Raw genomic sequence first — 68,790 nt, 5'->3', positions numbered from 1 at the left:
TAACCATAGCCCCGGAAGATTGGAGGCACGACATCGTGCAATATTTGAAATCTCCAAATGGATCACATAGTCAACAAGTTCGGCGGAGGGCCCAATATTATGTGATAAGAGATGAAGTATTGTTCCGCATAGGTTCCGATGACTTGCTCATGAAATGTTTGGGCAAAAAGGAACAACTCGTAGCAATGACTGAGGTCCACGAAGGGATATGCGGTGCCCATCAAGCTGGCATCAAGATGAGATGGCTTTTAAGGAGGCACGGTTATTATTGGCCGACCATCCTCAAAGATTGCATTGACTATGCTAAGGGTTGCAAAGATTGTCAAAAGCATGGGCCAATCCAACATGTCCCGGCCGGACCAATGAATCCAATTGTCAGGGCGTGGCCTTTCAAAGGTTGGGCAATGGATGTGATTGGCCAAATCCACCCAAAGTCATCCAAGGGCCATAAGTACATATTGGTGGCTACCGACTTTTTCACAAAGTGGGTGGAGGCCGTTCCACTCAAGCAAGTCACCCAGGTCGAGGTGATAGAATTTATTGAGAAGAATATCATCCACCGATTTGGCTTGCCCGAGTCCATCATGACCGACCGAGGAACGGCTTTCATGGGCGTGGCTGTTCAAGCGGCCGCAAAGAATTGGGGAATTAGGATGGTCCAATCCACTCCATATAATCCCCAATCAAATGGCCAAGCGGAAGCTAGCAATAAGGTGATAAAAGGGATTTTGGAAAAAATGATAGACAATAATCCCAAGGAATGGCATTCTCTTCTCTCCAATTCTCTATGGGCATATAGAACTTCAAAAAGGTCTGCCACACAAACGACGCCATTCGCCCTCACCTACGGCCATGATGCCGTCCTACCACTCGAGATTTCGGTCAAGTCTCTAAGGGTAGTTCGTCACGCCGAATGGAGTAAGGACGAATATGAGCAAGCCATGGCGCAAGAGTTAGATGACCTCGATGAAGTTAGGTTGGGCGCTTTAGAAAAATTGAGGGCCCAAAAAGAGGCGGTGGCTCGAGCATACGACAAGAGAACCAAGGCCAAGAGTTTTGGAGTTGGAGATCTAGTATGGAAGACCATTCTTCCGGTGGGATCAAAGGATCCAAAGTTTGGCAAGTGGTCTCCAACCTGGGAAGGCCCATTTCTCGTCCACCAAGTCTTAGGGAAGGGGGCTTACAAGTTAAGTGAGCAAAATGGTCGGGTCCATGACTCTCCGATCAATGGTCGATTTTTGAAAAAATATTACCCAACGGTTTGGGAGATGGCTGAAAAATAGTCCGCCGCAAAAGAATTTTTTGTAGTGAAATAGCAATTTTTATTGGAAAGGTGGGCATTATAAAAGGATCCTTTCCAAAATGCGTCATATATATATATATATAGGTGGGCAAAAGTGTACTACAAAATGGGGCCAAGCAATGGCCTAAGCATCCACCAAAAACTAAGCTAGTTCTACCACAAGTGGTGACCAACTTAAAGAAACTAGCTAAGTACAAAATGGGCCAACTAATGGCCAAGTATGAACCTAAGCATCAGGAAAAAGGGTGCGAAGGGCAGTCCTGAAGCTCTCCATCGCGGTATCTCCGACCGACAAGGTAGACTGAAGTGTCAACTTCCTCTCTCGGTACGCTCCCGCTGCCGCCGCGTCCTGTCGAAGTTGAGCCTCGAGAGGCCCATTGCTCCGAGCAATCTCGGAGACTCTGGCAACAATAGCGGCCCTCCTCTCCTGAAGCTGCCTCACCTGCTCATCAATGTCCGCGGCCTCCTGTTGCATCTGGCGGACAATCTCAATCTCCTTCTGTAGGATTTTCAAAATATTTTTCCAAAGTTCATTTGAATATTAAACATGCATTTAATCAAATTAATCGCAGCGGAAGTCTATAGTGGTTGTTTAAATTCAAAAACAAAACTTCTTCCAAGTATCTTAAGCCATGAACATTGATATGTTTTTCATAAATGAAAATTCAAGAGAAAGGATAAGATCTAATTACCCTTGAAGCAATTATATGAACCAATTTGTGTTTGGTCTTCTCTTGATGATTTCCTCTTTGTTGATCTCCTCTTTGATCTTTGATCTTTGCTCCTTGATCTTTCTCCTCCATGTGAGCCACAAAAGTATATGGCCTCTAAGTCTCCACACCAATGGAACCTTGAGATGAGAATAAGTATCTTGAGAATACTTGGATGCTAGTGCAAGATTCTCAAGATTGGTTTCAATCTAAACCACTTTGAAAGATGAAAGTGTTTCACTCTTGAAAACTCTCTTTTTTCTCTCTTTGATCTTCCAAACCCATTTGGTTGATGTTGGATTGTGTTTGTGTGTTAATGAGCTTATGGAAACAATTCCCATACACATTCACTTAAGCATTTTCGGCCAAACCCCATTGGGCTTCCAAAATTGGGCCTTATGACACTTAAACCATAATATTTAGGTGTCTTAAGCCCTTGGGCTTGATACCCAACCATTTGGGCTTTCCGTTAACTATTACTTAGCCCAAATACGTTTTTACACGTAGTAAATCATCCACATCAAATCAATCAAATTGATTTCCTCATTCTTATTTGTATTACTCAAAGTTAACCATTTAAGGTGTGCGATCCATTAGGTTCTAATTAGCAAGGCAGTGGGAAGATATTAGAACTCTTTCTAACCAACTGGAATTAAAACCCCTTTTTAATTCTTCCTTTATTTGGATCGATCACAATCAATCCTAGGACTTCCACAAGCCAAGAGTGACATCTAGCAATATATCAAGGCTACCCAAGCTAACCAGAATAGATGAAGAACCTATTCAGTTGGAATTGCAATGCAATACGGTCCTTCTCTTATACAATGTTTCAAATCATATTATTAGGGTACAGATTGATTATGTCAAACCCCTAATATGATTTATAACCTCATGTGATTCAAAAGAACGTGATTAAGAACAACTTTCTAAATCAAGCTCAAAATACTTTGGCCAAAGATTTACTGAATCACATCTTGAAACATTCTCCTTCTTTATCGAAAGTAGAGATTCCTTATTGTACATTCACATGCCCCTATGATGAATTAAGAGATCCCAACAACACTTAAGACAAATCTTTTACAGCTTGCCTTTAAGAGCTATCAAAGATCAATAACGCATCACAAGACAACCATGATGCCTCAGGTCTAAGGACTAATTTGCATTATTGCAACTATGAGTTCTCGTTTGACATATAGATAAATACTCCATACGAGAACTACGGTTGATCGCGTTCAGTGTACTCATTCACTAATGAGCACCCACATACTTGTATTAGTGTCAACTACACAAATGGTTTGAGACTAACCATCCTCCCAATTGAGCATACATAATATGTGCTAATCTTGACGGTTTATCAATGTCCATTTGATAACCTATGATTAGGAACATTTTGGGATGCTACAGTTAGAGATTAAAGGTCTCCCGAATCTAATCTTCTTTAGATTACTTTATCTCTTATTTAGCATACCCTGGACATTTGTTTCTTTACACGATGTAAAAGATAACAAATTAAGTTTGCCCTTTATATATCATATACGAAATGTATTCTCAGGAGATTACATCAAATGTATTGGCTCTTAGGGCACATTTCTAACACCTTCCTCATGGTTGCACTACATGAGGTAATCCGCTGTTCCAAGGCTTGGCCCAGCCTTTGCTCCTCTAGAAGAGAACGGCGACGGGGGGCAAACTTCTCCACTTGGCCAAAGAGATAGGTGATCATGGCCGCCGAGCGTGGATCTGGGAAGAAGCCCGAGCTCGCCAAAGTCTCAATGGCGCCCTTAAGCTTGGCCCTCTCATCCTTGTCCTCCAAGGATACAAGGTCTCTATCTCTGTATGACCGAAGTAAGGCCTCAGCCCCAGAATCTGGTAAGGCCCCGGTCGTAGTGGAAGAAGTGGCAAGGCGGGTAGAAGCCTCTGCCGAAGATATGGATGCATCCCACTGATCAAGAAAGTCGAAAATATCACCGGAGGGCTACAAGAAAAATAATGGGCATTATATTTTTTCCTTTCAAGTGGGGAAAGTAAAATTGCATATAAAGACTTGTATTTCACTCTTCATACCTGATCAGGGAATGGTAGAGGGGCTTCTTCGTGAGGGACCATGGCCAAGCTTCTTCCATCCTCCGCCGGTGGACTCGTGATAGTCTCGGCGGGAATAAGGGGTGAAGACTCTCCAACCTGGCAAAAGGGCATAAGAGTTATAATAATGGCCCATATATTTGAAAAAGTATGAAAGCTTTGGGGCTTACCTCAAGTAGAAGTTCAGGCGGAATAATATCAACCACCAAGGCGGGAGCCTCCGAGGTCAACATAAGGATAGGCTCAAGTGGTGCACTTCCGTCGGTGGGAGTAGTGGAAGGCGCACTACTGGTGACAACCGTAGAGTTGACCGGGATAGTGGTAGACTCCACCACATCCGCCTAAATAAGGAGAGTATGAGTTTTCTAGCAACTAGAAAGCTTTGAAAAGTGACAAAGGATAATAATATCACCTGAAAAGTCGGGCCACTTCGAGGCGCCTCGAGAGGACAAGTTGAGAGGGGGTCCGAACTCATGGCAAAAAGAGGCTGAAAGTTGGCCTCAACGACCGTAGTGTCGGCTGAAGAAAGGTCGGGGCCGAAAGTGGCCCGCTAGCATGTGCAAACATTGAAAATAAGAAATTGGGGGCAAGTGTAAAAGAAATTTTTAATGTATGAAATTTCAATGAACCTGAGAGTTCGGAGCGTGTGGGAAGTCCTCCTCAGTTAGCTCAGCCACGTGCTCACGGGCGTGATCATAAGGCATGGGAATAGTCTCGTGTGACCCCATGGAAGCCTCCTCCGGGTGCCCATTAGTATTGACCTCGGCCGACTAAGTTTGAAAATTTACTGAGCATAAAAGAAGTGTTGTGTAAAAAAGAAATTCAAGCGGCCAAAGAATTGGGCTTACCTCATCTTCGACCACCGGGGGCATGACTTGCGCCCCGATTTCCGTCTCAGGTGCGGAAGGTTGAGCTTCCTACATTTTTGGGCATAAAGGTGAACTCGGGCCTTCTAAAATTAATAAATGAAAGTATGTAGAGATATAAGCTTACCGGAGCGACGGAAGAAGTAGTGGCCGATTGCACGGCCCCGATCGAGTGAGAAGGAGAAGGATGCTCCGCCGGCCTTGGGGAACCTGCAACAAGTATGTTTTAATTATTATAAAAGAAAAAAAAAAGTGCACGGCCAAACCTTGAGGTGAGAGGTTCCGAGGAACTTTTCTGGGCCGAAGGAATGTTCGTGAGGGCACAATATTTTCGGCGGGCGTATCTCCTAAAAATTTGAGGGTTTAAACTTTTAAAGGTGCCCATAAAAAAAAAAATTCAGAAAATAAGAAGTGCGAATATTTGGAAATAAAAAATCATGGAGAATAGCCTACCTTGGATGGGGGCGTTGGGCCTCTTCACGCCCCGCCCAGAATTGGCATCGGCGGGATGGGTGGAGCCCTCTTTCTCAATAATGTCGGCGGGAGGATTTTCCTTCTCCGTGGTGTCAGCTATGAGATTTGAAGTGTTAGAAAGAAGGAATATAGCCAGAATTAAAATGAAGAGAAGTATAAATATTTTACCTTTTGCTTGGGCCTTCTTTTTCTCTTTCTCTTGTTGGTAGGCCAATGAGCACGGGCAATGTTTGAAGATCCTATCTTCAATCTCCGAGCATGGCTTAGAAAACCAACTGGCCGACATCTTTTTCCACCAATGGACGAAAATATCGGAGTCACCAAATCGGGGATCTCTAATCGGAATGCTAAAAGATTTCACCAAGTCTTGGTTGAAACTCGTCAAGGTGGTGACTTCTTTTGCATCCTTAAATTCCACCCGCCAAGATGAAAGTAGGTTGACGGAATCCATGGGTGGTATCGGGATGCTCTGTATAAAACCAAGTTGGTAGCCCGCGGCGGCGGGATAATAGAGCTCACCACCACAATGATAGTTGCCACCTTTGTTCACCCCGGATGGAAGATCTCGACTGATGAGGATGCTTGCCCACATATTATGTCTTTCCTCTTTCGTCTCCGCTGTAGGAAATGAGGAAAGATCCAAGGCTAGATAATCTGGGAAACGGTGGTCTAGACAAATAGAGAGATGCTCCCTAGTCCTATCTTGGCACCCATAGAAAAATCGGAAGCAATCCTCAACATAATGCTTCCGGCGTGGGGCGTTGAGCAAGGGCGGGCCGAGAAGAGATTTATCGTTGGGGCAAACGGAGGTTGGACTTAGCTCCGGAAAATAAAGCTGGAGCCACAACTGAAAAATCCATATAGGGCCAGAAGCATGATAATCCATGGGTTTAGCAATTACCTCGCGGAGCCCTCTACAAAGATAGGCAAGAAAAATTGGGCCCATGGCCACTTGATGGCCATCCACAAGTACCTCCGCCAAGGTTTGGAACTCCTTAGTAATCCCGCCGGATTTTGGGCACGCCAAGAACTTGCATAGCCACATGACAAGGAAAGCCACATGCTCAATGTAGGAGACGCCATTGATGGAAGGAGGATCGGTGGGCTCTCCGCCATGGCCAAGATATGTCTTCACCCAACTCCCAAAGGTCTTGCTTGACTTGTGGAAATCTAAGCTCGCCTTGGATTCCGGAAGGTTGGCGGCCGAGAAATCATCTCCATGAGGGCAAAGGCCGGCGATAGCGGCCAAGTCTAGCAAGTTGGGCGTCATCATCCCAAAACGGAGCCTCATGCAATTGGTGGAGGAAGACCAAAAGCATAGGGCCGCGATGATGAGAGAGCGGTCGCAAGGAAAGGGGCTCTCCGCACATAGGAGTAATGTATCATATATTCCAATTTTCTTCCAATGGCCCTTCAATTTTGGTTCCAATGCCTTGAACCAATGATACCAATCAAACTTTCCATCCGCCGAGCTTGAGTGGTCGGGCTTCCCGGCGGCGGATGATGCTTTCTTTGAAAGAGCTTCTTTACTTGGGGCGGAATCCTTTTTTATGGGGCCTCCCGTTGGCCAACCTTTGAATGGTTTGGTGCTCTCCCAAACGGTTGCCCATGTGAAGTCTGAAAAATAAATTGGGCCATTCCTCGGCTGCGTCACCCATACCCTCGTCACTTCCTCCGGATAGGCGGAGAAAAATGGGCCGAGAATGTATTGGGCGGAATTGGGAAAAGCATTGAGGTAGTAGGCGAAGACTTGCTTGCCCAAATCGTTTTCCATAGCCACTTTCATGTCTTCAAAAAATTGGGCGCTATCACTTGGAATGGATTCCATCCTACAAACATGAGGCAAAATCGAATCAAAGAAAAATATGGTGAAGCAAGCAAGATTCAAAGCAAGAACACGAAGAACATCATGGCACTATTCATACTTCAAAGTTTCAACTCTAAAATTTTGAAAGCTACAAATGCATCAAAATCATGCCAAAATCAACCAAGAATTAGTGCAACGTACCTAGAAGCTTGCAAATCTCAAGTTTGATGTTGATTCGGGTGAATGCGGTGTGCGAAATGATGAATTTGAAGGAAAAAGAATATGGGTTTTGAGAGGAAACCTTCTAAAAGCCTATAGCTATGGTGGAAGTGTTTATGTGAAAATGAAGGAGAACTCTTGGATATTTGTAATATCTAGGGTTTTTAACGGATAGGAAGTTCAAAAGTCCCTCCAATTTAATTGGTGTCTTCCTAAATTCCTACCCGATTCAAAATTTAATAACGTGCAAGGCAAGCAAAAAAGAAAAATCTCAAATTTCAGAAATTGAAAGGTTTTGGGCTTCGATTTGCTTACCTCTACGCAGAATCCGAGCCAAGCAATCCGAGGGGGCAATGTTTGGGCGTGTTGAAAATCCACCCAATCCGAGCACTTGATGAGACGAGCAGCCTGGGGTATTGAAACTTGGCAGTCGGGTGTGGAGCTTGAAGAAGTGATGCGGCCGGTACCTAAGGATGTGGCGGCTGGGTTACGTGGTTAGGAGGATGGGCCGGGCTGCGTTCGAGCTTGGTTTGAGAAGTGCGACTGGATTATGCCCGACCGGGTTTTTCAAATATAGCTTGGGCACGGCCAGGATATGGAGCTGGGGCACAACCGGGTTTTGGAGCTCCTGGGCTTGCAAGGGAGCGGCCGGATCTGCTGAACAATACGGCCGGGCGTCGTTTCAAATTGAGCAGAATGCGCGGCCGGGCTTGCTCTGGTTGTTGAAAAGAGTGAGTTGCGGCCGAAGGTGTTTGGACTAGAGTGCGAGAATGGTTACGGTTGGAGCATCTAGTTTATTTGTAAAACTGGGCTGAAGGGTTTTGTTGAGTTGGAAAGATTACTTGCATTATTATACATATATATCTTATTCGAATAAAGGAGGGTGGAATTTCAAAATAGGCGGCCGGGTCCTTTCCTAAAGGATGAGTTGCGGCCAAGTATCTGTGGGCTGGAGTGTTATTATTGCGGCTGGAAACAAAAGGGGTTTGGGCTTTTGAAACTTGGCGGCCGAGATTTGGAGTTTGAAGGGTCAAACTTTTGGTTTATTTGCAACCAGATTTTTGGGAGCTGGAGCTTTTGCAAAATGCGTGGGTGGAGGGATCTTGTTTGAACCTTCCTTATCCTACTTCATCATTATATAATATATCTATATAAACATATATGAATAGATGAATGTGCATGAGTGGCGGCTGATAGTCTAAAGCCCCCTTATCCCACCTTATCCCATTTTATACTTATATATATATATATATATATATATATATATATATTATAATATTCTATCACATGCGTATATGTACATATATGTATATATGGGATAATTTGGAATTCAGTGTATATTATGGGCGGCAATATTAGAGAAATCGGAGGCCAAATTCAAGCCACCAATTCCAGCCCAGATTTTCAGAGGATCATATGCACGTGACAAAGGCTTTGCAAGGAAGGAAATCAAGGAATTTAATAGTAACTCCGAGTGTTCCAAAAGGAGGAAGAATCAAGCATGTCAGAATATTTCAATCAATACAATCCCACGGATATAGGAGGGCTTCGAAAGGAAAGACTTTTAAGAAGAGTTGACATTGGCCAGTCAATGGCCAGCCCATGGGCTGACGAGTGCCCTATATAAACATCACCAAGTGAAGACCTCAAGGACACAACATCATACAGACAAACCTATCTTTCGTCTCGCACTTTTCTTTTCCTAGACTTAGGATTTTATTTTCAAGCACCTAGTGTAGCGAGTTCTTCCTTTTTCTAGTGTAAGTTTCAATTCTTGTTCAATTTATATTTTTGTGTCATTTAGATTCAAGTTTATTTCCATTGCTTTGCTTTTCATTGTTATCGCACTTCGATTAAGTTCAATTTCAAGTCTACTTTATTTTATCGTTCTTATTGTTCTTATCGCTTTTATTTTCATTCTCGCTTTATTTATTGCTTTGATTTATTTTATCGCACTTCAATTCTTGTCTTTACGTTTTTCGCACATTTAGTTTAATTGCACTATTTTTACTTAAAATCCTAAAAATCATAAAAACATCCGTACGAAACCTAACCATCCTCGAGCCCGAGGAAGTGAAAGAACCCAGGCCAAGAGGAGGTTCCTTGCTTGGCCGATCAATCGTTTGATCAGAAGTTAGAAGCGCAACACATCCATCTACTCACATTCCATTCAAGCCCAAATTCGGGGCTTGGTGGTGGCACGCCCCGCATCCAAAAGAAGAAGGACCAAAAACTCCTTCAATCGGCCTACCCGGCCGAAAAGAGGGAAACAAAAATATAAGAGAATATGAAAATGAGAGAAGATAATTTTCTGGATTTTCAACTTGTTTGATTCTATTACTTACAACATATTTATACAAGTCCTACAACTACAAACAAGAAAACAAGGTTTCCATGAAACAAGGAAACAATGTTTCCATAAAACAAGGAAACAATGTTCCCATAAAACAAGGAAACATAGCTTTAGCTAACACTCTCTCTCTCTTCCCAACGAATATTCCTAAAACTAACGGCTGTCTGTCTGTGTGCGAGCCTATAACCAACGGCTGTCTGTAACACACTGATTTTTCATCCAATCCAAACCACATGAAGGGCGAGGCCCTCTTTCTCTTTCTCTCTCTTCTATATATAACCCAAGCATAATAGCCAGCTCTCCTCATCATCCTTGATCAAACTCAAGAGTCAAGACCAAGCCAGAATTTCAAGTTGTCTGCACTGGTGGATGTTTGGATGAGCGAGTTGGCAAAGCTGAAAGACAAGGTAGGGGCAAAGATTCGACTGGTGTTTTCATCAAAGGGAAAACAAGGAGAAGGTGATGATGAGGTTGAAGAACAACAGCAAGTGTTGAAAGAAGCAAGAAAAGAGAGCAGCAGAATGGCTCAGATTCAGAGGGACTTGGATTCCTCTACGCTTTCAGAGGCCAGAATTCGTTTGCTTATGGACCGTTTTGTGCCTTGGTGATACCTTGTAAACATGTTTAATTTGTTGAAGGACCTTTGCTCGCTTCTCTGGCCATGAAAAATGAGTCATTATTTTTTTCAGTAATTATATAGAACTAGATTGTTTTGATTCAAAAATCATTAGTGATCCATTATTAGATTGCCTCCATGTAATTAAGTTTTAGTAGATACATAAACTTATTACTAGTGTAGTTGTTTTTCGTTTTTCCATTTTAATTATACTTTTGCAAGCTATTAGTGGATGAATGGTTCTTACATTTGGGATTATTGTTTTTCCAAAAGTTTAAATTATTGCCTCCAAGCTTTCCCTTAACAGGACAACCCATTAAACCATATATAATTTTTTAACAAACAAACAAACAAAAACAAAATACACAGGTTGTTTTTATTTATTTATAATATATATAGTCAGTTAACTTAACCAAATCAGATTGTAATCTCTATTAAATTAGGGGAGTTGATTTTCTCACTCCTCTTTTGTTTACTTACACTCCCTTTGTTAGAAATTGTATGTTCTGACTCATCTTTTTTGTCCACTTACACTCCCTTTTTTGCTATAGTAAAAATTATAAAACACAAAAAGGAGTGTAAGTCGAACAAAAGGGAGTGATAAAATCACTACTAAGAGTCTTTTTGTGACAAAATGACTGTAAATTGTAATTTGTAATACCACTAGCTAACTTTGCTGTGGTTTTGGAACTTCTTTTGGTAAAATACACGACCAATGTGGCTGTTTGTTTCCATATATCGAAAGCTCTGCGCTAGTACCTATGTGCATCTACTTTCTTATATAGACCCTGTACCAAGTTCCTATCTTCAAAAATATCCCAACCCAAGCTATAATTTCCACTTAAAATTAAGGCAAATGAATTTTTAGGGCCCATTTGATAATAATTTCAATTTTAGTTTTTAGTTTTCATTTATTGTGCTATAGTATAGAGGAAAATAAGAGTGAAGATGAGATTGAGAGTGAGGATGAGATATTGAGAGAGAGGATGAGAGGAAAGAGTAACAAAAGTGAAAACAAAAACTTGAAAGTGAAAACAATTTGAAATAGATTTCAGTTTTTAATTTTAGTTTTCACTTTTGTTACTCCTCCCTCTCATCATCTCCTCTTATCTTCCCTCTCAATCCAATCTCCACTAACGGAACAAGGTAGAGGGCTACCATAGGCTCTAGCCCAGGTAGCCTTTTTTTAAATTAAAAATATTACATATATTTTAATGTTATTCATCCCATAAAAACTTAGTAACCCACCTAAATGTAGCATTGTAACCCATTGTCCACTCAATTTTGTAGGCCTGTAATTATTTTATATTTAATTTGTCTGCTCAATTGAGAAACATAATCTCTTAATAAACACTTATGATTTTAATTCTCTGCCTTTTACTATTTTAACCCATATATACTTTTAAAGTAAAAAAACTATAGAAGAAACAGTAAAGTACTGCAAATCCCAAGAGCGTAGACAGAGAGAAAACAAAAAAAAAAAGACACCTCTTCAACTAAAAATAGGAAAAGGTCTTGGTCATGCAACGATTGACTATAGCATCATCAAACAACAAGTCTGATTAAATCCTCCAACTTATTTTAGCCCTTGGCATCATTAATTAAAAAGTTGCTATCTAGTAACAGCCTGTTTGATCTTGTAATATATATGCTCACTATCCAGCATATGAGAGGACAAAATACTATTCACATAGTGTGCTTGGTCCTACTTCTCCTCATGGGGTGAATAGTTATCCTAATATATCATTGTATAAATACAACAATGTAATCATTCTTCAATTCAATGAGATATTGTATTCTTCATTTTGTTGTTCTCTAGTTTATAAGGTAATAAATCAATAGCATTTTACTGTACTAATATATATTATTTGTCAATGTTAAATGCAGTGGACCGTATGAATACACATAATTTTTTTTTAATATAAGCGAACAACAAAGAGGAGGATTTGAACTCGAGTATAGAGGGGAGTGGGATGTCGTGCTTTCATTTTTCTAATGTGTTGAATCAGTGGCGGACCCACAGAGGCGCAAGGAGACGACCTTTTTTCTCAAATAATTTGACACAAACGGTGTCGTTTGCATTATTGTTGTGACTCTTTTTCATTAATGAAACAATCTGTTTTGGCTTTGTGTTGTAAAATCAAACAGTGCATTTTCAATTGTTTTTTAACGAAACGGTGTGGTTGTGTTTAAAGAGGAATAACAACCTTTTTGTTTTAAAATAAGACAGCACACCCTTTTTGAAATAAACCATGCTTGCTTGTAATAAGTGTTTTTTTGGTTTTGTTTTGTTTTGGTTTTGTTTTTGGCAATAAAACGTTTAGATATAAGTTATTACCTACACGTAAGTGGCTTTAAAGCTACCACTTACCAGCCTAGTTTCACTTTTTGGGCTTTTAGCCTTTAATAATTCTTAGATCCACTACTGACTATCGTTACATTTTCTTTGAACATGTTGTTGTCTAGGTAGGTGAAAGGAAATTTGTAATTTAAGCATTATTGGACCAACATGCTACTCAAAACTAGTACTACGAGAAGAAAGATTGTAAAATTGAGGAGAATGAAATCCCAAATAGCAAGTTCAAAATTTTATTAATTAGTTAGTAAACTACAACATTTCCAAGATTATCCAACTTTCTCATTCGTTCCAATTGAGTCGTTCCTCACATTTCGATGGTCAATTTAATTTTTACTTACCAAGAATGGGAGATGTCATGAATCGAGGAACTTAAATGGGGTAATTAAGGTATGAGAATTGGATCAATTACTCCCTCCTAGTAGATTCCATTCCCGATTTTGAGGGTATTCGATTATGGATTTTAACGTGGAACCCACATAATTTTTTATTCCTTATGTGTTAGTAAACGCAGGGGAAGTCAGGAATTGGAATCATTCCACGTGTTAGTAAACACATAAAAAGTAGGAATTTGAGTAATTCCAATATCCATTCTTTATAAGTAAACATGCCATAAGGGTTAAAGCACTTCATTTCAACTAAAATATTAATAAATAACTTAAAATTAAAGTACAATTTTGTAAAATTTAAATTTTGAAAAAATTGAAAAAAAAAAAAAAAAACCCAAACCATAAAATAATGAAAATATTTGTTAACAACCTAAAGAGAAACTTTTCCATTCCAATAAAATTTTAAAAATTTAAAACTCAAAACTAAAATAAATAAATAAACAAAAAAGCAAACCCAGCAACCATCAACGACCCACCACCCCCACCTTTCTCCCCGCCATCAGCATTAGGCATTGCTGGTGAGCAAAAATGCTCCCCATTTTTCTATAATGAGTCATTTAAAAAAACAGGGGACTTGAATTACATGTCTTGTTAATATCTTCATGTTGGCGAAAATGAGGGAAAAAAAAACCTCTACTCATTTTTCAAATTAATACAATCTATAGAGAATTTTTTTTACTTTATCTATCAATATAATAATATTATGAAGAGAATACTCTTTCTCAACCATTTTTGCAAAGTTTCAAATATATTAAATGAAAAAACCTTAATATATTAAGGGTACAACAATAATTCACAATTGATTTAACAAAAGCATATAATTCACCCAAATTCAATATCAAACGTTGACCAAGCATATGGGGTTATAGGATCTGATGCATGTTAGAGACACGTGTTACAAATAATCCAAAAAGAATATAGATGAGATGAGTAGGGATATTATTACTAGCATCGAAGAAACATTTGGTTGTACTTATCATGAAAATATGAAGGAGAAGAAGAAGAAGAAGAAACGTAGGAGGCTTCTCAACTCCTTCCATGGTGTTGAGTCTGTTGACCAGTTGATTATGTTTGATCCAATCCAACCTATACATATATATTTTTTTTTGGTTTGAACCACGAGGTGGTCTTGGATGGGCCCCAACTATGGGTGACACCTTTAAGCCTTAACCACAACCCAGACTAATTCCCGCTCACACCGGGTCGGCCCGTAAGGGGTAAAGTGTTGGCCAAAGTGGTGACTCCATACGAGAGCGGGGATCGAACCCCACCTATACATATATTTGAGTTGCATTTCTTGTCACCCAGATTTGGAGGGATTATTGCCTGCCCTGGTTCATGGTTCGTTTCATAATCAAAACTTGTGTGGTTTGTAAGGTTTCCTCCACTTGACTGGCCTGGTCTAGTCTTCCCTTCTCTTGGCCCCAGCCATTTGTTTCTCTACACACACAAAATACAACCCCACATTATAGAGTTTCTATATGGTATTTTCATTTATGTACATGTGAACGACTGTCGTATTTAACATCACAATATAATAATTACATTTCATTAAAACATGTTAATTGTTGCCTAGGTGAAAGGAAATTTGTAATTGAAGCATTATTGGACCAACATGATATTCATAAACAAGTACTATAAGAATTTTTTATTTTTTATTTGTAAATTTGATGAAAAGAAGACCAAGAATTTTAGTGAATAGGAATTCATCAACAACATCTAGAAATTCAATAACTCAAACATCAAAACAATAGAGTAATCATGTTTAGGGCTTCAACTTAAGCCCTAGCTATGGAGTTTAGTTCCTCATGTTCATAGTAAATACAACTTGAAATAAAACTAGAAAGAAGTTACAGATTTTGTGGAGGTAAAAGCACAAAAGCCTTCAATGGTGGAAATGTTTCTTCTCGTCTTGGTTGCTGCTGCTCCTTGCTCTCCTTTCTTTCACTTGTTTCATATATTGCAAAGTGTACCAGTCTCTCCCTTGGCCAGCCGATGCCTTTCCCCTTGCTTGGCTGCCTTCTCTCTCTTGCCAACTCATTCTTCAATATTAAACTCCACCTTTTACCCAAAGTCTTTGGCACATGCTCCACTTGTCTCTATTTTCATCATTTCATTTTGGTTTTAATACATAGAGATAGAGAGATTCTAATTTATTACCAATCTAAAATCAAATCTCTACAATGTAATTAATTGTTACCAAGAGGTGTGGTAACAATTAGAAATGGAGATGATACCAAAAGGGGGGTAAAAGTGACCCAAAACAGACTTTCAGAGTTAGTATAAATACTGGATCGGTTGGGGAGGTTATACTTGTTCAATGGAGCTAAATTTCGGATATGTTGTAGTCAACACCCATTGGAACAAGTTTCATGAAGAACTATACTGCATCCGAGCAACAGAACATGGTGATCCAAAGCCAAGAAGTTGACCTACGAAAATGAGCAAAACCAGAATTTATATTCAATAATGCACTTTTAGCTCACATTCATACCAATCAATAATGTAAAATCTTTGAAAAACACCAAAAGGAAGTAAAATGCTATGAGATGTCAAGAACAAACTCAAAATATTGGGTGAATAACATAATAAATCATGTGTAAAAATGAACCCAACAAAAATATAAGCCACCTTTGATGATATAAACTTAAGAGCTTAAATAGAGGGGTTACCACTGAGGTACCTCCCCCGTCACCAATTCGAATCTTGGGAAAAGTGCTCCCCCTCCACAATTGCTGTAAATAAGAAAATAAAAAAACTTAATAGCTTAATCTCAATCTCAAAAAACGTTGAAATTTGCAAACAGTTTAATTTATTGCCCACTCCATGTCAATCTCAAAAATGAAACACAAGTTTTTGAAGTCCCTCTTAAAAACATAGAAAAACTCCTACTAGTTTCACACTTCTCTTCTATTTTTGTAGCCCCATTAGCCTGTTGATGGTCAACATACCAAATGGTTCGGGAAGGCAAGGCATGGTCTAAGCTGATAGCTTTTGTGCCACATAAAGCATTGTAGGTCGAGACCCAGGATGCGTGCGTATACAAGCCAAGGCTAAACTCATCACAAGCACCACTGCCTTTGCCAATTCATCGCTTGGAGGCTCCAGCCTTTGGTCCAACAAATCTTTCAAAAGAAATTCTGCATTGTCCTTCATTGATTTTGATGATTCTGATAGCTGGGATTCTAGCATATCCCCTGGGTGTCTCCCCATCATAACTTCCAGTGCCACCACTCCAAAGCTATATACATCACATTTATCGGTTATCCTCATAGTGAATGCAAGCTCTGCACATCAAGAAAAACAAACCGAGTTGCCTCAAAACATATCTCAGTCACCAAAACATTATCAAATAATGCACAACATTAAATTGGTAAGTTACCTGGTGCCATGTAGCCAAATGAGCCAACAATATGGGTCCAATTGGATGAATTGGCACTAATTAGTCTTGCTGTTCCGAAATCTGAAAGTCGGGGTTCGAAATCTGAATCGAGCAAGACATTGTTGACAGTTACATCACGGTGCACTATTGGTGGAGAGCAGTCATGGTGCAAGTAAGAGAGTGCATGAGCTAGTCCTTGCACAATTTTGAGCCTTGTAGCCCAACCAAGTTCAGTTACCCCTTCAATTCCATACAATGCTTTTCCCAAGCTGCCTCTCTCTAAATATTCATAGAGCAAGAAGACGCAGCCCCTCCTTGAACAGAACCCATATAGCCTTATGATGTTCCGGTGCCGGAGATTTGTCAACGTTCGGATTTCATTCTCGAAACTTTGGAGATTGATTGCTGGAATGTCATTAGAGCCGCACATGTTAAGCCTTTTAACTGCAACAACTTGGCTTGATGGTAGCTCCGCCTTGTATACCTTTCCAAATCCTCCTTTTCCGATGCAATACTTGTCATGAAAATCCTCTATTGCCTTCACAACTTCTCCAAACGTAAATTTTACTTTTTCTTGCAGTATCATTGACTCAAAAGTCTCAAAGTTATGAGAAATTTTGATTTCCTCAATAAAAAGCTTGGGATTCTTACGCAACATAAGAATCATAGCAATTGTAATTGCAACAAATGATAAACCACAAACAGGTAAAAGTACACCAATTAGAATTTTTTTCTTTTTGGAAAGTCTGCTGGAAGGATTGCATTCACTTGGTCCATGCAGATGACCAAACATAGCAGTGTTTCCAGCGAAGGCATTAGCCGGTGCATTTTCAAAATGACACCAAATTGGGATTGGCCCTGTCAAGTTGTTGTAAGAAAAGTCATAGCTATCTAGACTAAGAATTTTGAAAAATGCTGATGGAATTTCCCCTGATAAATGGTTGTGTGAGACATTGAAAACCTTTAAGCTTGTGAGCTTTCCCAAGCTTGAAGGTATTGCTCCCGAGAGTGAATTGCTGCTGAGATCCAAGTGGTAAAAATAAGCTAAGGAAGCCACGCCTGTGAATTTGTCAAATGTGCCAAGCTCAGGTGGTATTTCTCCTGTCAAATTGTTATTTGACAAATCAAGAACCTCAAGCCGAGTCAATTTGCCAATATCTTCAGGAATAGCACCACCGAAGTTGTTTCGTGCTAAATGAAGGTGTTTAAGCTTGGGAAAGTTTGATGGCAGTGGTCCTTGGAATTGGTTAATGGTGAGATTGAGATATTCAAGTTTGCCCAGATTGATAAATACATGTTCTGGTATTTGGCCAGTCAAGAAATTTCCAGACAAGTCAAGGAACGTCAAGTTTCGGCATTCAGATATAAATTTTGGGAATTCTAAAGAGAAATGGTTGCCAGAAAGATCAAGGTAAGTCAACGAAGGCATGCCTGAAAATTCAGACCAGTCAGGAGTTTCTAAGTAGTTTGCTCCAAGAATAAAAAACTTTACCTTTTGGAGACTGCTCAGCTGATAGGGAATTACACCAGTGAGATTGTTGTTGAAGAAACTAAAATACTGAAGCTCAGTCAACATGCCTAACTGCGCAGGTATTTCTTGATTGAATAAGTTGTTGCCCAAGTCCAAAGTTGTGAGCTTGGAGAGGTTGCCAATGGCGGATGGTATAGGCCCTGTGAAATTGTTGCCATTGAGGTTGAATTGGGTGAGATTGAGAAATGAGGTGAAGTGGAAATGGGTTAGTGTTGCAGTGATGTTGAAGTTGGAGAGGTCAACTTGGGAAATTGTTTTGGTGTTGTGGTCACAGGCAATGGCAGTCCAATTGCAAAGGTTGTTGAGGTTTGTGAGGGACCAAGAATTGAGTGAAGGTGGTGAAGAAGCGAAGTCGTTCTTCCAGCTTACGAGAGCTGCTGCCTGTGTTCTCGGTGATGAGGCGGCGTTCAATGGAAGCAAGAAAAGCAAGGAAATATGGAGGAGGAGAAGAAGAAAAGGAGGAGGCTTCTGAACTCCTTTCATGGTGCTCTCAGTCGACTATGTTTGATATTTGAGTTGCATTTCTTGTTTCATAATTGAGATATTACAATGAAAGTTGTGTGGTTCCAAATGTTTCCTCAACTTGACTGGCAAGGTCTTAGTCTTCCCTTGGCCCCTATTTTCCGTTTGAAATGTCTGTTTGCATTTATTTCACAAAAAAATAAAAAAAATGAAAAAAAAGGAAAATAGATGGTTCTATAGGCACGCTTCTTGACAAAAGTGCATCATACTGACTAGATGATTAGGCCTCCCAGATGCTTCATTTACTTGAACAATTAATTAATCAACTAGTTAATCAAAAGATCCCCAACGTGCCTAACAAATGGAATGGGGAAATCTATCAAATCCCGACAAAACTTATGGAAAGAAGAGAGGTGGCAAAGAGCATTACCTATTTAGTACCCACACCATAACATTAGGGTGTTTTTTTTTTAAAAAAAAATTCTCAGCTTCTAGGTGCCTTGGATTTGAAGGTTTTTGGAGGAAGCCTTTGCGGAGACCCAAACAAATTTGCGATTCGGAATCCATCCAAAGGTGAGATTTTGAGGATGACAGTTTTCACAGAAAAGAGGAAGAAGCAAGCACTTGGTGGCCCGTTGCTTCTTGCCAAATAGATTCGTTGGCTCCCACATTTTTCTTAGGATGTTGGGCTAGAGTGGGCTAGTTCAACACTTGTTATCTGGGCCTTCTGTAGGCCCAACCCATCCCTCCATGCTAGGAATTCTAGCTCTGTCACTAATGGGGATACTCACTTGTTAAAATATGAATGGACGACAAAGTAATGTCATAGACTTGTAAATTGTAATAAGTTGCTTCACACACTTTAGCTACTTAATGTTTGTTAACTTGATTAGCCAAATAATAAGTAATAGTAATTCCACTTAACTGGTTGCTATGCCTTTTACGCTTTAAAATGAGTTTTTATCAAATTTAGCCAAAATTTAGCCCCCAAATTCATAAATGTCAAATTTTAAACAAACTTTCAAATATAGCCAAAAACTCACTTGGGTCAATTTGAGTGAGTTTTTGGCTATATTCGAAAATTTTTTAAAAAAAAATTGACATTTATGAATCTGGGGGCTAAATTTTGGATAAATTTGATAAAAACTCCTTTAAAAGAGTTATGTAAGCCAAAGCTAGCAAAAATACTGTCATTTTATTTAAGGTATACTAGTGATTTACCCCCTAAAACTTGTACCTAACTTGCGATTTGCCCATATCCTTTTTTAGAAAATTAAGAATATGAACTCTTTTTTTCTGCCAATTTCCCCCATACCGTCTAAATCCACAACATTTCATCCAATTTGCCGTTAAATATGAGGTCATTTTGTATTTTAAAAATAAATAAAAAATGAAAAATAAAATAAAATACAGAAAATTGAAATGAACTCTCTCTCTCTCTGTGTGCAGGTGTAGGTTGGGTTCTATGGGTGGGGGGCGGGAAGATTGGTCTGTGGGTGGAGGGTTATGGTCACATGGGGAACAGAAAGTGGGGGGGGTGGGGGTGTTGGGGTGGTGAGCTAGGCTTGGGGGTAAAAAACCTAGAAGGAAGGAGGTGAGGGCAGGGTCTGTGGGGTGGGGGATTGGTTTGGGAGTGAAGGGTGGTGGTCATGGGGAATGGGAGGAGAAGAAAAACCTAGAGGAGAGGGGGGGTGGGCTGGGTTCGAGGGATGAAAATATAGAAGGGGGAGGTGGGGGGAAGGGTATGTGGGAGTGGGGGATTGGTTTGGGAGTAAAGGATGGTGGTCATGGGGGAATGGGAGGAGGAAAGGAGGAGATGGAAGGGGTTGGCATTAGGTTTACTCTTTTTCTTTAATTTTTTCCAAAAATATAGAAGGGGGAGATGGGGATTTAGTCAGGAATAATTTTTTTAAATGATTTAATAGAAAATTGGATGAAATGTTAAGGATTTAGAAAGTAGGGGGAAATTGGCGAAAAAAAGAGTTCATATCCTTAATTTTCTATAATAAAAAAAAAGATAGGGGGCAAATCGAAAGTTAGGTACAATTTCAGGGGGTAAATCACCAGTATACTATTTTATTTAGGAAGTGCTTCCCAGTGGCTTCTTTTATGCTAATAATTTTTTGGACGGTTACCTTTTCAAAGCCAAAAACATGTGATGGTAAAACCGAGTCCAAATTATTAAGCGAGTTTTCACATGTGAAATCCAGTCCCAAACGTGCGGCAATCACACTACCAAAACCAGAACAGTCTCCAAAATAGACCTCTCCAACATGAACATCACTGGAACATTAAGCCGACTTCATCCGGTTTCCCAATCTCACTCACTTCAACCTCTTCAGCAACAATTTCAGTGGACAAATTCCATCTGCCATTGGCAACCTCACGAGCCTCACATTCTTGGACTTGGGCAACAACGTTTTTGATCAAGAAATACCATCTGAGATAGGCAGGCTAGTAGAGCTGCAGTACTTGAGTTTCCACAACAACAGTCTCTATGGTGCCATCCCTTATCAACTAAGCCATCTCCAAAAGGTATGGTACTTGGACCTTGCATCAAACATCTTTATGTCTCCTGATTGGTTCAAGTTTTCTGGCATGCCTTCGTTGACCTACCTTGATATTCATGATCATACTCCTCTAAATTCAAGTTCCCAGATTTCATATCCCACTGCTGGAACTTGACATTCCTTGACTTGTCTCAGACTAATATGACTGGCCAAATACCAGAAGCAGTATGTAACAATCTGGCCAAACTTGAATATCTCAATCTCACTAAAAACCTGTTTCAAGGACCCTTCCCAAAAAACTTTTCCAAACTTTCCAAGCTCAAACACCTTCATGCACAAGGGAACAAGTTCAGTGCCCCAATTCCTGAAGATATCGGTTCGATATCTGGTCTTCAGCAAATCGACCTGTTTCAAAATTCCCTTGAAGGGAAAATTCCATCCTCTATAGGCCAACTCAGGGAGCTTCAGTACTTTGATCTTCACATGAATTCTTTAGACTCTTCAATCCCATCTGAGCTTTGTCTTTGTACCAACCTCTCCTACTTGGACCTGACTTCCAATCACCTCAAAGGAAAAATTCCACCTTCTATAGGCCAACTCCGAGAGCTCCAGCACCTTGATCTTCGAAAAAATTCCTTAAACTCTTCAATCCCTTCTGAACTTGGTTTTTGTACCAACCTCACCCACTTGGACCTGACTGCCAATCACCTTGAAGGGAAAATTCCATCTTCTATAGGCCAACTCAGAGAGCTCAGGTACCTTGATCTTCAAAACAATTCCTTAAACTCTTCAATCCCTTACGAGCTTGGTTTTTGTACCAGCCTCACCTACTTGGCCCTGGCTTACAATAAACTCAATGGGGAATTGCCTCTGTCCTTGTCCAATCTGAACAACATCAATAAATTGGGTTTATCTGGAAATCTTCTTACATGTCCCATCCTGCCTTCCCTTATCTCCAGTTGGACTGAAGTCGACTCTTTGCAACTTCAAAACAATAAGTTCAGTGGGAATATTCCAGCAGAAATTGGCTTGTTGACAAAGCTCAACTACCTTTTTCTAAACAACAATAACTTCTTTGGATCAATTCCCTTAGAGATTGGTAACTTGAAAGATTTGACAGGATTGGCTCTTTCAGGAAACCAACTCTCAGGGCCAATTCCTATGACACTGTGGAACCTCACAAATATTAAGACAGTCAGCCTTTACTCCAACAATCTCACTGGCATGATTCCACCAGAGATTGAAAATATGATATCACTGGAGGAATTTGATGCGAACACTAACCACCTGTATGGAGAGTTGCCAGGCACCATTTCTCAGCTTACTAAATTAAAGTCATTCTCTGTGTTCACCAATAATTTTTCGGGCAGCATTTTGAGGGATTTTGGCAAGTACAGCCCTAATTTGAGCATTCTGCGCCTTTCGCACAACAGCTTTACAGGAGAGCTGCCACCAGAATTGTGTAGCGGTTCTTCTCTGGAAGAATTGTCTGTAGCTGGTAACAACTTCTTTGGGTCATTGCCAAAGTGCTTGAGAAATTGTTCAAAACTACAAACAGTTGCTGTTGATCACAACCAATTCACGGGAAGCATTACAAAATCATTTGGTATTCATCCTAATCTTAACTCTGTTTTTCTCAGCAATAATCAATTTGTTGGTGAAATCTTACCAGAATTGGGAGAATGAGAAAGTCTCAATCGCTTATTGATGGATAGAAATAAAATTTCTGGTCAAATCCCATCTGAGCTTGGAAAGTTGAGCAAATTGGGAGTACTAATCCTGGACTCTAATGACTTGACTAGAAACATTCCGGCTCAGTTGGGAAACTTAGGCCTACTGTAAAAGCTCAATCTGAGCAAAGAATCATTTGACAGGAGACATCCCCAAGAGTCTAAGCAATTTGACTAATCTCCGGGAACTTGATTTATCCGAAAATAATTTGTCAGGAAACATCCCCACAGAGCTTGGTAAGTTTGAGAGGTTGTCAACTTTAAATCTAAACCACAACAATTTATTTGGTCAAATACCACCAGAGCTTGGTAATTTGCCCTTGCAGTACTTGTTGGACCTCAGCTGCAATTCACTCTCAGAACCGCTTCCTGCAAAACTGGCATAGCTAAAACATCTGCAGATTCTTAATGTCTCACATAACCATCTCTCAGGGAGCATCCCATAAACATTTTCCCAAATGGGTAGTCTAGGTGATGTAGGATGCATATGACCTAAATTTATTAGTTTCCTAATGTATCTCCTAGATTCTCTAGTTTTCCCAATTCTAGTAGGATTTCTACTTTTCCAGATTTCCAGATTTCTAGTTTTAAGTTTCCTATTTTATTTGGGTTAGGATTTCTGTTTAAGCAAGGGATTTAAAATTCAGATTTGAATGTTGAGTAAACCTTTTCCTAGAACTCTCTGATATTCTTCTTTGTTCTACTGTTTCTGCCTGCTATCTCGTCTTTTCGATCTATATTCCTTCTCCTTGGTCTCTTATATTCTTCTATGTTCTATTGTTTAAGTGCTTAATCTAATACCTATGGGCTGTACTACATGAATTGGTATTCAGAGCCTCTTGCTCCGCCACTGTTACTCTGCTTCGTTGCCTCTACTAGTCGTCATGACTCCCAACATCAGGAATTCAAGGCGAAAATTTCTACAGATTTCACCAATTTGGAAAATCAGTTTGCCAAATTTATGGATGATCACAAGGTTGAATTTTCGTCCATGTCCACAGATATTGCTAAGTTACAAGCTTCCGTGATGCTGCTCGTCAACCACATCTCAACCGCGACTCCTGAACCATCCTCCACATCCGCTATTCTCTCTAGTTCGTCTACACCGTCTCTACAAGCTGGTCTCCTTCCCAATCCATCTAGGGATTCCAAGTTCCAAGGCGACCTGGGCCTTCCATCCTCTTTTCAGGGGACATCTACGGTTCAGTCCGACCCAATTTTTTCTACATGATCTGCGTCTAAAACACATTATACCCAACATACATTGGGTTCTCCTCTGGTGGACGCCACTAACCCTCCCCCGCCACCCCGACCTAAAGAACAGAGCGTCGTCCACAGAAACTTGGGTTTTGAGATCGCCCGTCATGCTAAGCCTACTGCTCCCGACTTCGATGGTCGTGGGGATCCTACTATCTTTGTTGATTGGATATCGGCTATGGAAGATTATTTTGAATGGTATGATATGTCCGATGCACAATGGATTCGGTTCGCCAAACTCAAACTAGTAGGAGCCACAAAGCAATATTGGAAGGCTAACGAGCACCATCTTCAACAACTCGGACAAATCCCTGTGATTTTATGGGATGAGATGAAATTGAAACTCCGAGAACAATACCTTCCATCTTTGTATTGTCACCAATTGTTAGATCAATTATGGACTCTTTCCCAGGGTCCTCCAACAGTCCAAGACTATTATTCCCGCTTTGTGGAGCACAAATTGCGTTCTGTTGTGCAGGAAGAGCTTGCAGTTACAGTTTCTCGTTTGATTCATGGCCTCAGGGATGATCTCAAACACGAGGTAAGTGAATGTGTTGGAGGACGCCTATTGCCAAGCCTTGGGAGCTGAGACATATTTGTTGCCACAACATTCAGGATATTCTAGTCACCTTGCAACCGCCAACCAAACTCTTCCCACTACGGATATGCAGACGGGGTTTTCAGGACCATCTAACCCACCTGCACCATCACCTCACAAAGGACCGGCTGTTTCTACTAATGCTCGCATTGAATGTTTCCATTGCCATGCCAAAGGACATATTGCCTCTCGTTCTCCGCAGCGAACTTTAACTATCAACACTCCCTCTAGTGAACTTTGTGAGATTGTGGAGCCTCTCGAAGCTGTCTATGATCCGGACATCGATGATTGCTGACTCTCGTCCCCTATTATTCATACTTGTAGTCGGCATTGTCGTCATTAATTTAACTTTTGTGGTTGTTTACTCGTCGGAGTCAAGTTCTTTTTGCTGGGAGAGAATGATGTAGGACGCATAGGACCTAAATTTATTAGTTTCCTAATGTATTTGTTAGTTTCCTAGATTCTCTAGTTTTCCCAATTCTAGTAGGATTTTTACTTTTCCAGATTTCCAGATTTCTAGTTTTAAGTTTCCTATTTTATTTGGGTTAGGATTTCTGTTTAAGCAAGGGATTTTTATCCTATTATGTCTAGGTTTTAGTTTTCTATAAATAACCCCATGTAGTTCTTTAAAATTCATATTTGAATGTTGAGTAAACATTTTTATGATTTTGTCCCTTCGATCTATATTTCTTCTCCTCGATCTTCGATATTCTTCTTTGTTCTATTGTTTCTGCCTATTATCTCGTCTTTTTGATCTATATATTTCTTCTCCTTGGTCTCTTATATTCTTCTATGTTCTATTGTTTAAGTGCTTAATCTAATACCTACGGGTTGTACTACATCACTAGGTGGCATTGATTTCTCTTACAATAACTTGACTGGTCCAATGCCAACTGGTGGTGCTTTTCGAAAAGTGCCTGCAAATGCCTTTGTGGGAAATGATGGTTTATGTGGAGATACAGAGGGACTAATGATAGGATTTTTAGTACCTGCGCAAACAGGGTTAAAATCACTGAAAATACTTGCAAGAATACAAGGTAATTGTAGTATAAATGCTCATGCAAGGTCGTTGTCCCCAAAGATTGTTTGACTAATTTGTAATTAAACTAATTCTTAGTTAATAATTAAAATAGATTTTATCAAAGAGTTGAAATTTATGAATTAGAAAAGATTAAATTAACAATAAAAGAAATTTGAAAGGTTGGGAAGTTGAAGAAAAACAAGTTTTAAAAACCAATTAATAAAAGCACTAGGGTTTAGCCATCACCGTCACAATCCTATGCAATTCTATCAATTACTTATGATTTGCACATGCCACTTTGAAGGTTAGGTTTTCCTAATTTATATTCTACTTGGAACCTCCAACATAGAACGTATATGTAACATGCAACCCGTCCGGACGTTCGGATCAAATATGAACATGAAAGACTCATTAAGTTTTGTGAAAACCCTTTGAAAAACCATGCAACCCTTAAGACGTGATGTTCATCTTAAGTGAAATTACAATTATTAATCACAAGAAGCCAGCGTCAATTTCAGGGAACCTTCCGACCAAAATTGCATCAAATTACTTTTCTAAAGATCCTAATGGTGATCAGGCATCAAGACAATTAGACAGTTTAAAACAGTGATTAACAAGTCAAAGTATGCATGCAATCAATCATAAGCAATTAAATAAAAATCACATATTCATGCTAAGGTTCAAGGCTTCACCCTAGCAAAAGAGAGTTAGTTACACATAATCATAACTAAAACCCAAGAAAATATAATTCCCATGAATAAGAATAAAAACACCTTGAAGTAGAAGTTCTTCAAAAACCCTAGCAAAAGTCACGTTCCAAAAGAGAAGTCCTAAAAATTCTCTGAAACAGAACTTAAATACTCCCACAAACAAGCTGCCCACAACCAGCTTTTCTATCCCCTGAAGGAAACTAAATAAAATAAAATAATGACATGACCTAAAATCCAAATTGGACTAGGAGAATCTGTCCATAATCTGCCCAGCCACGTTTTGGCCTCAAATCTCCTTCAAATCCGGCCCAAGATAGCTTGTTTTAAAGATAAAAACGTTCTGAACACTTCTCCAGAAGGCCACGAACCCATCCGAGGTCATCTTGGGCTCCAAAAACGCAATAAAAGCCCAAAACGTCACTATTCCAGCACCGCGCATTGCTCCTTTATTTTATTGCCTAATAACCGCTTAGTAGAAAAGTCTGAAAGTTTGATACGATCAAGCCAAGTGACTCACGAACGTCCTCCAACTGGAATTACTCCAAAATTCATCCATTTGTTTATGTTTTGCTCCAGAGGAAGTCGAAAGTCCTATATTGGAAATATAATTCAAAGTATCAAAATTCTTCCAAAATATCAACCAAAATATACTAAGAATAGGGTTAAATATATAATATAAAATATGCCCATCAACTAACTCAATGCAACTCAAATCGCAGAAAGTCCAACAAGATTAACAAGGTTCATCTTGGACTCCTGGTTTCCGGTACTTTAATATTAGTGGTTGCAACTACAAGTGCTGCTGTAGTTCTAAATTTCTACTGCAAATCGAAACCAAAGGAAACTGAAAGTCCTAGGATGTCTGAGAGTTTTGATTCAGGGATATGGCCAAGATACGGAAAATTCAAATTTGGTGCAATTGTGAAGGCAACAGAGAACTTTGATGAGAAGTACCACATTGGAAAAGGAGGATTTAGGAGTGTCTACAAGGCTGTGTTGGGTAGGGGAAAAGTGGTTGCAGTTAAGAAGCTGAACATTTCAGACTCTAGTGACATTCCAAAGATAAGTCGCCAGAGTTTTGAGAATGAGATACGAACCTTGACAGAAGTGAGGCACAGAAACATAATAAAGCTTTATGGGTTCTGTTCATGGAGGGAGTGCTTGTACTTGGTGTATGAATATGCAGAGAGAGGTAGCTTGAGAAAAGTGTTGTATGGGACAAGGAAGCAGAACTTGGATGGAGCACAAGGGTGAAAATTGTGCAAGGGCTAGCTCATGCAATTTCTTACTTGCACAATGACTGCTCTCCTCCAATTGTTCACAGGGACATAACTTCGAACAACGTATTACTTGAGAAGGGTTTCGTGCCACAGTTATCGGATTTTGGAACTGCAAGGTTGTTGAGCACAGATTCATCAAATTGGACTTCTGTAGCTGGATCTTATGGCTACATGGCTCCATGTAAAATCCAATAAACTAATATTCAATTTATACATGACTTATATTGACACATTGTTTATGACAGAAAAATGTTGGTTGATTTTGTTGCTTTGATGTGCATGTAGAGCTAGCTTTCACAATGAGTGTGACGGATAAGTGTGATGTGTATAGCTTTGGAGTGGTGGCATTAGAAATAATGATGGGAAGGCATCCTGGGGAGCTTTTAGCTTCTTTATCAGTCTCATTACCAGAAAATGCAGAATTGCTTTTGAAGGATTTATTAGACCAACGGCTAAGGCCTCCTCCCGGTCAGTCAGCAGCAACAGTGGCTTCTGTGGTAACCATGGCTTTGGCCTGTACGCGCACTAATGCAGAGTCAAGACCGACCATGGATTTTGTGGCAAAAGAACTATCATCAGCCAGGACCCAGGCTAACCTCTCGGTACAATTTGGCATGATCACCATCAACAAGTTGGCAAGTTTTCAAAACCTGAAGAATTTTTAGACATAAGAGGTCCACACATATATGAATACTAATCGTTTATGTACCGATGCAATGTTAAGGGTTGTAGCTCTATCCTGTCAACGTGAACGGTTGTAAACGTTGATTTATAACAATTATTTATGTGTATGTGACGTGTTACTAATATTCACGAATCGATTACTCGTGTAATCCAACCAGATTATGTTAAAACTTCTATGTTATGCATTTGATTAAGTTTTCAACTACCAACAAAAGTAACACTTCCGACCTACTAACAACCGAAGTGTTGTCCAGAACAAAAGAACCAAAAACTAGTTAGCAACCACCAAACTGTTGTGGCCTAAAAAGAAACTAGCCCCTTAAAGTGCATGAAAGAATGTTAAATTTTTTAATTCATTCGGTATAAGTCCAATTCTTATGACAGAATTTGGATGCAATCCACACACTTGTTGTTAGTAATTCAAGTCCTTTGACTTTTGTTCCCCGTAGGATTACTTACCTTTTTTTAATTTATGAGGTTTATATTTTATTTTCTTAATTTTTTTAATTTATGTTGTGCTTCCAATTTTGCCCCTAAGATATGAATTAGGTAACCTTAAAAACAGCAAAATTGCAAAAATCACGTTAAACAATCCTCAGACAGCAAGAATAGAAAAAAAATGCAAAATTCATATCTTCCAAAATCAATTATGTACCTACAGCACCGATCGTATAGGTAACCTCCTATCGTATAAGTAAATGCAGACACTGTACCTATATCACAGGTATATGCCAAACGGTTACCTGTGCCATAGGTACACACTCAAGAGGTTACCCGTCGGTTAGTTACGTGAAGTGCCATTTCAAGTCACAAAGTTCTTAGCACTGACAAATTGTGGTAGAAAAACTATAGCATAGGTATAGCTTCAGAGATTACCTATACAACAGGTTCTAGTTGAGGAAAACCTAGTTATGATATTTGTCTATTAGAGATTCATAAGCCATCAAATAAAGTTGGATGAGCAATAAACCCCTGATGCATTCAAATCCCAATTTATGGGACGTGGCCCTGACGTTGCTCGCAATTTGGCCACTGGAACCACCCAAAATCACAACAACACAAATCAGTAACAACACCACCATTAACATTAACTTCTCCATTTTCATCAGCTCTATGTTTCTCTCTCTAATATATTTCGTGGGATGTGATATTCATGTTCTACAACGTACCTATAGCATAGGTACAGTTTCAGAGATTACCTATACAACGGGTTCTAGTTGAGGAAAACCCAGTTATGATATTTGTCTATTAGAGATTCATAAGCCAGCAAATAAAGTTGGATATGCCAGAACAAATTTGCAGCAAAACCACTCACCAATGATTAAGGAAAGCAACAATAAATAGACTCTCTCGGAAAGCATCAGGAACAAACCGTAACAAAAAGTATGAACGTACGTTGAATGAGAGAATTTACTTGGGATATACGAACTTCAATTGAGGCCACAACTGAAGATAATCCAAAAAATTCAAGTTATTCCATATGTAATAGTGAATCATAAGTAGAAACAAAAATCTTCCCATTAAGGAACCAAAAAATTAGTGAAAATTGGCAAAGACAGAGCATGACTTTTGGGATTTATGCAATTTGGGGCCTGTTAGATATGCGATTTGGATCTACCCCCTTTACTTTCCGTTTGTATATAATGGCTGGAGTTGTAAATACATTAAAATTGGTGGGCACACTATTTGCTTAGGTGGCTTCACAACTGGGCTTTAGGACTGGAATTAATAGATAACAATTATACTGTCATGCAATCAAACTGTATAGCTGAACTTGGATCCATATTTAAGAGCCCCTAAAAATTTCCAACAAGGTGATAGATTGCTGAAAAAAGTGTAGGGTAGGGTCTAATATCCGTTTGTGTAGACAAACGTGAAATTGGTGTAGTTTGAAGATGAGCAAAGTCTCTATGTATGTATTTTTCTGTGAGACTAAAAAGGAATTCGTCTTCACGATCACCCCATCTTTCAAAATTAGCCTTACCTACCGTAAACAGAAAAGAGAAGCAGAAAAATATTACAATTTTGATTAAAATTTTTACTAATTGTCCTGCAAAATAAGAAAAATGTTGAAATTTCGACATTGAAATCACCGCAAGAAATACCAAAGAAATACAGGGAGCATTGCAAGTATGTATCAAAACCACACCAGTGAAGGCTTTTGCTATGCTATGGAAGGTACAATTACAATATTTCTCACTACTACAAAAAGAGAAAAAGACGACCAGAAAAAGACGACGGCATAACATAAAACCGTCTTTGTATTTAAACCAACGACGGTATAAAAAAAAAACCGTCGTGGATAAGTGCCTTACTGTCGAATATTTTTAAAAGACGACGCATACAAATAAAAAAGCGTCGTTTTTTTAAAAAGGATTTCTTCAGAGTTAAAATCTGACCAAAAAACAACGACAGCAGGTATGAATCCACCGACGTAGAAAATAAAGACGACAGTTCACCAAAAAACCTGCCGTGTTAACTCCTAACTAAACACGACCAACTATTCTTAATCCGCATCGTATAATATAATGGAATCCACGTATGTATACTACGACGGTGCCTTCTCTGTAAACCGCCGTCTTAATTTTTATTTCTTTTTAAGATTTAATTATTTTTTAATTTTGGTAGCCTATGAAAATTAAAATGAGATCCCAAGAGGTATGATAACTTACCTTTGAGATCTTTGGATCCTGATCATAATCGAACCACCAAAGTGAGAAAGACAATATTTTAAATACACAAAATCCAAAAAGAAACCAGAACTGAACTGACTACTGCAAACTTTGAGAAAGACAATGTTTTGAAAGTTAATGATGTGTGTGTTTTGGTGTCTTTGAGATACACCAAAACGCATACATCATTAACATCCAAATTATTGTCTTTGAGATGTGAGAGAGAGTGATGATGTATGTGTGTATGTGAGAGAGGAAGACGAGCCTCCAGAGAGACCAGAAGAACTTGGAACCCTAAATGAAAACTGAAACTGAAAGAAAGAGTCAAATTTATACAATAAATCTTTTAAACTTACGGCGGTGCTTATAGACATACCGCCGTGTAATTTAAAAAACCACGTCGGTTATTCTTTCATGGAATCCACGTCGTATAATTTTATGGAATCCACGTTGTATAATGTAATGTAATACACGTCGGTATATTACAAAAAAACGACGTGTTAAATAATATCCCATGACGCGAGAGATTAATTTATTGACTTATTATTTTGGAGTATACTACGATGGTACCTACAACACTACTGTCGTGTTTATTTACCACGTCCTAAGTTCAAATTACCGTCGTATTTTTTCAATTTATACGTCTGCCTTCTCTGTGAACCGCCGTCTTATTTTTATAGCTTTTTAAAATTAATTAATTTTTCTTTTATTTTGGTAATATCTTTCTTAACACAAAACAAAATTTAATTCTCAATCCTCAACAACATTTTCATCTTAAAAGGCAAATCTCTTCATGTTAAATACTGATCAATATTTACACAATATATGTACACAAATTTGGCAAATACATCGTGGTTTCTTTTCTGCCTTCACCCTCAGCTTGTTCAACTGTTTCTTCCTCTCATATGCAAGCTGGGCCTTCTCCTTCCTCTTGTTCTCAAGCTCCTGCACAGCCACAGATGAATATCTAATAATTTCAGAAAATCAAAATCAACAAAGTGTGAAAAGCTCACTCCTCGATTCCTGGTTACATTGTAGTCCCCTTTTCCACAGTGATCAACTTCAAAACTCCTGTGTAGCAAGGGTGGAACCAGCCTTAGAACTTGTTGTGGGTTGTGCCTTTGGGGTGGGGAGAGTGGGGGCTGGGAAGAAGCTGGGAAGAAGCTGGGAGTGGGCTTGAGGTTCAGAATGAATAGACTTTTCTCTGATTTGGGAGGAACCCACTACAGCCACCACCTGAGTCCGTCTATGCGAGTGTTTAGGGCTTTATCTTATCATAAGGAGCATCAGGAACACCCTCGTATGCCTTCAAACGGGCAAGTGCGGCTGCAAACCCATGCAGGTTCTAAGGCTGGTTCCACCCTTTCTACACAGGAGGATGTAGCAAACCCATGCTTGGTCTTGTGAGGAATCATTCTGCAAACCCATTTGCTTTCAGAAAGACAATTTCTTGTGAGGAATCATTCTGCAACCCTAATTGAAAACTGAGAGTTAAAAAACGCGTGAAAAAATCATATTTAAACAAATTATCGTAAATATCCACGTTGGTTCTAATATACATAGCGACGTCATATTTGAATAATCAACGTCAGTTTAGATAAACAAGCGTCGTCATAACTACATCGGAAATCCAAAAGTCATTTGGCGCGTATTAAAAAGAGAACGACTTCGTTGTCAGAACCACAAAGTAACCATGTCGGTTTATTAAAATACACAGTCGTTGAATTTCTAAGTACAACGTCAGTTTAGATAAAAAAGCGCCGTCATAACCACATCGGAATTCCAAAAGTCGTTCGGCAGTTGTGATAACCACGTCAGTTATGAATTATTTACCGTCGTTATAACTTTATAATATGGCTGTTTTTAATAAAAACGTCGTTGTATTGAACTGTGGGAAAATATATAAACTTTTCGTCACCTAACCTAATATTCTACGGTTTTCTCTCACCGATAAAGTATCGTAGTTTCCCTCTCATTTCCCAAAAGCTATCGTCTGAATCTCCGTCTTCATCTCCAAATCACCATCTTCGTCTTCGTCTTCGTCGGAAGGAAACTTTCTTTGCACGCCAAAGGTTTTTTCTCACTCTCTTCCCTTTTTTTACATTTCATTTGAATGCCGTCGTTGTCTGGAAACAAGATTCTGTCAAATTGAGGAAATCTTTCACTGGTTTTTATTAAATACATAAGTCGATACTTTCACGACGCCAAAAGACGACAGTTCTGTCTTGTTTTCGACGATAGAATGGACACACGACGGTGGTTAAAAACCGTCATGGTGTGAAAATTAATACGTTGGTAACAAGATAAAACCGTCGTCTTATGGGAGAAGAACAATCGTTTTGTGTTTTTCTTTGTAAATTTTAAACCACGTCGGTTATTATGAGTAACCGACGTAGTGTATACACATTTACGTCATGAAAGATATAAAACCGTCGTCTTATTTCCATACATGGTCTAAGAGACTGTTTAATAGGACGTCGCTGTTTTATTGTTACCGTCGTTGTTTTGTTATTATTACGTCGTTTCTGTTTAATAACCGACGTTATGAAAGATATAAAACCGTCGTCTTATTTCCATACATGGTCTAAGAGACTGTTTAATAGGACGTCGCTGTTTTATTGTTACCGTCGTTGTTTTGTTATTATTACGTCGTTTCTGTTTAATAACCGACGTTGTTTTCCTTGCAGATTAATTAAAAATGGTTTCGAAATCTCAAAACAAGGAAGCTCAAGCGTCAAAGGCCAAATCAGTTTCAAAGGCACAAGGGGATGAATCCAAATCAGTTTCAAAGGCTCAAGTGGAAGAAGAAAAATCAACTCAAAGCAAACCCTCGAAGAGGATGAGATTTTCCTCAACCTCCGAGAAAGACTCGAGCACAGCCACATTTGTTGAGGAGCCAAAATCCGGCCGCGGTATCAGCACAATGAGCCGTGTTGTGAAGAGGAAAATTGAGAAGGTTAAGCCTGTGGTTGAGTTCAACAAAAAGGGCAAACCACATGGCAAGGCTACTGTTGAGATGCAGTCTTACATTGGTGTTTTGGCACGCACCAGAGTTCCTCTTGTGGACAAGAAATGGACTCAAATACCCAAGGACGTGAGGGAGCAGATTTGGGAAGCTGTTCAAATGTCCTATGTTATTGGGGATATGTACAAGAACATGGTCTTGTCGTCTGCCGCCAAAAAAATGGAAGGATTTCAAGTATAACGTAACTAAGCATTATATCCTTCCATTCGCACATGACAAGGAGAAGTTAAAAGAAACCCCTGCGCTTTATAAGTTCATAGAGAAATCGCAATGGGATGCCTTCGTAGCTTCAAGGTTAACCCCAGATTTTGAGGCTAAGCATGCTGAGCAAAAAGAGAGGAGGGAGAAATTGGAGTACAACCACAGGTTGTCTAGAAAAGGGTATGTTGGTTTGGAGGACCAATTGGTAGAAACCATGCCCGATATTGAAGAAATCGATCGAGCTGTTCTATGGAAGAAGGCAAGAAAAGATAAAACAGGAAACATCCCTGATCCAAAGGTTGCAGAGAAGGCAAAAATAATCGTAAGTCTCTCTAACTCTGTTCTAAATTTGAAAAACAGAGTGTTTTGTTTTGGTATAGACGTCATTTTTCTTTAAATAAGCGCCGTTATCAAATAAACACCACGACGGGCTTAATTTACCGACGTTTAAAAATGAATAGGACGTCGGTTTTTGAATAAAGTAGACGTCTAGATAGAATTAATACGACGGATTAAATTCCTCTATGAACTGCATTTTTGTTTTAAGTTTACTCACGCACACACTCTCCCTCTCTCTGTCTATTTCACTGAAATTTGTGGTGCACAATTTCTGGAAAAGAATGCATTTTTCAATCGAGTTTTTCACTTCTTCATTAAAATTTACGACAGTTTTATCTTATCTGGACGTTAGAATATTTATACAATGACGGTAATTTTGTGCAGCCATATGAAATTAAGTTCTACGTCTGTTTGTTCAATAGTCCGTCGTCTTACTTTAAATACGACGGATTTATGGTTTTGATTTATGAAATTTGTGGTTTTGATTTATGTTTAAATATGTTTTATTTAGAATATACGACGGATTTTTATATACCGACGTTGTAAATTATAAACAACGACGGTATTTAAATATAGACGTTTTAAATTAATACTACGTCCGTAATTTAAGAAAACCGTCGTTGTTTATAATTTACAACGTCGGTATATTTATCTGTTTTACACCCTGCTCAGTTTCTAACAATCTCTCTTTCTCTCTTTTAGGATGATTTGCAAAAGCAAGTCTCCGAAGGCACTCTGACTGTCTCCGGGACCAATGATGTCTTGACTCTTGCTTTGGGAACCCCCGAGCATGGTGGGAGAGTCAAAGGAGTTGGTGCTGGCGTTACCCCAACTCAGTTCTTCAATTTGCCGAAACAGCAGAGAGTGAAATTTGGTGACAAATTGAAGGAAAGTGTGAGGGAGGCAGTCAGAGAAGAGACCTTGAGGATTGAGGCGAAGTCAAGGGAAACTATAATGGAAGCAGTCAGAGCAGAGAGGGAGGCTATGTTGGCATATTTCCGTCAACTAGTTCCTAATTTTGATCCCAGCCAGATGCTCAAAACCCCAATTCCTCCAATTACTTTACCCCCTCAAGATCAAAGCCCAAAAAATCCAATGTCTGATAAGGCAAGCTGCTCTGGGGCCACTGGTCTCAAACCCCTAGCTTTGGAATTAGAGGATCAGAAGCCTGAAGCTGATACTGCTGGAAAACAGACAGAGGACACGGTAAAATCTCTGCTATTTTCTATTTCTGCCTTTTAAATTTTAAATAGACGTCGCTCCTTTTAATATCCGACGTTAAAATTTAAAATAACGACGGTTTATACGTCTTTTTCTTACAAGACGCGCGGGTCGTTTTTAGTTAAATACCGCGACGCTTTTACTTGTTTTGCAAATTATTGGACATTAAAAATAACGACTGTGTTTTCTGCCGTCGTCTAACTCTTTTATAAACCGTCGTCTATTTCATGATTTCATTAACTACATTTTAATTAGACGACTTTTCTATAGTATAGCGACGTTATAAATTCCACACAATGACGGTTATTTATTTACCGACGTGTATAACCTTTCCTCCGTCAGTATTTACTAGAAACTATCGTTTATATTATATACCACGTCTGTTTTTTGGGTTTAGTTAGAGTCGTTTATTTTAGTTCACACACAAACTAACTTATATTTCTTTATTTATTTCTTGTAACAGGATCTCTCAAAGCTAGACATGCCATCTCCTCTGTTAGCCTTATGCCAACACGTCCAGACCAAGTTGTTGCCTACTAAGGAGGCTGTGACAGTTCACATGCCCAAGGAAGTGTTTGGCTTTGAGCATGATACCTTCCTCTTACCTGAAGATATTTTGCAGTTTGGTTCCATGGTTGAGATTGGAACCACAATGTTATCAGTATACATGAGGTAAATTAAAATCCCATTTTGTTTTACATTTCCCTTTCTTTTAAATTAAAATCTCATTTAATTGACTTTCATATATTTAGGTTCCTATTTGACTATTTAAAAATGGCAAATATGGTAAACCTTGTTGGCCTCGTGGACCCTGGGCTAGTGAGCTCTCAATCTAGATCAATATCAGACAGAATCAAAAACCTGTCAAACGGCCTCAACACAGAATATGGGAATCAATTTTTCTTGGTCCCTTATAATCCAGGGTTAGTACCATTTAAAGTATTTTTCTAAGCTTGTAATATTTTTCTTTGTAGTACTATTTAATCTATATGAATCATTATGTGCAGGGGTCATTGGGTGATGGTAATTGTGTGACCAGCAACGGAGACAGCCTATTACATGAATTCACTGCCAAAACGCATGGTTGACGATGACATGAAAAATATAGTGAATAAGTAAGTTGATTTCTTCTAATCTAAGATTTTTTTTCCTTTAAAGTATTTAAATATACGACGATTTTTAATAATACCGACGTTATAATGAACATATAACGACGGTACGTTATTACCGACGTGTTAAATAATTTATTACGTCCGTATTTTCTTAAAAACGTCGTTTCAATCATACTACCACGTCGTTTGGGTTTTATTTAAGAACGTTTTAATTTTTTCTGCTCAATTTTTTGTTATACGACGTTTTACTCTTACCGACGTGATAATGTTATACAACGATGGTAAGTTTTTACCACCGTTTGAAACAAAATGTCACGTCTTTTTTTTAAAAAACTCCGTCGTTTTGACTGATTTACCACGACGGTTACTATTTGTATTTAAATTTTTTTGTTTTGTCATTAACACCCTTTGTTTTCTTGTATAACAGGTCAATTAAAATGTTTAACATTCATATAAACAAAAGTTCACGTAAACAGCAGGCCATTTGGAAAAATCTACACGGCACTCCTGAACAACCAACAAGTGTAGAGTGTGGCTATTACATGATGCGATTCATGAGAGATATAATTCATGATCCAGACCTAAATTTCGAGAAGAAGGTAAAACGCAAAATTTTAGATATACTTTCGTTATTTTACTACGTCATATTTTTGTTTAAAACCGTCGTTTGTATCTTTATAACACGTCGGTTTTTTGGTTTATTTTGCAGTTTGAGAAGAAAAAAGATAAAGTTCAGTATAAACAAGAGGATATTGACGAAGTTAGGCATGAATGGGCAGAATTCGTGAACAACTTATTACTGAAGGATAATTGATGTACATAAATATTTATGAACAATGTTTAGGTTTATTTTAGTTTATTTAAAATGTACATAAATATTTTGTTGTAATCAAGCGAACCAACATCAAAAAAATTAAATTTTGTTTTAAAACTTGTTTAGTTACCAAACACCGACGTCTGATTCTAATTTACACGTCTCATACGTGTACACAATGGTCGTCTTAATGTAACTGGAAATATAACATCGACGGCAATTCTTAAAAACGACATGTAATAGTCATAAAAACGACGGTTTATAATTAATTCATCTTGTATAAATGAATTTTGTACTTATATACTACGTCGGTTAGTATAACCTTATCGACGTCTTAATAATATACAAAGGTGGATATTCTTAAACATACGCCTTTGTATATTTAAACAACGTCGGTTATATACACTAAAATGACGTGGTAATAAGATAATCCATGTCGGTTATCCAAAAAAAGGCGTCGTTTTCTATTAGTTTCGACGTCTAATAATGTTATGACGTCAGTTTGTGATGTTTAACGTCGTTGTAAAAGCATACAACGTCGGATAGGTCATTTTTCATTTAATTTTTAATGACTTTTATATTTTATTTAATTCCATATTAAATTCAAAACTAAATCCAAAAATTAAACTGAAAACTGCCAAGCATTGAAATATGGCCTGAAAATGTAATTTTAGCTTTCAAAGTTCAAATGATAACAAAATTCAAACAAATTTAGAGACAAAGCATGGTACTCCTTATACTTTACATAACATAACCCTAAAGTTTATGTGATCCATTGGTGCTCATAAATTCAAAATTATGAAATCCATATTTTAGCCAACTATTGTAGAAGGCATTGTTGTAAGGAGTCCATAGCAATTTTTGGTTCATTTTTCTCATACTTGTGTATTTTTTTTTAAATTATTGTAAAATTTAGGGTTTAGGGTTTTTTGAAACGACGCCGGTTTTCTCCCGCTGTTTTTGGTCAACTACATAAACGAAGACTAATTGAATTCGGTTTACGACGTCGGTTATTAAATAGCGACGTTCGTTATGTTTACAACTTCGGTCTTAGTACCACTTAAAAACGACCGTCGTCGTTGAGAAACGCGGTACTTTAAAATTTTTGACCGCGACCTAAAATTTTCAGAATTTTCCTTTAACCCTCAAATAGTTCATTCTCTCTCTTCAACATAAATTTGTCTGAAAGTTTTCGCTCTCTCTCAAGTAGTTGTTATGTTCTCCCAGCTCTCTCTCAATATCCATGTAAGTACAACTCTAGTCCCTTTAACCCTAATTCTCTCAGCTCTCTCTCAAGCTTTTGTTATATTCTCTCAGCTCTCTCTCAAAGCATTGGGTACGTAGATTCTCCAAGCTCTCTCTCAAGCAGTTGTTATATTCTCGCAGCTCTCTCTCAATATCCATGTAAGTACAACCCTAGTCCCTTTAACCCTAATCTCTTCTTAAATCCATAAATGTTTTCGTTGGTAGCTATGGGTTCTTAATTGGTAGCTATATTAGGGTTCTTTTATGTTTTGGTGTTTGCATTCTTGTAATAATTGCTCTCTGTTTGGGTTCTTTTATGTTTGTTTGGCCATAGGTTCTTGGAAAAGGAATGGGGATGGGAGATTTAAGCTGTTTTTTTTTTTTAACTACGACGACGGTTGACGGATCAAACCGTCGTCCAAATGTTTATTATACGTCGGTTGTTCATTTATTCCCGTCGTCTGAGTTTTAAGCTGCAACTGGTAGCCTAAAGACGACTATTTCTCCATTAAACGTCGTCTTTAGGCTACTAGAACCCCGTTCAAATTTCTGGGTTTGGGTATCTTAATGACGACGGTGACTATAGATGCCGTCGTCTGAATTTATATTAAATGACGATTATTTTGTTCAAACCGTCGTCTTGTCCATGTTTTATATTTAATTTTCATTTTGTTCTCTGCTATTTGAATGAGGTACTGTTTCATTACTGGTCTTTCCCCATTAATATATATATATATATATATATATATATATTTATATGAATTTTATAGAGTGTGAGATGGATAAGTCATGGATGCATGCGGATAGAAGATCGAAGGCATATGAGTTAGGGGTGGAAGGATTTTTGAATTTTGCGTCAGAAAATCTTGGAAATACAACTGAGATTCGTTGTCCATGTGTTAAATGTGGGAATATTCGATTGTTTGGGGTTGGAAATACCTTCCAGTGAGGCATGCCCTAGATGTTATGCACATTGAGAAGAATGTTTGCGATAGTATCATTGGTACATTACTAGAGATCCCTGGAAAAAATAACACTACTACAAAAATCGAAATAGACGACGGTAATCCACCGTCATGTATTCGGTTTTTCAACCGTCGTGAAATTGAGCGACATCTTTTGATGCATAAAACCACGACGGTAAATCCCCGTCGTCTATTATTTCTAAAGACGATGCTTTTACTCAAAACCGTCGTCTATTATAAAGTAAAGACGACCCTTTTATATGAAAATGGTCGTCTATTATGAAGTAAAGACGACCCTTTTTATATAAAAACCGTCGTCTATTATATGTAAAGACGACCCTTTTTATATGAAAATGGTCGTCTATTATGAAGTAAAGACGACCCTTTTCATATAAAAACCGTCGTCTATTATATGTAAAGACGACGGTTTTTTTTAGCGTGTTTTAAAAGACGACGCTTGTTAATGAAAGATAAGGTTTTCAAAGATGGGTGAAAATTTGAAAATTTGTCGAGCGCGAATTCACTTAAGCGGCCATTTTTTAGCGTGTTTTAAAAGACGACGCTTTAAAAAAAAAACTGTCATCTTAACATATAATAGACGACCCTTTTCATATAAAAGGGTCGTCTTTACTTCATAATAGACGACCCTTTTTATATAAAAAGGGTCGTCTTTACTTCATAATAGACGACCATTTTCATATAAAAAGAGTCGTCTTTATATATAATAGACGACTCTTTTTATATAAAAAGGGTCGTCTTTACTTCATAATAGACGACCATTTTCATATAAAAAGGGTCGTCTTTACTTCATAATAGACGACCCTTTTTTAAAAAAACCGTCATCTTTACTTCACAATAGACGACCCTTTTTTTTAAAAAGCGTCATCTTTACTTCATAATAGACGACCCTTTTTTTAAAAAAACCGTCATCTTTACTTCACAATAGACGACCCTTTTTTATTTATACTTTCATTAAATACAACATAAGATTTTGTGGTATCCACTAGTGTAAATATTTTAAATTGAAGATCAAATTGAGTCATTGTATTCATATAGGGTCAAGGAGTGTAGCTGTAAAAAATCATCAAAATCGGAGTTAAAATAACCGTTAAATCTTGATTTTTCGTTTATAACCGTCAAAATGTTTTGTCCCGTTACTTGATCTCTGATTTATTTATTTTTTTCCGATTTTTCGCGTATATGATCTCAATGTGTAAACAAACAAGTTTGATGGTTGGATCGTTGAAATTAGTTTCGTAGAATGCGTATGCCATCAAAACAATATATTCACTAACAATTAAGAGTTTATTTATACTTTTATTAAATATAACATAAGATTTTGTGGTATCCAGTAGTGTAAATATTTTAAATTGACTATCGAATTGGTTCATTGTATTCATATAGGGTCAAGGAGTGTAGCTGTAAAAAATCATCAAAATCAGAGTTGAAATAACCGTTAAATCTTGAATTTTCGTTTATAACCGTCGAAAAGTTTTGTCCTATTACTTAATCTCTGAATGTTTATTTTTTCCGATTTTTGGCGTATATGATCTCGAAGTGTAAACAAACAAATTTGACGGTTGGATCGTTGAAACTAGTTTCGTAGAATGCGTATGCCATCAAAACAATATATTCACTAACAATCAAGAGTTTATTTATACTTTTATTAAATATAACATAAGATTTTGTGGTATCCACTAGTGTAAATATTTTAAATTGACGATCGAATGCAGTCATTGTATTCATATAGGGTCAAGGAGTGTAGCTGTAAAAAATCATCAAAATCAGAGTTGAAATAACCGTTAAATCTTGATTTTTCGTTTATAACCGTCAAAATGTTTTGTCCCGTTACTTGATCTCTGATTTATTTTTTTTTCCGATTTTTGGCATATATGATCTCGATTTGTAGACAAACAGGTTTGATGGTTGGATCGTTGAAACTAGTTTCGTATAATGCGTATGCCATCAAAACAATATATTCACTAACAATTAAGAGTTTATTTATACTTTCATTAAATATAACATAAGATTTTGTGGTATCCACTAGTGAAAATATTTTAAATTGACGATCGAATGCAATCATTGTATTCATATAGGGTCAAGGAGTGTAGCTGTAAAAAATCATCAAAATCAGAGTTGAAATAACCGTTAAATCTTGATTTTTCGTTTATAACCGTCGAAATGTTTTGTCCCGTTACTTGATCTCTGATTTATTTATTTTTTTCCGATATTTGGCATATATGATCTCGAAGTGTAAACAAACAAATTTGACGGTTGGATCGTTGAAACTAGTTTCGTAGAATGCGTATGCCATCAAAACAATATATTCACTAACAATTAAGAGTTTATTTATACTTTCATTAAATATAACATAAGATTTTGTGGTATCCACTAGTGTAAATATTTTAAATTGACGATCAAATGCAATCATTGTATTCATATAGGGTCAAGGAGTGTAGCTGTAAAAAATCATCAAAATCAGAGTTGAAATAACCGTTAAATCTTGTTTTTAAAAAACCGTCATCTTTACTTCACAATAGACGACCCTTTTTAAAAACAAACCGTCATCTTTTCATATAATAGACGACCCTTTTTTTTAAAAACCGTCATCTTTACTTCATAATAGACGACCCTTTTTTTAAAAAAAACTGTCATCTTTACTTCATAATAGACGACCCTTTTTTAAAAAAACCGTCATCTTTACTTCATAATAGACGACCCTTTTTATAAAAAAACCGTCGTCTTTAAATATAATAGATGACCCTTTTTATATAAAACGGGTCGTCTATGACGAAGTAAAGACGACCATTTTTATAAAAAAAACCGTCGTCTTTACTTAATAATAGACGACCTTTTTTATAAAAAAACCGTCGTCTTTACTTCATAATAGACGACCCCTTTTATAAAAAAATCGTCGTCTTTAATAGACGACCCTTTTTATATAAAAAGGGTCGTCTATGTTGAAGTAAAGACGATCCTTTTTATAAAAAAACCGTCGTCTTTACTTAATAATAGACGACCCTTTTATAAAAAAACCATCGTCTTTACATATAATAGACGACCCTTTTTATATAAAAAGGGTCGTCTTTTCTTCATAATAGACGACCCTTTTCATATAAAAAGGGTTGTCTTTACTTAATAATAGACGACCCGTTTTATAAAAAAACCGTCGTCTTTACTTATAATAGACGACAGTTCTTTCAAAACAACCATGTCTTTACCAAAAAAAAAACACTTGATTTTTAAAAGACGACGCTTGTCATACCTGCTGTCGTTGTTTTTTGGCCAGATTTTAACTCTGAAGAAAAGCTTTTTAATAAGACGACTCTTTTTTATTTGTGTGCGTCGTTATAAAAAAAATTCTCAACAGTATCTCCATTTTTAAGTTGTTTAAGTCACTTATCCACGACGGTTTTTTATTACCGTCGTCTTTTTAAAAACAACGACGGTTTTTTGTTCTACCGTCGTCTTTTTCTGGTCGTCTTTTGCCCTTTTTGTAGTAGTGTAAAGATGGGATTGCTGCTCGGTTAGACTTATTGAACATGGGGGTAAAAATTGATTTGCAACCCGAGTATGGAGAAAGACGTACTCGCTTGCCTCCAGGGCCTTGGAATTTGTCAAGAGCAGAGAAGAGAGCGGTTTGCAATTCTTTTTATGGTATGAAGGTTCCTGAAGGTTATTCTTCAAATATAAAAAATCTTGTATCCTTAAAAGATTCAAGACTTCTTGGCCTTAAATCTCATGATTGTCATACTTTGATGCAACAATTGCTCCCTGTGGCAATTCGTTCTGTTTTGGAGAAGCCTGCAAGGTATGCAATAACTCGATTGTGCTTCTTCTTCAATGCTATATGACGGTAGATGTTTCCAAGCTAGATAAGTTGGAAGAAGATGTAGTAGTTACTTTGTGTTTGCTTGAGAAGTACTTTCCCCCTTCATTCTTTGATATCATGGTTCATCTAGTAGTACATCTTGTCAGAGAAGTTCGTCTATGTGGGCCAGTATATTTTAGATGGATGTATCCGTTTGAAAGATATATGAAAGTGCTAAAGGGGTATGTTCAGAATCGTACTCGTCCCGAAGGTTGCATTGCTGAGCGGTATATAGCTGAAGAAGCTGTAGAGTTTTGTACCGAGCATTTATCTGATGTTAGTACAGTTGGAGTGCCTTCAAGCCAGAATACGGGAGTTTCAAAGCCATTATCAGGTTGCACAGTGAGCTTAGTTGATATGGACTTGTTCAACCAGGCACATCTATATGTCTTGGAGAATACGGAGGAAGTCCTACCTTATATCGAGTACGTATGAGTTTAATTTTTCATATGTAGCCATTTTAAATATTATTACTCCTTATGTTTATCTTATATACAAGGGACCGTAATGCGTGTTTTTTTCGTGTCAATTGTAGGGAACATATGATCCACATCAAGACCACTTATCCGAAATTTAGAAAGAGAACAAAGTGGCTACAAGATAAGCACAATAGCACTTTCATTCAATGGCTACGCTTTAAGATATATATGTTATTGAATGACATATTGAACTTATTTTAATTTTCTTTCTTTCTATATATATGTTAGATTGAACTAAGATATATGTTTAATTTGCAGGTTCAAAGTGAATTTAATGGGGAAGACAATAATGGCATATCTGAAAATTTGAGGTGGTTAGCAGCTGGTCCAAGCATGGCAGTGCCATCATATAGGATCTATCTTATTAATGGTGTCAAATTTAACACCAAGGCACTAGATGATATGCGAACTGTCCAAAATAGTGGAGTTTATTTACTTGAACATACTATGCAAGTTGCTAGTGACAAGGATAAAAACCATATTGTCTCCAATATGGGTTTTTATGGGGTTATTCAAGAAATTTGGGATCTCGACTACCAAAAGTTTAGAATCCCAGTCTTGAGGTGTGATTGGATAGATAACACTTCGGGCCTTGTAGTCGACGAACTTGGATTTACCCTTGTAGATCTTAGTAAAATTGGACATAGGAATGACCAATTTGTTATGGCTTCTCAAGTCAAACAAGTATTTTATGTTGACGACCCAATGCATCGTGGTTGCTCGGTAGTGTTATCAATGCCTAATAGAGAATATAATGATGTTATTGGTGATGATGTGCTAGGTGATATTAGAATTGAGTGCGAGCCATTTACTAGAGGGATACCAAATGTTGACACATTTGATGACCTAGTGGGTGAGTTTGGGAGTGAGAATATTAGAGATGGGTGTGAAGATATATGGATTGATTGATTGTTGTAATGTATGACATTAGTTATGCAGTTAATTGTATGACATTAATTCATTGCTCTGTATATCATTTTAATTCCGATAACATTTTCATTCTGCAAGCTTTGGGCACGACAAATCAAAAATCAAAAATAATCGGTTAAAGCTGAAAATACGACGGTCAAGTTACAAAAATCGCAAAAAGAGACGTCTACAAAACAACCAACGTCGGGTTTTCACAACTGACGTGGAATGACAACGCAAAAATGAAATAAAACCCGCCATTTGAAAAAGAAAACATGTCGGTTAATTAAAATTCATTTCAAAACAGTTAATAAATATTTAAAACAACGACGGTAAATAAATTAATCAACGACGAACAATAATGTATAACACGACAGCAGAGTTCAAACCGACGAATTTACGAATATAGTCAATTGATGATTAACGTCATAAAAACATTGTTGCACGTCAGTTATAATTAAACAATTGACGTCTCGGAGAATACACACGTAAAAAAAGGTTATAAAAGAGACTTAACACAGACTAGCCACGTCATGGAATAAATAAATAACCGACGTAGTAAGCATATAACAACGTCGAATAATTGAATTCTTGGGACATAGTAAAGTGTAACCACGACCTTCATTTTACAATAACCGACGTCAAATCCATAACTCAAGGCGTTTCGTTACTTTTTAACGACGGTTAGGATAAAAGCAATGACGTCTCAGAGATTACACACGTCTAAGTGGCTCACAAAAGAGACTTTTAAAATGCCAACCACGTCAAAGTCTACAACCACCGACGTTGTAAAACACTAACAACGTCCTAAAATGTGACTCCTAGGCCGTAGTAAATGGATTAAACATGACATGTATTTTAATTAATCGACATGTAATCATATAACAACATCGAATAATTGAATTCTTGGGACATAGTAAATTATAACCACGACCTTTATTTTACAATAACCGACGTCAAATCCATAACTCAAGGCGTTTCGTTACTTTTTAACGACGGTTAGGATAAAAGCAATGATGTCTCAGAGATTACACACGTCTAAGTGGCTCACAAAAGAGACTTTTAAAATGCCAACCACGTCAAAGTCTACAACCACCGACGTTGTAAACTACTAACAACGTCCTAAAATGTGATTCCTAGGCCGTAGTAAATGGATTAAACATGACAGGTATTTTAATTAACCGTCGTGTAATGTTAAATTCACGTCGTTTGTTTCTATGTTCAAGCCATCAAAATAATTTTCAACGTCTGTGGTGACCTAAAGGGTCGTGGTTATGTTTTTTTTTTACGTCAGTTCAAGTAAATATACGCCATGTTAAATATTTAAGAAGTCACTTATTTTGACAAAAGTGACGTCTAATTTATCATGTTATATGTTTTAGACGTCAGTTTTTTTATTTAGTGAACATAGTATTTATTAACCACGACGGTTTCTACGTTTTACACGTTGGTTTTGTTTTATTTAGAGACGTTGATAAAAATATTTACATCGGGTTTGTAGTTGTTTTTGACATTTAACATTATTTAAACGTCTGTGTTTTACTAAAACCGTCGTCTAATATAGTCGAAAGTTGTCTTTTTATGCTTTTATGTATGAAATCGACGTCGGTTTTAGTGTTTTTTATGACGTGTAATATATTAACCACGTCGGTTATTTGCCGTCGTTAATTCATGTGTTAAAAGACGGCGGTCGATTTCTCGTCAGTTGTAAAACATGATACACGACGGTGGATTCCCGTCGTCTATTTCATTTTTGGGAGTTTCACTAAAACACCCAAAATGGGGGCTGAAATTATAAAAAAACCCAACACCCAAAACACTTTATAAACACACCCAAAACTCATCATTACACACACTCAAAATCCATTTATAAACACACCCAAAAAATATATAATTGTTGACTTTAGGGTTGATTTTGGGTGTGTTTCTATGTTTAAATAATGTGTGGGTTTTTTTATAAATACATGTCTAGGATTGGGTTTATTTATAATAATCTATTCATTTTTTGTAATAGTATCTTAACCAAAGTCCTTTTAAAATTGGAATAATTAAAACTTAAAAGGCGGATATTGCCATGTTCAACATAATATATATTAAGCTGAGCAACAGCAGGCAAACATCTTGAATCTTCATTTCAATTTCGCATTTCTCTCCACAGCACAGAATGATACTCACGATTAGCACGTGAGGAGAGAGATGGAGAGAGCAGGCAAGTGTTTTTTTGCATAGCCTGGTACCACTACTAAGACGTTGGTGAAAGTTTTAATATTATTTGATGCATTTTTAAGGGGCCTGGTTCCCTTCCTGGAACCTACGTAGGGTAAACTTCTTTGCTGCTGAAAAATACATTCAACTGTAAATGTTGAATGTATTTTTCATATCGAATTATATATGTACTGCGGGCATGGTATAAATTAAACTAGTTTTAGTATGAGAATTCTTTTCAGGACAGTGAGTAGTTTTCTATGTATCCTCTTGTTTTCATTTTATTACGAAAGAAAAGAGGATACTTGAACTTTGGTGACCATAGAAAATCAGTACTTTTTCAGAAAAAAAAACAATCTTTTGATTTCTTACCACGTAGCATGTAAATAATAGAGATATTTAGTCATATACCCATTCTTAGCACTAATAATATAAATAAATCATACACCATTTAATTTCTATAAACAAACCCAAAAAATAACAACTAGCCTTACTGAATTTAATTTTGATTATTAAATTACTTTGATGCACTATTGAGTGTTTTGGGTATTTTTATGAGGTTTTGGGATTTGGCTTGTTTTAAGAAATTGATGGCAGTTTTGTAATTTGTAAGAAGTTAAAAGCCTCTTTGTTATGTTGTAAATGGGCTTTGGATGTGTTTCTAAAGTTCATTTCATATATGGTATTTTTTTATAATTTGGGCCCCTAGTGAATCTACCAAAATAATATTCATATCGAGCCAAATTTATCCCTCACATAAATTATAACTTAATCTATCTCTCGCATAAATTATTATAACTTCTATCTCTCGCATAACCTAAACTTAAAGGTAACATAAAGGCCCGTGTTTATCCCATATAACACAAATTTTTGCCCAAATGGAAGCGAATTGGTTTAGCGCCGAGGCCGCGGTCGTAGAGAATATCTAGTTGGAGGTGCTGAAGGGGCTGATGTGGGGATCACGGCCGATGGTTCTAACACAAAGAGCTGGATGCGTGAGTTGGGTGCAATCCCTTCAATGCTCTGAATTATACGCCAATCTTCATGAAGATATTCTCCGTTGAAGAATAGGACTTGCTGGGATACTCTTATCCCAAGTAAACATTCAATCTTGTCCTTTATAGAGGCCACAATCCCAAACTTGCTTACTTCAATCACTTCGTCTTTATGCCCTTGACGTACCACAACCAATTTGTAGCAGTTCCTGAAAATATAATGAAATAAAACCTCAAAAATAAGGATTTGAAAGGATTTTTTAAATTTATTTTTCATTTATTAAAAAAGAAAAAGAGCAATTAAGAACTGTTTTAGAATGTGTACAACCAGAAAAGAAAAAATAGACCTAGGGTATTATGCATGCATCTTTTATCAACAAAACAAAAATCAATTGCGATACCATAAAGCACTGATGTATGCAATATAAAAGAATCACAATCCAAAGAGTACAAACAGGTCGATCAAAAACTCAAAAACACCATAATCAAGTGTTTTTATGTGCTGTTTCAGTTTCAGATTTTTGGAAAAAAATATAAAGAATTAAACATTTATAACACAAATGAAAAATAATAATTAAAATTTGTGTAGGATACATACCCGACTATCTCCTCCGTCCATACCTTTGCTACTTCCTCAAATTGAACTTCCTCGCCATCATTGGCTGCTACTCCCTGACCGTGATTGTGATCGCTAACGTCGTTACCATCATTGACTGCTACCGGACCCCCAAGAACCATTCTACCATAGTAAATAGCTGTAGTGACTGCAGCTTCATACTGAAGGTTGTTGTAATATGATGGTGATTCTTGTCCAGGTAAATGTCTTGGTGCTCCTCCTTGTTCATCCATTGTACATAAAATCACAAACTATGAATATGAACTAAGAAAGACAAAGAAGCAACAAGGAAAAAGAAGCGAAAATGGAGAAGATTATCAAGAAGCTTGATGTATGCATGCACTATCTTAAACCTGGAACACAATGGGGGTAGAGAGAAGGCTATATATATAATTGCTCTGTACGTGATCAAGTAAATCGCTATCTGTTTCTTCTTTTTCCTTACTGTTTTGGAATAGTAGCTCCTGACTTGCCCTTTTTGATATCCAAGTTTGTTTTTTGGGATATAGTAGGTCCTGACTTGCCCTTTTTTATATCAGTTTGGCGGCTTGGGATAGTACTATAGTAGTCCCTCACTTGCCCTTTCGGATATCCAGTTTAGTTTGGGATAATAGCTAGGTCCTGACTTTGTCATCGTGCCAGAAAAAGATTTGCCAAGAGCGATTCATAGAAGCCCAAATTTGTGCGGATAGTTTGTTTTGGGCTGTTAGATCCCCTTTGTTTAAAAACAAAAATAAAAAACCTCGATGTTTGTTTAGAGAAGAAGAAAAAAACCTTGATTATGTGTCATGTTCTAAGGCGTAAGATTATAACAGCGGTCTAGATTTAGCAAAATGCGCTGTTTCTAAATGTAGAGGCTCGGAATTCATTATGCAATAATATAACTTGTAATTTACCAATTAGGGGTATATTATAGGTATATTAAAGCCATCACATTTTTTCTCTGAGTATTGTACCTATTAAATTATAAGGGCCTATTTTAATATGACCCAATAATAAATTCACAAATACAACCATCAAAAGTAGGAAAAAAGAAACTAACATTTGGGCGGAGAAAAATGTCACAGCCAGTTAGTTTTTCAAGTTCTTGCATCTCAATTTCATTGTGAGAAAAAACAAAAACAAAAACAAAAAGTAGAAAAAAGTAAACATGATTTAGAATACTTTTATGCAGAAAAAAGTATCGAGAGGTTCATACGCAGTTTCTTTCGGGAAAACATATATAGTATACTTTAGTGTGAGAGACATTTTTGATTGTCTAATTGACTTTTGCTTTTTGACCTTTGCAACAATTCTTCAAAGGTCTCACTAATATCCAACCCACCACATATATCAAAGTAGTTTAGAATGCTTTTTTGGTTAATACCTCCACGTAGTTTAGAATATGTTGCCACCTAAAAATATATTTGTGAACACATAATTAGATATTTTTTAATCTAGAAAGAAAAAAAATTTGATTGCAATTCACATGACCATACCCAATCAAATGACAGAATAATGTGTCTCTATATATATATATATATCAATAAATACAAAATGAATGATTGAATTAAATGGGAAATTAAAAACAATAAAACAAATGATTAAAAAATTCATAGAACCCCTCTGTTCTCATGGCCTTATAGTCTGAGATTCCCTGTTTACACAAGCAATGCGGCAGCGAAAACCCCAACGGCCACCGATCCGGCGATGGAGAACCTGTTCAAAACGGAGCCGTTGGGAGCAGGAGCTTCCGAGGGCGATCCCGACACCGAAGTAGAGGGAGAGGTGGCGGGAGATTTAGGGGAAGACGATGGGGGAGAAGGTGGAGAGTCTGCGACGGGAGCTGTTGAAGGAGCAGCTGAGGGTGGAGTGCCCAAAGGAGAAGGAGAGGCAGCAGGTGGAGTGCTCAAAGGAGAAGGGGCAGAGGCAGGGGACTTGGCTGGTGAAGATGCAGGGGATTGTGCCCTTGTTGAGGCCACCAAAAGGGCAGCCATAAGCACCAAAACGACAGCGCTTGATCGAGCCATTAGAGAGAGAGAGAGAGAGAGAGAGTTAAAAGAGAAAATGAAGACAGAAAATTGTTGGTTTTAGGAGGCAGATTGAGAAGCGAAGGATTGGTTTAAGGAGAGACCGGAGAGGGCCCTTTATACGGGGAGGCTGATGAGAGTTTCGCAAATTGTAGATCACCGTTAGATTTGGAGAAATGTGTTTGACGCGGATTTGATGAGGCTTGGACGGCGCAGATTGGTATGGAAGGAAATATTAGGTACAGTTGGACTAGGTTAGAAACCTTGTTACCGATTTTTGGCTAGGACGCGGTTGTTGTGTTGGCTGGTGTTTACTGGCTATTGGATGTAAAGGTACGTTTACAACGGCTGGTCGGTAGACAGGTGTTTTTTCTGTGTCTTATGGTCGCCGCCATGCATGAGGTGTTACAATTATTCGATTTATTCGATTCGATTTGTTTCTTGATTAATGTTTTTTTGGATTAATGTTTCAAAGAGGAGGAATGTATTTTGGTCGTCGCCGCCATCCATCAGGTGTTGCGCGCGCCGTCTTGTGTGTTTTATTTATTCGGTATTTGTACTTTAAAAAAGTCATCGCAACCAAAAACATAAGAGAGAAATTATATATAGTGCCAGTTTGGCATTGCTTATTTGGGGTAATAAGTGATTTTTTAAAAATTTTGGGAAGCCCTACCCGTTTGGTAAACTATGAGAAAATCACTTGTTGTTAAAAATTGCTGTGAGAGAAAGCTATAAGGGAAAGCAGCTAATGAGGTGCTTTCATTTTCTGATTATGCAGGAATCAGTTTCGAAAAGGCACTGAGTTTAATGATTATGCGGGAATTATTTTTTGATTATGCGAGAATTAGTACCAACAACACTTTTAACAAAAAGTTTACCAAATGCCAAACTACTTTCTCTCACAACTGATTTCTCTCACAGCAAATCTGACAACGATTATTTTCACAGCACAGCAATGCCAAACTGGCCCATAGAGGAGTGCAAAATTACTTATTTGGAGTATTAATAATAGTTCTCTGTGCAAATATTGTATGCTTATATACTTGGAATGTGTATTACAAGTATTTGTGATTCCTAACTTCTTATGTGTTTGTTAACACATGAGTATTGAAATTATTTCGATTCATGATTTCCGTGTGTTTACTAACACAAAAGAAAGAAAAAAAGTACGTGTTTCACATTGCAATACGTAATTCAATACATGAAAATTATTAGATTGATCATTAGCAATACCGATAGTTTGGTTTGGTTTGTTTGGTTAAATAATAATTATTATTATTTTTTATTATTTCGATTCGAGCCGTACCGAAATGTTTGATTAAAATGCTAGGTAATATTCTCTCTAACTCGACGGAAATCCGTACCAATCCGATATTTATAATTATTTTATTAATTAAATCTAATATACACATGTCAACATATTGTGTCTAGACTGAAACCAAACACAACAACAATCACAATTTCAAAATTTCAAACTTCCAACAATAAAATTGAGAATGTAAAAAGAAAAAGAAAAAGAAAAAGAATCATATCTTGACAGAAAAAGAAACATGAAAGCATCTTGTAGCGATATGTTATTCAAGATGATGTTAATAAGTTCTTTGAAGCCTCATGTTGGACTGCTATGAATCCCACACATTGGTTTCTTAAGGAAACCCCCACTGTATTTTCCTTTATAAAGACCTTCATCCTAGGATCTTAGTCCACGTGCTTGAATTCCACCGTCCTCCCATATTTTGGGCTGACATATATTTGTCTATTGGGCTTTTTTTAAAATGCTCATTTGGAGTTTTTCAACTAGCATTAGTAATAAATGTTTTTATTCTCAAGGTTTTTCTTTTTTGAATTTGGAATACTTGTTTTTAATCCATTTTGGCCTAATTTGGATTACATAATTAGTAGGTTTTTTGTTGAACAGTACTACTAGCGTATCGAACTAATTCGAACCGAACAAGTAATTAACCGATCTGAATGATTAAAGATTCTAATGGTTGGTTAACATAAGAGAAATTGGTCTATTGAAGACTTTGGTTGTTAACTAAAGAGCCCTCTACTGAACCAATCTGTGCTCAAGCCTAATTAGCGGAGGTTGATCTCATACCCATTTGTAAATTCTCATTTCTTTGATTCATAACTTCTATCATTTCAAGTATGTAAGTGGGTAAATACACAATTAGATTATTAGAATGGTTTGGATTGTGCCAAATGTGGATAAATGTACAAGACCTAAATGTAGAGGCTCAAGATCTATGTAATTAATAGTTTGATTGTTGGAATGAACAATCCAATTGAATGGAATAAAATGGAACCATGGGAGTTAGTAAAGATTGTAAATGATGTTATTGGTATTTAACTGTCATCTATTGTTATGCATTTTATAAACAAAACGAAAAAATTATAGCATTCCTATTGTATTTCAAAATTCTTTCATAGTTGGTAACAAAAAACAATCTTCCCTCTCATTCTCAGTTCGGAGGATGAGGGCCCTCTTTGAAATACTTCTTGAAAAAAAAAAAAAAAATCTGATCCATGATTGAGAAACCATCACCCAACTTTTTAATTAAGAATAATCTCAACCATTAGCCGTTAATTAGAATCATAATTCTTCAAATGGTAAATCTGTCCACTATATTCAAGTAATAATTGGGGGAATAAAGTCGCTATCTATTTCTCTATAAATGAATAAATAGAAGTAATATTCAAATAGATAATTAAAAATGGATAAGTAAACCCCCCAAAGTTTTTTGTTGAACCATTTAGAGAGGCGATAACATATTAAACACACACACACTACATAGATGCTTAGACTCGAACTCAATAAGTTTCTGGGGAGTAATTACTCCAAACCATTACACTAGTGGATCCTTTCTCCGCTCCCAAAGTATTTATTTAACCAAGTTTGCAGAGTAAATTCAGTCGACCAGGCGAACTTTTTCGAAACGGCCAAGTTAGGAGCAGATGTAGGAAACTCAAAAGACGAACCAGAACTCGAAGAAGGAGAAATCTCCGCAGAGCTAACAAGGGAAGATGAGGGAGGAGAAGGCGGAGAGTCAGCTTCGGGCGTAGTAGGAGCAGCCTTTGGTGGAGCACTCGATGGAGAAGGGGAAGGTGAAGCCTTAGATGGAGCGCTAGATTGAGAAGGCGCATGTGACTTGGCAGGTGATGATGCATGGGATTTTTCCGTTGTTGAGGCCAGCAAAAGGGAAGCCATTAGCACCAAAACAACATTACTGAATCGACCCATTAGAGAGAGAGAGAGAGAGAGAGAGAGAGAGAGAGAGAGAGAGAGAGTTATGAGGCTTTAGGGGGGTTTAAGAGGCAAATGAAGAAGCCAGGGATGGGTTTATTGAGAGAAGATGGGTTTTATAGAGGGACGCTGAGGAGGCTTGGCTTGTAGAACACTGGTCCGTTGAATTGTGAGAAACTAGTTTTTAACGGTGGAGATTTCTCCAAGGTGGATTTGGTTGGAGCAAAACGTGGTTTGTTTGTATATTGGGCGCTGCTTTTCCTAGTTGTTGTATGTAAAGTTGAAGTTGATAATATAACGGTTAATTTCCTTACAAGTTCCTCCTAATTTATTGGTCATTCTTGTTCATCATTTCTAAATTTAAAATCATTCATCATATACCAAAACAAGATCCATTATTGACCATAAAAAACAACTCATAATTGTTACACCATCTAAAAGAGAGTGTTGTTATTTTCACCCCCTGTCCTATTTCCCCACCCACCTTATCTTTAATGTTTTAGAGACAAATTTACCCCTTTGTAAAATAACTTCAAAAAACTTAAGGAAAAAACATACCCACCTATTCTTTAAAATAATTTAACTTTTACATTTTTAAAACCAAAAATAAAAAACTCGTAGCCCAGCAACCCTTCTCTTCCTCTCTCACAGCCACCTTCTCCGCTCTTCCCCGACCCACTCTCTTGTTCTCACCCCCTCTCTTCCCTGACCTACATCCGTTTCACTCTTGCTCAATGCTCACACTCAAGCAAAGCTTGTACAGAGAGAAAAGAGAGATCCGATCTCTGGCGTCTCGCACCAAGGTATATTGGAATCACTCCAATAGAAATTTGAAAAGTTCACGATTCCCATCCGACTTCGGTTCACACCAAAGGCGTTTAAGAATCACTCCCATTCAACCCATCCTTCACACATGACCAGGAAATCACAAGAACTTTCACTGTTAACGATTTTTATAGTACAACGATTTTTATAGTACAATACTAAAAGAGGTGAAGACTTGTGACACGGTTCAATAGAGGGATGATGTCGGGATCACGGCCGATGGTTGTAACTCTTTCCCTCTTTTCGGCCGGGTAGGCCGATTGAAGGAGTTTTTGGTCCTTCTTCTTTTTTGAGTGCGGGGCGTGCTACCACCAAGCCCCGAATTTGGGCTTGAATGGAATGTGAGTAGATGAATGTGTTGCGTCCGAGATTTGACTTTAATCAAACGATTGTTCGGCCGAGCAAGGAACCTCCTCACGGCCTAGGTTCTTTCACTACCTCGGGATCAAGGCTTTATGTGAGCGACCAAATGATGTGGAGTGGGTTGGAGATGAAGATTGAAGGTGAAATGTAATGAAACGAAGAATAATTTCGTAAAGTAAAGGTGCTTAAACTTAAATATAATTTAAAGACAAATGCGTAAAGTAAAGTGCGAAAGATAAATAACGTAAAGATGAGAATTAAAGTGCGATAAAATGAATCAAAGCAATAAATAAAGCAAGAACAAAATGAAAGCGATAAGAACAATAAAGTAAAATGAACTTGAAATTAAACTTAATTGAAGTGCGATAACAATGAAATGTAAAGGAATAGAAATAAACTTGAATTTAAATGACAAGAAATATAAACTTACACTAGAAAAATGAAGAACTCACTATACTAGGTGCTTGAAAAATAAAATCCTAAGTCTAGGAAAAGAAAAGTACGAGACGAAAGATAGGTTTGTCTGTTTGATGTTGTGTCTTCTGCCTTCGTCAAACAAGGTTTATATAGGGCACTCGTCAGCCCATGGGCTGGCCATTGAATGGCCAAAGGTCAACTCTTTATGAAAATCTTTCCTTTCGAAGCTCCCCTAAATCCGTGGGATTGCACTTACTTGAAATATTCTGACATGCTTGATTCTTTCTTGCTTTGGAATATTCGGAGTTATTATCAAACTCTTTGATTTCTTTCCTTGTGAAGCCTCTGTCACGTGCACATAATCCTCCAAAAATTCTGGGCTTGAATCGGTGGCTTAAACTTGGGCGTATGATTTTATTATAATTTTATTACATATATTATATAAATGTGAAACAATACAAGAAGGGCCAACACTCTCAGCCCGGCTGCCCATTCTTACTCATTCATATATATATGTTGTATAAATAAGCCACCAATCTGTAAGGGCTCCAAAGACTCCGGCCACATTAAATTAAATTCATATATATATATATATATATATATATATATATATATATATATATATAATAGGGCAATGAAGTTTCAATTCAAAGAGCCCAGCCACCGTATTCTCACAAGCCCACTCATTTGATTTCATGCATATATCAATATATGTGTATATAATAAGTCAATCAAACTACCAACTCAAAACCCTTTTCGGCCCAGCTTGCAAACAAACTAAATATCCCAGCTGCCATCTAGCAAGACTCGGCCGCATATTTATATTCGTTTATTATATATAATATATATAAACTTAGAGTAATGCAAGGGTGGCTAAAAATCTAAAAACCTTTCAGCCCCATATTCGCAAGACCACCTAAAGGCTCCAGCCACAATATCCCTCATACTCATCTACATATATATATATATATATATATATATATATATGAAAGGCAATTAGATTTTTGCCCTGCAAACCCTTCAACCACATATCCAGCCGCAATACTCCTTCAATCCGTATTCCAATTCTCGACCGCCAAGGTTCCAAAACTTCAACCCAAAGACTCGGCCGCATATTTATCCCAATAGTTTTGGCCGTGCCCACACAAATGTCATAGCCCCAGCCACTTTCAAGCCCAGCTGCAATTCGAACTACGCCCGGCCTCATCTCGAACGATACCCGGCCGCAACCTTGCCCAGCATAGATCGCTCCAGCCACCTTTGAGCTCCATATTACAATATTCAGCCGTGACTCTGCCCCATTCGAACAAAACCCCAGCCGCAACTTCCATTCGAAAATCCGGCGGAGATTTTCCAAGATCGCTCCAGCTGTCCCGGCCGTAACAAACTCTAAGCCCGGCCATATTTTTCAGTTCCTAACCCCGGTCGCATTCCAACAAAACCCAGCCGCTCCATCTCTTCAAATCTCGGCGGCCACTCTACAAGAGCCCAGCCCGACCGACATTCCAAGAGTCTAGCTGCCCGTGTCTTTGAAAGGTGCCCGGGTGAATTTTCAACAGCCCCAAACAGTAACACAAAGAGCTGGATGCGTGAGTTGGATGCAATCCCTTCAATGCTCTGAATTATACGCCAATCTTCATGAAGATATTCTCCATTGAAGAATAGGACTTGCTGGGATACTTTTATCCCTAGTAAACATTCAATCTTGTCCTTTATAGAGGCCACAATCCCAAACTTGCTTACTTCAATAACTTCGTCTTTATGCCCTTGACGTACCACAACCAATTTGTAGCAGCTCCTGAAAATATAATGAAATAAAACCTCAAAATAAGGATTTGAAAGGATTTTTCAAATTTATTTTTCATTTGTAAAAAAGAAAAAAAGAAATTAAAACTGTTTTAGAATGTGTGCCCAGAAAAGAAAAAAAAGACCTAGGGTATTTAATTTAAAATGCATCTTTTATCAACAAATCAAAAATCAATCGCAATACGATATAGCATAGCACTGATGTATGCAAATATAAAAGAATCACAATCCAAAGAGTACAAACAGATCGATCAAAAACTCAAAAACACCATAAGAGTTTATTAATTCATATTATTTGAGCTTTACATCATATTATCAAGTGTTTTTATGTGCTGTTTCAGTTTCAGATTTTTGGAAAAAAATAAAATAAAGAATTAAACATTTATAACGCAAATGAAAATTAATAATTAAAATTTGTGTAGAATACATACCCGACTATCTCCTCCGTCCACACACTTGCTACTCCCTCAAATTGAACCTCCTCGCCATCATTGGCTGCTACTCCCTGACCGTGATCGATTTGCCATGACCGATTCATAGAAGCCCAAATTTGTGCTAATAGTTTGTTTTGGGCTGTCAGATCCCCTTTGTTTAAAAACAAAAAACAAAAAAAAAAATAGTGTGTGTCACCCATGGTTTAAGAATTGGTTCAGACCATTGCCCTATAACTCTTGATAACAACCCGGTTCTATCCAAAGGGCGCAGAATTTTCAGACTTGAAGCAAACTGGCTAAATGACAACTCTTGTGTGGAGGTAATCAAAAATAGCCTGAACATAAGGAATAGAGGTCCTTTTGTTAACCAATGGGCATGGAAATTAAGGAAATGCAAAGGAGATATCTTGAGTTGGTGTAAAGAGAAGAATGTCAACAACCGGAAAATCATCGAAGACTTGATGAATGATTTGGAGGACCTCCAAAGAAGCAAAGATAGCACTGTGGCAAGACAAAAACAGGAGCAAATCAAATCTGCTTTGGAGTCTGTCTGGAAAAAAGAGGAAATTTATTGGAGTCAAAGGGCTAGGATCCAATGGCTTAAAGCCGGGGATCAAAATACGAAATTTTTCCACTTGACTACTGTGCAAAGGAGGCAAAAAAATAGAATCCTGAGGCTGCGGAATGAGAGTGGTGGGTGGCTACTAGGGGATGTTGGCATGAGTTGGAAAATATGGTTGTATGGTCAACACGTGTGGGCACGTTAGCTTGTTTAGAGAATATTGTTTTATGGCAGACAGTTAGCATGTGTTAGGAATGATTTAGACAACTAGCTTATCTTTATCTCCATACTTTTATGGAGCACTTTCACTTTGTAATGTGTATATATATTGACCTCCCCATTTGGAGGAATATTGAAATAAAACTACTCTGCATTTGACATGGTATCAGAGCGTTAAGCTCTTGAGACCTGAACTGATCTATCCTAGCTTTCCATACCATTTTGTTTTCCGCTGCTATTACTCATATCCAGACCCAGAAAAGATTACCACTGCCAACTGAATATCTAAACTATCCAACTGCCCACTGCATATCTAAACTCTCCCACTACCCACTGCCAGAACTGCTCTATAGCTTGCTGCTACCGTCTAACTGATCCAATCCTCTTCTCTTTACCAAACTCTTTCTCTCCGTCTCTTTTTTCTACATTCCCATAACTTTATATTATCTTATTTTATCTTTTCCACATTCCCACATGCCCATCATTCTTTACTTTTCTCTTTCCCATAAACTATATTAACCTTTTTCTCCTTTTCCCATAATTTTTTATCTTTCTATTTCCCATCCGAGACAACCTTGTCTCCCTTTTCAAACCAAAGTTTTTTGAATAATATTCTTTATTCATTTACCTATGGCTGGTGATAAATTTGAAAACTTCCAAATTGCTCCTGAGAAATTGACTGGAAGAGTCAATTATGATTCCTGGGCTCATGCTGCTCGCATGACCATAGCCAGCAAGAAGAAGCTCGGCTATATTACTGGTACCAAGAAAGCTCCTAAACAGGAAGATGTTGATGCCTATGAAGATTGGGAAGAAGAAAATTGTACTGTTCAAACATGGCTTCTCAATGCCATGGAAAAACATGTCCATGCTCTGTTCGATCGTCTTGCTACTGCCAAAGCAATCTGGAATGCTGTAGAGAAAACTTATTCTGTGGGTAATAACTCCTCAAAGATTTATGAGTTGACCAAGAGATCTGTCAACACCGTGCAAGCAGGACGCACCCTGGAGGCTTATTATGAGGAATTGCAAATCATTTGGCAAGAACTTGATTCTATCAATCCACCTCAAATCAAGAATGAAATTGATCTCTGCACTCATTTGGTAACTGTCACAAATTTCCGTGTATATATCTTCGTGGCAGGGCTGGATTCACATCTTGATGCAGCCCGTGCATATGTGCTCCGCTCTGATCCTCTTCCTGATGTCTTAGAAACTTATGCTATGATTTGTGAAGAAGATGTCCGACTAAAAACCATGTGGAGTGAAGAGAAGACTAGTGGAAGTGCCATGGCTGCACGCAAGGGATTCCAAGGACCAGATCGTGATCGTACTTCTTTTGCACACCCTCCTAAACCAGCCTTTGCTTCAAAACCAGTCATTGAGAGATCCTCTGCACCGTTACAGTCCTCTGTCAAGCACAATGGATCATCTCCTACTAAAGATGAGCACAAATGTACTTATTGTGGTAAAAACCATACTATTGATAAGTGTTGGAAACTTCATGGACGACCTGCATGGGCTGATGATTTGATTGCCCAGAAACATAGAAGCAGTGCTGCTCATGTCACCACTCAAACCACTGGGGATGAATCAGGTGATGTAACCACTAAGGAGGCCAAGCAAGGTAAATTTAGTTATGCTTTATGTACTTCTACTTCTGCTTGTGATAGTGCATGGGTAGTTGATACTGGAGCGACTGATCATATGACTAATAATCCTAGGAAATTCACTACCTTTACTTCCACATGTTCAAAATATATCATGAAAACTGCTACTGGAGAAACAAATGTTGTCACTGGCATTGGCACTGTTAAAATTACCCCTTCCATGACCTTAACTAATGTCCTTCTTGTTCCTACATTAGATAAGGATCTATTATCTGTGTCCAAACTTACAGCAGAGTATTCTTCCCATTTTTTCCCACAACATTGTTATTTTCAGGATCTTCACACTCAGGAGGAGGTGGGTCGTGGTTTTAGGAGAGGGGATTTATGGTACTTTCATGGTTCAAATTCAGACATTGTTGCACATCAAGCTAATAAGCAAGTTCTGGAGAATGAGAAGATGATTTGGTTGTGGCATCGACGGTTAGGACACCCATCATTTGGATATTTAAAGCACCTTTTACCTTCTTTGTTTGCTTCTTGTAATAAAGAGTTTAAATGCTCTACATGTGAGACTTGTATTTTCGCCAAAAGTCATCGCACTACTTTTTCCTCGAGCGATAACAAGGCATTGATGCCATTTACTTTGGTCCATTCTGATGTTTGGGGTCCTTCTCAAACTACTACATGTGGTGGTATGCGATGGTTTGTGACTTTTATTGACGACTGCACACGTATCACCTGGATTTATTTGCTCAAACACAAGAGCGATGTGAGTCGTATTGTTAAGGAATTCTGTACGATGGTTCAAACTCAATTTGCTACCACTATCAAAGTGTTGCGTTCTGACAATGGCAGTGAATATGTTAATCGTGATCTTGCTGAATTCTTTATCTCCCAAGGAATGATTCATCAAACATCATGTCCCTACACTCCACAACAAAATGGTGTTGCTGAGCGTCGCAATCGCCAACTCTTGGAGGTTACCCGAGCCTTTCTGATTCATCACAATGTTCCCAAGTATCTATGGGGGGAAGCATTGCAGTCTGCTATATATGTGATAAATCGAGTGCCTTCCAGTGTACTTGGATTTCAAACCCCGCTTCAGGTTCTTCAAGCTAAAATGAAGACCATGCCTCCTGTCACTAACCTTCCTCCAAAGGTGTTTGGGTGTGTTGCCTATGTTCATGTACTTCCTCATCAGCGAAGTAAACTCGACCCATGTGCCATCAAATGTCTTTTTGTGGGTTATGCTTCCCATCAGAAAGGCTACCGTTGTTATCACCCGCCTACTCGCAAGATGTTTGTTACTATGGATGTCACCTTTCATGAGGATTTATCCTATTTTTCCATTGATGGCTCTCCTCTTCAGGGGGAGAATGATGGTGTAGAAGAGAATAGCCATGAGTGGCTTACAATTTCTGCATCTAAGTCTAATAATGTCCCATGTCTGGATGCTCAAGTTGAAACTGAAGCTTCTGATTCTGTCCCATGTGTGGATGCTGAAGCTCACACTGAGGCTATCATTGATGACCAAGAATTCAACTTTCAGACACCAGAAACTGAAAACACCATGGAAACACCATCTTATTCCCCTCTTTCTCCACGGCCCATCCAACCTACTCGAGAGGTCCCACATGAGGTAACTCCTGAAACTAATGATGTTTTAGGTAATTTAAATAACAATTTTGAGTCTCAACCATCAAAATATCAATTGCCTGTTCGAACAAACCGTGGTAAACCCAAACCTCAATATACTGCAGACCTAAATGCTAAAGCCAAATATCCCATCAGTAATCATGTGTCAACCCATAGATTATCCAAGTCATATGAGTCGTTCCTATATCAAGTATCTACTGTATCTATTCCAAGACAGTTGCAGGATGCATTAGCAGATGCTAAATGGACTGAAGCTATGGCAGAGGAGATGAGGGCTCTACAAAAGAATCAGACATGGGATGTGGTTCATTTGCCTCCAGGAAAGAAGACTGTTGGATGCAGATGGATTTTCACCATCAAACATAAAGCTGATGGCTCTGTCGAGAGGTACAAAGCTAGACTGGTTGCTAAAGGTTATACTCAGAAATATGGTGTAGACTACAATGAGACTTTTGCTCCTGTAGCTAAGATCAATACTGTGCGTATATTACTGTCTTTAGCTGCTAATTATGATTGGCCTCTATTGCAATATGATGTTAAGAATGCTTTCCTACATGGGGAGTTGAAAGAAGATGTGTACATGGATCTTCCACCAGGTGTTCCAGAAAGGACAGGAATGGTATGCAGGTTAAAAAGGGCATTATATGGATTAAAACAGTCTCCTCGATGTTGGTTTGGAAGATTTGCACTATCAATGAGGAAGTTTGGGTACAAACAGAGTAACTCAGATCACACATTATTTCTGAAGCATAAGAAAGATAAGGTAACTGCTTTAATTATTTACGTGGATGATATGATATTGACTGGAAGTGATGATGATGAAATTGATAAATTGAAGAAATATCTGTCAAGTGAATTTGAGATGAAAGAGTTGGGAGAATTAAAGTATTTTCTTGGGATAGAAGTGGCCAGATCAGACCAGGGCATATTTCTTTCCCAAAGGAAGTATGTTTTAGATCTCTTAACTGACACAGGTATGCTTGGGTGCAAACCAGCTGACACTCCAATTGAACAGAATCATAAGTTACAAGAAAATCCTGGTGATGTTCCCACCAACAAGGAAAGATATCAACGACTGGTGGGTAGATTAATTTATCTCTCTCATACTAGACCCGATATTGCTTATGCTGTAAGTGTTGTTAGTCAGTTCATGCATGCTCCTAGTGAAAGACATATGGATGCTGTCAACAGGATTCTACGATACTTGAAGAGTACTCCTGGAAAGGGTATTATATTTACCAAAAATGAATCCTTAACTATTGAAGGATATACTGATGCTGATTGGGCAGGTGATAATACTAACAGGCGTTCTACCTCTGGCTACTTTACTTTTGTTGGTGGAAATTTGGTTACTTGGAGAAGTAAGAAACAAAAGGTTGTGTCTCGTTCGAGTGCTGAAGCTGAATACAGGGCGATGGCCCAAGGTATTTGTGAATTGTTATGGGTCAAGAATGTGATGAAAGAACTAGGTTACAAACCTAGAGTTGCTATGTCATTGTACTGTGATAATAAAGCTGCCATTGCTATTGCTCACAACCCTGTGCAACATGACCGTACCAAGCATGTGGAAGTGGATAGACACTTTATTAAAGAAAAGTTGGAAGCTCATATTATTGATGTGCCATTTGTGAAGACAGAAGACCAGTTAGCTGATATCTTGACCCATGCTGTTTCCACCACTGCATTTTCCAACTCACTTGACAAGTTGGGCATGCGAGACATCTATGCACCAACTTGAGGGGGAGTGTTGGCATGAGTTGGAAAATATGGTTGTATGGTCAACACGTGTGGGCACGTTAGCTTGTTTAGAGAATATTGTTTTATGGCAGACAGTTAGCATGTGTTAGGAATGATTTAGACAACTAGCTTATCTTTATCTCCATACTTTTATGGAGCACTTTCACTTTGTAATGTGTATATATATTGACCTCCCCATTTGGAGGAATATTGAAATAAAACTACTCTGCATTTGACAGGGGACCACCTCATTGGGGCTGAATTTAGGAACTACTTCTCTGAGTTGTTCAAGTCTGCAGGTCCGAGAAGTTGGGGGAATATCTTAGATGCAATCCCAAGGTTAGTGACTGATGATATGAACTCCTTGCTTACTGCCCCATTCTCTGAGGAGGAAGTTTCTTTGGCTGCGCATCAACTAGGAGCTTTTAAAGCTCCTGGACCTGACGGCTTCCAAGGTTCCTTCTACCATAAATTTTGGGAAGATGTTAAGGAAACTGTGACAGGAGCAGCAAGAGACCTTTTCAATGGCATAGCCCAAATGAGGATCATTAACCAAACTTTTATTGCTTTAATTCCGAAGGTGCAAGCCCCTGAAACCACAAGCCAATTTCGACCAATCAGCCTTTGCAACAGCTCTTACAAAATCTTGTCCAAGGTTTTGGCTAATCGGATCAAATCGGTGCTTCCTGAGGTGATATCTGAATCCCAAACGGCTTTTGTGCAAGATAGGCAAATCCAAGATAATATAATCGTGGCCCACGAAGCTTTCCACTACCTAAAGCTGAAGAGAACCGGGTGCAAGCTTGAAGCTGGCTTGAAAATTGATATGAGTAAAGCCTTCGACAGAGTCGAATGGGATTTCCTAGTAGGAGTAATGAAAAAATTGGGTTTCAGTGATTTCTGGATTAATATGGTGATGGCTTGTGTTTCCACTGTTTCATTCTCAGTTTTGGTCAATGGGATTCCTGGGCAACCTTTCCAACCTACTCGGGGTTTGAGGCAAGGTGATCCCCTCTCCCCATACCTCTTCCTCATCATCACTGAAGCCCTTTCTAGAAATATTATGAAGTGTATTGAATCTGGTGAAATCAAAGGCATTAGAATTGCTCGTGGCAGCCCTACTCTATCACATCTTTTCTTCGCCGACGACTCTTTGTTCTTCTTAAGGGCAGATCAACGAAACTGCTACAGGTTCCGTGAATTACTTCATGATTACTGTTTAGCTTCGGGGCAGTCTATAAATTACGATAAATCTTGTATGTATTTTAGCCAGAATACCTCTGCTAACACTATGTCCAGCATCAGCTCATTACTGGGATTTAAAGAGGTTTCAAATCCTGGAACCCACCTTGGTCTCCCAACAATATGGGGCAGATAAAAAAAAATGGCTTTGGGCTTCGTTAAAGAGAGAGTCAAGAAGAAAATTGAAGGGTGGAAAGCAAGCTGTCTTTCCTTAGCCGGCAAGGAAGTGTTGATTAAGGCAGTTGCTATGGCAGTTCCGGCCTACCCGATGCATTGCTTCAAATTTCCGGCAAGGCTTTGTCAAGAAATAAATGGTGATTTAGTAAGGTTTTGGTGGGCTAATCAAGAGAATGACCATAAGATTCACTGGAGGTCCTGGGAAAAACTTGGCATGAGAAAGGAGAATGGAGGGCTTGGTTTTCGTGACCTCTTGGATTTTAATCTTGCCCTCCTTGGCAAGCAATGCTGGCGGCTAATCAATAACCCAGATTCTCTTTGGGCTCGTATTCTAAAAGCTCGTTACTTTCCGAATGGTGACTCTTGGAATGCAGAGGTGGGACACAGAACCTCATGGGCATGGGCAAGTCTCATAGAAGGGAGAGACACTGTGCTCAGGCATGCAAGGAAGCAAATCTTTAATGGGGCTGAAACTAATATCTGGGTTGATCGCTGGCTTAAGCTTCCGCATAATGATGTTATTGTTCCCACTAGACCACTCTCTGCTAACACTCCAATTTTTGTGGAGGAGATCATGAATAAACGCGAGCGTTCTTGGGACTTAAGCAGAGTGAGCCTATTTTTAGATCAAGAGACTATAAGATGCATTATTTCTCGGCCTATTGGCATTTCAAGCTTGCCAGATAGATGGATTTGGCCTTGGACTTCAAATGGAGAATACTCAGTCAAATCTGGGTATCATATCACTCATTCAATGGCAAATTCAAGAATTGTTGGTCCACCTCAGACATCCCATGTCATGTCTACTCAGGTTTGGAATTGGCTTATGGAAACTAAAATCACTTCCGAAAATCAAATTTTTCTGCTGGAGAATATTATCCAATGCTATTGCTACAAAGCTAAACCTCTTTAAAAGGAAAATCAGCCAGTCTCCCATGTGCCCCGTCTGTGAAAATAATGAAGAATCTGTGGAACACCTATTTCTTCTCTGTCCATGGACAGCAGCTGTGTGGTTTGGCTCCCCACTAAACTACAGGGTCCATAACCAAAGTATCACTACCTTTGATAACTGGTTGAACAGTATGTTCCAACTCAACCTTACTTCCAGTTCGGACAGGAATTGGTTAATGACCATCATTAGTTTCATTCTATGGGAAATCTGGAAAGCCTGTTGCAAATTTGTGATTGAAGGAAGGCAACTTCATCCCATTCATGTGCTTGATTAGGCTATGAGGGCTGCAAATGAGTTTATTGAAGCTAATGTTTCCCAGTCCACCCACTCTGATTTTGTTTCTCTTATCAGTACGAGAGCCTGGACTCCCCCAAGTGATGGTTTTGTGAAGGTCAACACGGATGCAGTCTGGATTAAGGAAAGTAATCGCTCTGGAGTGGGAGTGGTAATTCGAGATTCAGCAGGGAATGTCTGTGGTGGTTTGGCGGAAAACTTGTATTGTTGTTCGGCTCTTCATGCTGAAGCTGAGGCTGCCCTTCGTGGCTTATCTTTAGCTAAGAGGAAGGGTTTCTCAAAAGTAATGCTTGAGACAGATTCAACTATTTTAAAACAGAGTGTTGAAGGAAAGACTAACAATGGTGCTTGGTCCATCCTTCCCACAATTCTGGAAATTAGAAGGCTTGCCAACAGATTCCAGAGTGTTGAATGGAGTTGGATTCCTCGAAGTATCAACAAAGCGGCTCATGCAGCGGCTAGTATTGGCATCAGAGTGGTGGTGCAAATTTGCTGGGCTGAAAGGCCACCACCGTCTCTTCAGGGAGTGTTGGAAGCGGATGGTCTTCCAGGACCACCAAACTAATGTTTCTTATCTATTTTTTGTACTAAGTTAGCCTCTTCACTCGCTTGCTTTGGCTGAGTGCGTGCTGGCCTAGTTTGTTTGCTTCTGTTTGTGGCTTTTGCCTCTTATTGAAATCCCTTTTCGTCCAAAAATAAAAAATAAAAAAAATAGTGTGTTTATTTCAAATTTTGAACCTGGCATTGGATTTTTCGGCATGTGTTCCAAAATTGCTAATATACCTACCCACTCCCCAACCCTTCAAATCCAGGAAACCCTAAACATATGTGTTAAGGGAAAGAATCAAGTCATATTTGATATGTCCAGATTATAAGGTCGTTGATTAATTCCTTGTATATATGCCATTCAATTGTTTTTTTCCCTTCCTGGAATAAGACTCTCTCAGTTTATAATATTCATATATCAATCAAAATACACAGACTTTCTCTACCAAACTATTTTCTTCATTCACCATTTTTACATGGTATCAGAGCTCCGATTCTGGTGACTCTAGAAACCCAAACACCTTTCGCTACAACACAACACAATGCAAAATCCACAGAGACATCAATTGATGTTTCGGATCCACTCACCTTGCATCCCTCGGATCATCCGGGAATTGTTTGGTCTCCAGGCTTCTTGAAGGATACAACTGTGGGCAATGGAGTCAACCTATGCGCCTCAATCTTAGCGCAGAGAATACGATTGGCTTTGTCAATGGGTCCGTCAAGGCCCCAACATCTACAGATGCGAAATACTCCATTTGGCAACGATGCAACGACATGGTATTGTCGTGGGTCTTGAATTCAGTACATCTAGACATTGCCGGCAGCGTGATCTATGCCGAAACCGGCCGAAATTTGGAATGACCTCAAAGAGAGGTTTTCATAGGGTACTGATTCCAGAATTTACCAAATCCAACAAGAAATTGTTGAATGTCAATAGGGACAACAATCTGTCTCGGCTTATTACACCAAGATCAAGGCACTTTGGGACGAGTTATCTTCCTACCATGACACTTTATCATGCACATGCGGATGATTGAAGAAAGTTGCTGCACGAGAAGAGAAAGAAAGAGTAATGCAATTCCTTATGGGACTGAATGAGACTTATGCCGCCGTCTGGGGACAGATTTTGATGATGCAACCCATGTTATGTTTTCCTCTTTAGATCGATGCACTAGATACTAAGTTATATTAGGTTTTGATAAGAGTTTAAATTAAGTTATACCTTGAGACCCAAAACCTTATTCTCATCATAAAGAGAGAGCTAAAACAGATTTTGAGAGAGAGCATAAGTCTTGAGCCGTTCTTGTTTTTGCTAGGATTGTTGCTGCTGCGGTTGAATGAGTTCAGAGGTCGTGTATTCAAGAAAGATAGCACCAGGTATGTATTTACGTATTTCATATTGTGTGAAAGATCATGAACACGCATTTAAAGAAATCTAACAGTTGGTATCAGAGCCAAGTTATTCACACACACTGAAATCGTTTTTCAAGCATGCCTATTGCGATTTCTTATTTGTTTATGCCATGATGATTTTTGGTTATGTTTAAAATTTGAAGATGGATTAAACATGTTTTCTAAAATATCAAGAATTTTAAAGAATCTGGAAAAGCATGTTTTAATTTGATTTTTCATATCTCTTCAAAACCTTAAACATGTTTTTGACCTACCAGATGACCTTAAAA

General features: G+C 38.2%; 3 protein-coding genes and 2 pseudogenes across 5 annotated transcripts; 3 read left to right on the top strand and 2 right to left on the bottom strand.

The window, feature by feature from the left end:
• Positions 1-14,097: 14,097 nt before the first annotated feature.
• LOC110748355 (uncharacterized) lies at positions 14,098-18,610 on the bottom strand. Of its 3 annotated transcripts, none has more exons than XR_015826512.1 (4): positions 16,558-18,610; positions 16,127-16,462; positions 15,807-15,910; positions 14,098-15,607 (listed from the first exon to the last, which is right to left on the bottom strand). XR_015826512.1 is itself a non-coding variant. In XM_021948345.2 (2 exons), the coding sequence occupies exons 1-2, from the start codon at positions 18,569-18,571 to the stop codon at positions 16,155-16,157; spliced, it is 2,322 nt and encodes a 773-aa protein (XP_021804037.2). In that variant the 5' UTR covers positions 18,572-18,610; the 3' UTR covers positions 15,971-16,154. The 3 variants fall into 3 exon arrangements, 1 of the variants encoding a protein (XP_021804037.2); XR_015826511.1 differs by having other exon boundaries at positions 15,848-15,910; XM_021948345.2 differs by lacking the exons at positions 14,098-15,607; positions 15,807-15,910 and having other exon boundaries at positions 15,971-16,462.
• Positions 18,611-20,294: 1,684 nt separating this feature from the next.
• Positions 20,295-28,321, top strand: LOC110754405 (uncharacterized; annotated as a pseudogene).
• Positions 23,608-25,318, top strand: LOC148292347 (uncharacterized; annotated as a pseudogene).
• A 22,175-nt stretch (positions 28,322-50,496) lies between the features above and the next one.
• On the bottom strand, positions 50,497-51,117 carry LOC110754407 (uncharacterized). Its single transcript, XM_021955467.2, has one exon. The coding sequence runs from the start codon at positions 51,016-51,018 to the stop codon at positions 50,650-50,652; it is 369 nt and encodes a 122-aa protein (XP_021811159.1). The 5' UTR covers positions 51,019-51,117; the 3' UTR covers positions 50,497-50,649.
• An 8,404-nt stretch (positions 51,118-59,521) lies between these two features.
• On the top strand, positions 59,522-60,873 carry LOC110771550 (uncharacterized). The gene is made up of 2 exons (XM_088245786.1): positions 59,522-60,518; positions 60,836-60,873. The coding sequence occupies exons 1-2, from the start codon at positions 59,522-59,524 to the stop codon at positions 60,871-60,873; spliced, it is 1,035 nt and encodes a 344-aa protein (XP_088101912.1).
• The last annotated feature ends 7,917 nt before the right edge of the window (positions 60,874-68,790 follow it).

This window comes from Prunus avium, chromosome 8 (genome assembly GCF_965620075.1).
Source record: "Prunus avium chromosome 8, drPruAviu1.hap1.1, whole genome shotgun sequence".
In the NCBI taxonomy this organism is placed as follows: Eukaryota; Viridiplantae; Streptophyta; class Magnoliopsida; order Rosales; family Rosaceae; genus Prunus; species Prunus avium.
Note: the sequence above shows the minus strand (reverse complement) of the source record. Positions and strands in the feature narration are given on the sequence as shown.

Bases quoted from the DNA above. Each gene is read 5' to 3' on its own strand.
- LOC110748355 (XM_021948345.2), bottom strand. From the start codon at position 18,571: ATGAAAGGAGTTCAGAAGCCTCCTCCTTTTCTTCTTCTCCTCCTCCAT. The intron at 16,463-16,557 runs GTAACTTACCAA...CTTGATGTGCAG, and splicing joins ATTTGGCTACATGGCACCAG to AGCTTGCATTCACTATGAGG.
- LOC110754407 (XM_021955467.2), bottom strand. From the start codon at position 51,018: ATGGCTCGATCAAGCGCTGTCGTTTTGGTGCTTATGGCTGCCCTTTTG.
- LOC110771550 (XM_088245786.1), top strand. From the start codon at position 59,522: ATGGCTGGTGATAAATTTGAAAACTTCCAAATTGCTCCTGAGAAATTG. The intron at 60,519-60,835 runs GTAAATTTAGTT...TGTTATTTTCAG, and splicing joins CACTAAGGAGGCCAAGCAAG to GATCTTCACACTCAGGAGGA.